At 44.4% G+C, this 50,790-nt stretch overlaps 1 protein-coding gene, 1 non-coding gene and 1 pseudogene across 2 annotated transcripts; 2 read left to right on the forward strand and 1 right to left on the reverse strand.

The window, feature by feature from the left end:
• Positions 1–2,924: 2,924 nt before the first annotated feature.
• On the reverse strand, positions 2,925–8,356 carry LOC101598813 (annotated as a pseudogene).
• A 12,345-nt stretch (positions 8,357–20,701) lies between these two features.
• On the forward strand, positions 20,702–49,215 carry Rhag (Rh associated glycoprotein). Its single transcript, XM_045157569.1, has 10 exons — positions 20,702–20,855; positions 35,106–35,289; positions 36,234–36,384; positions 39,833–39,980; positions 40,228–40,394; positions 42,500–42,637; positions 44,153–44,274; positions 45,378–45,451; positions 46,139–46,212; positions 49,141–49,215. Exons 1-10 carry the CDS (start codon positions 20,702–20,704, stop codon positions 49,213–49,215), a joined length of 1,287 nt encoding a protein of 428 aa, XP_045013504.1.
• Positions 22,524–22,630, forward strand: LOC123463082. Its single transcript, XR_006638694.1, has one exon. It is a non-coding gene; the product is annotated as a U6 spliceosomal RNA (small nuclear RNA).
• Positions 49,216–50,790: the final 1,575 nt, after the last annotated feature.

Consider the following 50,790-nt stretch of genomic DNA (forward strand, 5'->3'; position numbering starts at 1 on the left):
TTTAGGGACCAGGAGATTGCTGTATTCTTAGAATCGGTAAACTGCCCCCACCCTCTGCTCCCCTGTCTAGGAGGAAGAAAAGGAATCAGAGAGCTGGGCAGAGGCCTGCTATTGTGGGGTTCTCCTATTCCCTCACCGGAGCTCTTGACAGGCACACACACAGCCAGAAACCAATAATGGTGGAGGGTCCAGGGCGGCGGGGGCTCACTCATCACTCATGCCCCATAGCAGAGCTGTTAGGTCTGCAGTAGCCTGAGAGGCTGGTGTCAGTGCCTAGGCCAAGGGCACCCCCAAAGGCACACCACCTGCACAGGGTCTGGGTAGACCTGAGGACAAGGGAGACATGTTAGCTGCCCATGACGGATAGCGAAGGCCCCCTGCGCATGCCTGAAGGGCATCTCTGCATCTTTACCAGGAGGACCACCCAGCTTCTCCAGGCAGTGCAGTCGAGACGTGGGCAGTGAATGCCAGCAGTTCCTGCTCCATGCGCGCGGACTCATCTTGTTCCCATGGCCTCCTGCGCCGTTGTCTACACCAAGCTGTGGCGAGGTCAGTGCAGCCTGGGGTGAAATGGAGAGAGCAACACTATCAGCCCCAAGCCTCTAGGGGGCGCAGTAAGGTGACGGTCACTGAGCGATGCTGAAGAACAGTGGTTCCTTAGAAAGTCACCTGAGAAGGCTGCGGACGCAGCTCAGCTGAGAGAGTGCTTTCTGCGCATGCTCGATGTATGCACAGAGCCCAGGATTCGGTCCCCAGCACTGGGTAAAGCAGGCGTGGTGGTAGTGCCTACAATCCCTGCACCTGGGGGAAGGGGATCAGAAGTTCAAAGTCAGCCTCTGCTACACAGTGAGCTTGAGGCCAGCCTTGCTACACTAGACCCTGTCTCAAAGAAAAAGGCATCTGGGAGCTAAGCCTGTGTAACCGGCAGACCTTTCACTGAGCAACAAAAGTTGGCAGAAACACACACACTCGCGCGCTCTCTCTGTCCTCGGAGATCTTGTCATCAGGAGCAGCCAAGGGGAGAGAAATCCAGTATAGGGGCTGTTGGAGCCAGAAGACATCAGGGAGGGATCAGAGACAGCACTTCCTGGAGGAAGGACTGAGCAGATGTCCTCAGTGGAGGGGGGCGGTGGCAGAGGAAGGGGCAGACAGTCTGGGCTTGAGTGTCAGCACTAATGAAGGTGGGTGTTTGGGGGTGAAGGTAGTATCACAGTGAGCGAGGTCCTACTTTCCAGTTTGGCCCCTCACTGGAAGGAGCTGAGGGGAGGAGACTTGCTGAGAGCCCCAAGTGGTGGTTCTGGCCCACAGCCCAGTTCCTGTGACTGGTAACCCCCTCAACACCAGCCTGCCTGTCTGGAAGCATGTGGCCACTCACAGAGCCTGTTTTTCTGTGCTGGACTCACCTGGGTAGGCACATCAAAGCGCCACCCCTTGGGATTGGCTGGTGCTGGAGCCACGATCTGCCGCAGCACCCAGTTCAGTAGATGGGTGGCATGTGCTTCTCAATGCAGCCCAGAAGCCAGGCCTGGAACACTTGTCACCCATCGTTCTGGGTGTGGGTGGGGTTGGGGAGGGGGAAGGCTTCAGAGTATCCAGAGCAGCTCAGGGCTATCAGCTCATGGAGCAGGCCACACCTGGGCCCTGGTCACAGGAAACAGCATGTCCTGGGGGAAGAAGACAAGATCAACAAAGCAGAGCGACTGCCTACAGCTGTGTCTCCCGTCGCCCCACCCAGACTCAAGCCAGCCCCCATATGCCTCAGTCTGGGGAGGGGGATACTTACCAGCTGCCTTGCTTGTACCAAATAGCCATGGTCTGAGGTCTGACCCCTTGAGCAGCATAGATGGTGATCCTGTCCAAGAGGAGGCCACAGCGTTGTCCTACCTCCACGGAGGCTACAGCTGTCTTGTCCTCTGAATAAAGTCGGAACGCATGGGCCTCAGAGAGGCTAAACTGCCAGGCAGCACAAGGGTCATCAGTGCTAGGCAGGGTCTGGGGATGCTCCATGAAGGTCTGGGATTTAAGGCAGAAGGCTGGGGTCAGGGTGGGCGAGGAGTGCTTCCAGACAGGTGGAACGGCGACACCTGCTGGTCACTGTGGGGAATGCAGGAGACAGGAGGCCACCATCTCCCTCCCGGTCAATGGCAAGGGCGCTTGTGCTCTCTCTCACCATACTCCCCACTGGGATGCAGACAGTAGTTGTATTAAGGGGTGTCATCAGTTGGGGTACCCCTCGGCGCCTCAGCTCCCTCTGCGCATGCACGTCGAGGCGCAGTGGACCTGGGCCGACTTCCTGAAGCTCCCAGGGCAGGTGGTGAGCTCAGAAGTCGTGGGGGGGCAAACAGTCCGCCCTGCATGGAGGGCCGCCGGCCCCGGACACACGGAGACGGGAGGAGCTGCGGTGGGACTCAGCTAGGAACCTGGTTTCTCAGCGTGGCAGGGTGGCCTCTGATAGAGGCAGAAGAGAATCCCAAGGTCACAGGCTCAGCCGCCAGGGCTGCTCCCACCTCCTCCTCGAGAGCAAGTCCAGCTCTCTTGGCCTCGGGATGGGGTGCTGGGCTGGCCATTCGGCTGGGGCACTGTCAGGGACAAGTGGTGGCTCCCAAGGACCCAGGGAGGCCAGGGTGAGGGACCAGTTCCTGCCAGGCCGCCTAGAAAGCCAGGTGGTGCCCTCGGACCCCGTGGAGAAGCGCAGGGCTCCATGGAGAATCCTGCGAAGAGCCCGCAGAGAGGAGTCAGAGCCTGACTATGAAGGTCCCGAACCTTCTGTGCAGCAATATGGGGGGCAGGCTCCCTTCCCCAGTCCTCTTGAGCCCCCGCCCTGATCTGCCTGTTTCCCTCCCTCCTCCCTCCGCAACACCCTCCGGGCCCCTCACTGGGGTCCCTCCAGACTCACGGGGCACCTGCATCCTGGGGCAAAGCCATCAGGGATGCGAGCCCTGAGCAGGAGGATGTGGTCGGCTCCCGGTGCTCATGTTGCTGCCCCACAGCCATCGGAAAAGGGGTGCAGCCAACAGCCCTGGAAAGCAGGGGAGAAGGAGACACCGCTGAGGGTCTCACCTGACCTGGCCCCTAGCAGATGCCCCTGTCTCTGCCCTACAGCTGGCCACGTTCAGAATAGCCCTCTGGGGGAGCCAGTGGAGGAACGGGGAGCCGTCCTGACATGAGAACCTGCCTAAGCAGACCGGGAGTGGAGACAGGACTGGCCTTGGACCCCGCTCTTGTCTGATCACTCCAGAGCTTCAACTCCAGAGCGCCCAGGAGGCTCACCTTCACACACTCACCCCCAAAGGCCCTATTGCCAAGCATCTGGAAGCAGGTGGGTGCTGGAGGTCCTAGCCCGCACCCTGCAGGTCATTGCGGCGCCCTGCAGCCCTCACACGCTTCAGGCGGCTGCTGTGGCTGTTAGTCTTCTCCACTGACCTTCACTGACAGGGCTGTGGTGGAGGGCGTAAGGGGAGAGTCTAGACACAGGCCTGAGGACTCTTTTGCCAGCCTGGTGTCCTGATATTTAGGTGCTTTTCTGCTGGAGGTGGTGGTCACTCTGAGCCTTCAGGGAACTTCAAGACCAAGGGGGGAGGGAATGGGGCGTCAGAGATGGCACCTCCAGTCTTCGCTGAAGTCCTTCCCCCACACTCGCAGCCCTCCCATCCTGAACTGAACAAACTGCACTGTGAACATCTAGATCAGATGCGCACGGTCAGGCCTTTCCACTTGGATAGATTCCTTTCTTGAAGAAGGATGGCAAAGACGAACAGACAATAAGTGAGAAACAATCCTTGCATGTCCACCTAGAGCTCACAGTCTGTGACGTGATGGTGAGTCCACACAAGGCCCTAAGCCACACTGTGACTCAGCGAGAGTCTCGTTTTTGCTCCTGTCACGTGCAAGTCCAATAAACTGGCGCTGTCTTCTTGATGTACACCAACTTCAGTTGATGCCAACATTCCTCCAGCATTTAGCCATTTGAAACAAAGCCCACTTCACTGAAAGCAACTTTTACTCACTTCCTGCAGTTCATTTTAGGCAGAACACGCTACTGTGAAAATTGGGAACCTCTAGGCCATAAATACAACACACACGAGATTTGAAAATACTGCTGTTCTCCTAACTGAAAACGACCACTAATCCGTCTCTCCTTCCCTCCATCAATTTCCATGTCATATATTCTCACCTTGAGTTTCTGGCTGTACAGACCACATTAGGCCATCCCTGTTGACAGAGTTTATCATGCAGATGCCACCTGCGTGAGGTCCTGATGCTCTGTCTTTAAAAATTATTTTTAATATTTATTTATTTGAGAGAGAAGCCGGGGAGAGAGAGGAGGGGAGGGGAATGTGGGTGTGCTGGGGCCTCTAGCCACTGCAAGCAAACTCCAGATGAATGTGCCACCTTACGCACTGGGCTTACATGCACGTTGGGGAATCAAACCTGGGTCCTTAGGCTTTGTAGGCAAGCTCCTTAACCGCTAAGCCATCACCCTAGCACCTGATGCTCTCTATTTCTAGCTGCTGACTGTACAGGGCACATCAGGTCATCCCTGTTGGCAGGTTCTTCATGCTGATGCCATCTGGGCCAGTTCCTGATGCCCTCTTCAGTTCTGCAGCTGAGAACACGACGTCATCATGGTGACCTAATCCAGCGTCTTGTATATCACTTTGTGTTTGAGTTTTGCTGACTCCTGACTTACATAGGAAGGCTATATATTTCTACATTATTGCTACTATCTCCAAAGATCTGTGAACTTAGCAGAAATATTAGGGCATATTTGTGCTTTTCCACAGAGTAACTATGTCAAAGTCAATGGAACATTTTCCTGGTACTCCTGTCATTGATGATTCAAAGGAAACAGCTTTCTATTCATGGGAAACTATGAACTACAGACCAGACTACTCCAGGATTACAAGAAAATGCTAGGGCTGGAGAGATGGCTTAGCAGTTGGGGGCTTGCCTGTGAAGGCTAAGGACTCTGGTTCGAGGCTCGATTCCCCAGGACCCACGTTAGCCAGATGCACAAGGGGGCGCACGCATCTGGAGCTCATTTGCAGTGGCTGTTCAGCTGCAATTATATGAGAGATTACAACCTTTGAGATTGGACCAGCTGGCCTATATTGGGACAACAGGAAGAACGTAGACTCTTTTGAAGGGGTCTGAATGCTCAAGGAGTGTTCTGTTCTTCAAAGTCTTCTTTATTCCCCTCCTCCCCTCCGCCGCCCTGGATTAACAAGCTGGCACCCTACCTGGTATTAAGGAGTATAGGGAATGCAGGAAAAAGAGAATCATTAAATTTGCAACACGGTCTTGTATTTTGGAAACAGCCATGGGCAGTGTGAAGCAGGTTTGCTGGATGTCTGCATGGAGACCAGATGGAGCCATGAGGATAAACCATGAGTTGCAGTGGAGACCCAGTGGAGATGCCAGGACCATGAGGTGGCTGCCAGGTAGAACTGCAAGCCCTGGATGAAGTTTTCCAGGACTGTGAGTAGCCTAGCCAGAGGGGTGGAATTGGAATTCCAGAGACTAGTTGCTGGTAAGAATTACTGGATTTAGAGATTTGCCAATGACTAGAGTTGTTGGACTTGGAGCTACAGAGTTTGATGTTTGCCGTGTTTAAATCTTGTATTGGTTCAATATTTCTTTGCTATGCTCAATGCCATCTTTTGCAGTGTGTGTGTTTATTCTGTGCCATTCTGGGTTTTGGGGAGATTTGGTATTATGGCTCAGTTAAAAGACCTTGGATTATAGGGATGTTTGGACATCATTGGGATTGACAGAACTATGGGGACTTCCAAAGTTGGACTGGATACATTGTATTTTTTTTTTTTAAGTTATAGGGAGTAAAGTTTATTTTGGCAGACAGTGTTAAACAAAATTAAAGTTGCATACATTAGTAACATAACTCAACATCCTTAATTTGGTATACACATTTCTTGCTTTCCCATGTTCTGCTAAATCACCATACCTAAATGTTTATAAAACTGATAAACTCAAATTTAACTTACACTCCGATTCCAGACAGAACTTTTCATAAGCTTCTTCAATCTTTTGGTCCATCTTATCATCAATATCACCAAGTACCTGGAGCAGCCGCAGTGAAAAGAACAGAATCCGATGTGTAAAGTGCTCGCTCCCTCATGAAGTAGTCAGGATCGTTTGCAGCTCGAGCATTTCTGTATGTTGAAGTTGCCTGGACACTACCCCAGTTACTCGACCCAAGTTCGACAAGCTTCAAGAGCATCTGTCTTACATCTCTGCTGCAGTTTGCATCTAGGACAACATTTCCAATTCTCTGAATAATTTTTTTTTGTTGTTTTTTTCGAGGTAGGGTCTCACTCTGGTCCAGGCTGACCTGGAATTAACTACATAGTATCAGGGCGGCCTCAAACTCACAACGATCCTCCTGCCTCTGCCTCCCGAGTACTGGGATTAAAGGCGTGCGCCGCCACGCTCGGCTACCAGTAATTTCTTGCATATCTCGTTTTCCTTTTTCTTTCCAAGTTTCTTCTAAAACTGACCCTATCAACTTTAGTGACTTGTACCGCACAAATTAAGTTGTCATCCATAGGGTTAGAGGAGAGAGCATTCAACAATTACGTTAGACCAACCTGAAAAATTTTCTGCTCTTGTAACCTGTCCATTTGTTCCTTTGATCTCCATGTTAAGATAAAGTTCTCCCAGAAAGATTACAAATGCGTCGAATCATTTTTGAGTCACTTCATCCCCGTTTGCAGCCTCATCTTTAATTTCATACTCAGTGCCACACCTCTGAAGTAGCCACTGGCGGAATTTGCCACTCTGCGGGTTGTCAGGTGATGGGACAGGCAGTTACGCAGGTGAGCTCCCACATAAGAGAGATTTGGCACTATCTACGCAAGACCCTCATAATAGGAGGAAAAGAAGATGACATCAAAATAAAAGAGAGACTGATTGAGAGGGGGAGGGGGTATGATGGAGAGTGGAGTTTCAAAGGGGAAAGTGGGAGGAGGGGAGGGAGGGAATTTCCATGGGATATTGTTTACAATTATGGAAGTTTAATTTAATAAAAAATTAAATTAAAAAAAATACAAAAAGAGAGAGAAGTTTGGAATAAACGTGGCTTGCTGACAGATGAGTTTCGCAGAGCATCATGGGCAGTGGCCCAGCCATCCCGAGTCTCAGCACGCTGTTCAATCTCGCCTTCAGAACTGCGGGGCTGCTCTGTGAGCTGATTCAGAAACTCCAGGACATAGTCTGATAGGGTTGGATATTCCTCACAACCATCCTCATAGGATTCTGTACAATTAGAATAACCTGATGGGTATAATTCCGCGGCGGGGCTGGAGAGATGGTTCAGCGGCTGAGCGTTTGCCTATGAAGAGGTTCGATTCCCCAGGACCCACGTAAACCAGATGCACAAGGGGACCATGCAATCTGGAGATCGTTTGCAGCGGCTGGAGGTTCCTGGTGCGACCATTCTCTCTCTCTCTCTCTCTCTCTCTCTCTCTCTCGCCCTGTCTGCCTGCCGCTTTATCTCTCAAATAAATAAAGAAAAAGAAATAAATTAATTTAAAAAAACAATTCGCAGATGACTTAGCACTGGAGGCGCAGCCACTAGGGGTTTAGCCTCTGCTGGCTCAGCTCTGCGGAGGGGTTTTATCCTCTGGACTAGGTGGGGCGCTCAGGGGCATCGTTTGTTCTGGCCGCTGGGAGCCAGGCAGGCTTGACTCTGGACGCCTGGCAACTGGACTCTGGGCCGCGACAGCTCTGCAAGCCCCGCTGCGCTAGGGAATCCGCCCCCTCGGGGACCCAGGCCGGGCCCATCAGCACCCGGAGCCCATGGAAACCGGCCGATGGGCTCCTCCTCCTCTTCAAACCGGCCCTCTGCAAGGGGCGGGCGAACTGGAGGCACACTGCAGCCCGGCCCCCTCTGAATGCCTTGTATTTATTTTATCTCATGGATGGTTATCAGTTTATGGGGGCCAGGGGCGGAATGTGGTGTCTTGATGCAGGTGTCCCCCATAAACTTAGGCGTTCCGAATGCTAGGGTCCCAGGTGATGAAGATTTGGAAATTAACACCTCCTGGAGGCAGTGTATTGTTGGAGGCCGGCTTATGGGTGTCCCCTTGCCAATGTTTGGCACACTCTCCTGTTGCTGTGGTCCACCTTATGTTGGCCAGGGGGAGATGTCCACACTTTGCTCATGCCATCGTTTTCCCCTGCCATCATGGAGCTTCCCCCTCGAGGCTGTAGGCCAAAATAAACCTCCTTCCCCTCCCCCAAGGCTGCTCTTGGTAGGGTGATTTCTGCCAGTAACGCGAACCTGAACCTGACTGCAACAATGGTAGTGTCTAAGTAGTGCCAGGCATTGAGGGGTCATGGCTATCCAGGCCATTTTGTGTCTGGAAGAGTGCATTGTAAGCAGTCCTACCCTTCCTTTGGCTCTTACAGTCTTTCTACCACCTCTTCCGCAATGGACCCTGAGCCTTGGAAGATTTGATAGAGATGTTTCAGTGCTGAGCACTCCTCTGTCACTTCTCAGCACTATGGTATGGCCTGAGTCATCCCAAGGTCACCACCATCTGAAAAGAGAAACTTCTGTAACCAAAAGTGAGAGTAGCTTTCATACACGGGTATGAGGAAGGAGAGAGCAAGGATGTGCCCTCAGGGCAACTGCATTGTTGCCCTGCTCTGAGGCAAGTTTGGGCCAGGACACCCAGACAGTAGCTGAGGTCAGTTCTCCCCAGCACACTGGTGTGCAGACACAGGCCACTGAGGCCCCAAGTCCCAGGGCAGCTTTCTGTTCAGTTCATGCAGAGGGCGGGCTTATGCAGGCCTGACAATTCAAGGGGAGTTTCTTGTTTATCCCCCATCTTGTGACAAAGGCTTGGACGATGGGAGTCTGGGTCACTGGGGAAGACAAGCAGGCGCTCATCTCCTCTCGGGACAGCTATCTGCTGTCAGAAACCCACTGAGTCAGCGGACAGCAGATGTGGATTGCACTGTGTCCTGTATACAGAACTGGGCAGGACGACTAAGCTGGGGTTTGTGGCACAAGTCTTTAATGCCATCATTCAGGAGGCTGAGGTAGGAGGATCACTGTGAGTTCAAGGCCAGCTTGGGACTACACAGTGAACACAGTGAGTACTAGATCAGCCTGGGCTAGAATGAGACCCTGCCTCAAAAAGGAAATGAAATCTATGAAAGATTTTTTTGTTTTGTTTTGTTTTCTTGTTTTTGTTTTTCAAGGCAGGGTCTCACTCTGGTCCAGGCTGACCTGGAATTCACTATGTAGTCTCAGAGTGGCCTCGAACTCACGGCGATCCTCCTACCTCTGCCTCCCAAGTGCTGGGATCAAAGGCATGCACCGCCACGCCCAGCTGAAAGGTGGTTTTTTTGAGGTAGGGTTTTGCTCTAGCCCAGGCTGACCTGGGTAGACTCAGGGTGGCCTCAAACTCATGGCGATCCTCCTACCTCTGCCTCCCAAGTGTTGGGATTAAAGGAATGCGCTACCATGCCTGGCATTCTACCTATATTTTTACATGTTGAATGTGTTAGCCGACCTAACCCATCAGCAGAGTTATATCCACAGGATTTGAAAATACATTTGAAGTCAAGTTTGGTTCTCTTTCAGTGATATGACCCCCAGCAAGGCTGAGGTTGAGCCCACATGAGTGGTCTGGCATCACTTGGTGCAGGCAGGAATTGGTGAGCTTGTTATTAGTTAAATATTTAAATATCTCTCTGCTGTCATTTTTCCAGAGGAAGACATGGTCGCCTCCCAATATGTCGGCAGCCTTATTCACCACGTAGCAGGACAGCTACTCCGCCCCACGTGACCTTCAGGGAGACAGAAGCAGGTAGGTAACACACCACTCCTAGTCAAGCCAATGAGCGCATCTTGGTGCTGGGAGCTCCCCCAGACTGATGACGCAGATCCTGACACTGAGCACACAGTCCTTGCAAACGCTGTGACCTTCAGAACCATTGGGGATGTATCTGGTAGTAACACCGTTCCTGGTCGAGCCGATGGCTGCTCTTGTTGAGCATCCAAAATGTCGAGGATGGTCTTGGGAATTCCCCCAGACTGCTTCTATAGGATGCCTCCGGGCGAAACCCCACACCAACAGAAATTGGAGCAAAATGCCTGCCTAGCTTGATGCTGCCTCTACTCTGTCCCATGCTCAGTCCCAGTAGCTAGCTGAGATTACAGTGGTGCGTGTACAAATAGACAAACAGTGAGTCCCCACCTTTTAGTTTAAAATGTGCCTTCATGGCCTGTGGAGATGGCTTCCTGAGTTCAAACACTTGCGGGGCAAGCATGGGAAAACTGACTTTATTCCCATCGCACACGTAAAATGGTCGGCTTGGACACACATGCCTATAACCTAGAGCTTAATGGGGCAGGAGCAGGGGCGTCAGTGGGCTCACTGGTCTGCCCACAGAGCCCAAATCACAGCAGGCTTGAGGTACATCGAAAAAGGTCCGTCTCAAAAAAATAAATCCACTTATCAGTTGAGTGACATCTATGCTGGTTTCATTTCATAGCTATTGTGAATACGGTATCTTTAATTGATGTGCTAGTATCTTTAAGGTAATGTGATGCATCTGTAGGATACATGCCTAGGAGTGCTGTAGCTAGGTAATATGGTAAGTCTATTTTTAGCTGTCTCAGGAGCCTCCACACTGATTTCTACAATGGCTGTAGCAGTTTACATTCCCATCAACAGTGTAGAAGGGTTCCTCTTTCTCTGCATTCTCACTAGCATTTATTGTCATTTGTTTCCTTTTTTTTTTTCCCTTTTAATTGCAGTTTCCATACTTATAGACAATAAACCATAATTCCCTCCCCTCCCTCACTTTTCCCTTCCCAAATCTACACTCCATCATATTTCCCCCCCTCTCCATTAGTTTCTCTTTTATTTTGATGTCAACCTCTTTTCCTCCTGTTATGAGGGTCTTATGAAGATAGTGCTAGGCATTGCAAGGTCATGGATATCAAGGCCAATTTCTGTCTGGTCAAATGCACCATAAACACTTCCTTCAGCTCTTAAATTCTTTCTGCCACCTCTTTCACAAGGGACCCTGAGCCTTGAAAGGTGTGATAGAGATGTTTTGGTGCTGAAAATTCCTCCATCATGTCTTCTCAGCACTATGGTTCCTTTTGGATCATCCCAGTGGTCACCACCATCTGAAAAGAGAAGTTTCTGTAACCAAAAGTAAGAGTAGCTTTAATATATAGGTATGGACATTAAGTAAAGTGCTTACAGGGTAATCTGGTAAGCATAATATATGAATTTATCCAAACAAGAGCAGGCATAACACTCCTAATGCTCAGAACCTCCCCCACCATAGGCTTTTTGTTAGGTTTTCAGTGCCAGTACCGGGCATGTATTCTGTCCCATTGAGCGGGTCTCTAGGCCAATTAGAGAGCAGGTGGTTTCCCCCATAACAGACATGCCACTATTGCACCCATTGGCTCATTTGGCCTGGCTGGCCAAACTTGAACTTTGCAATGTCCACTGTTTTCACCTGTGATGGCATCTGTCTCCCATAAGGCTGCATGCAGTGCAGCTTTTTCCAGCTTTCTGTCAGTTAGTTGGTCTATTGGGAGGTCTTCAAATCAGCCCCAGTTTGATTTCTCAATGACCTTGCAGACCAAGCATGTGGAGTATTCAGCAACAGGGTCTTTTCACCTAGTCTTGGTAGGAAACCAAGAGTCTTGGCAATAGCCTGTAATGTTTTGGGGGCATCGGGTCATTTGTTTTCTTGGTTGCAGCCATTCTGAGAGGAGAGAGATGAAATCTCAAAGTAGTTTTAATTTGCATTTCCCTGATGGATTAAAGGCATGTGCCACCATGCCTGGCCCTGTTTTTTTTTTTTTTTTTTTTTTTTTTTTTGAGAGCGACAGACACAGAGAGAAAGACAGAGAGGGAGAGAGAGAAAATGGGCGTGCCAGGGCTTCCAGCCTCTGCAAACGAACTCCAGACGCGTGCGCCTCCTTGTGCATCTGGCTAACGTGGGACCTGGGGAACCGAGCCTCGAACCGGGGTCCTTAGGCTTCACAGGCGAGCGCTTAACTGCTAAACCATCTCTCCAGCCCAATGCCTGGCCCATTTTATCTTTAAAAATATTTTTGTTTTATTTATTCGAGAGAGAGAGAGTTAGAGAGAAAGAGAGAGACAGAGTCAGAGAGAATGGCATGCCAGGGCCTCTAGCCATTGCAAACAAACTCCAGACACGTGCCACCATGTGCATCTGGCTTACGTGGGTACTGGGTCCTTAGGCTCCACAGGCAAGTGACTTAATCACTAAGCCATCTCTCCATCCCTACATGTGCATGTTAATTTAAGTTCTGGAATCTTCGAATTGGCCAGGAGTTTCTAGCGGCCCACTGCTGGCCTGTTTGAAGGGTTAGTTTGCAAATCATAAAGAGCCTGGTAGTCCATGTTAGCAGTGGTGTAAGATGTCTGGTCCAAAGCCACACTCCTGCACAAGGCTCAGTAAGCTGAGGCACATTGGTCAAAAACGATGGAGTCTGAGAGTGAGCTGTCTTTCTGTCTTTTTTTTTTTTTTTTCGTGGAAGCCCTTCAGTTCCGCCCTTATCTAAGAAAAGCAGCTGGTCAACTGCCTTTGGTGTAGGTGACTTCCCTTTTACGTGAGCCCAACCCGCAGGCGTTGGGCCTTTGATCAGGCGGTGCACTTTCCTATCACCCACGGTCCATCTCTACCACCTTCTCTGGCCCCTCCTTCTCCTCCTTTTTAAAAAATATTTTTTTGCAAACAGAGAGATTGGAGAGAGAGAAAGAGAAAGAGAGAAAGAATGGGTGCACCAGGACCTCCAACCCCTGCAAACAAACTCCGCGATGCATGCACCATTGTACACCTGACTTTGCGTGGGTATTGGGGAATTGAACCTGCATTGTCAAGCTTAGCAGGCAAGCACCTTAACCTCTGAGCCATCTCTCCAGCCCCTACTTTGTCCTTTATTTTTTGTTGTGTAGTGGTTTCCACAGTGCTGTATAGCAAATTGTGAACTGAAATATTCCCTTCTGAAGGGAGGAGGGAGTCAAAGAAGTCTGGAAGAGCTGGAACTTTTGAAGTCACATGACCAGTTAGGAGCAATAAACCAGTGTTAAGGGGAAGGTGCTGACCTAGGCTGTGTAACAGTTTTCTTTGAATTGAAGCATTTCCTTCCCAGTAGGAGGGAGGCTCAGGAGAATAAGTCTGGAAGTGCTAACACTTAAAAGACCCCTCCCTAAGGTCACATAAAGACAGTTGTTATGTAACCAACAGCAGCCAGCATGAACTGGACAGATGCAGCTTCCATAAGTTGTCGCCTATGCTGGAGTGGGCTTTTATTTATTTATTTATGAGAGAGAAGGAGACAGAGAATGAATGAATAGGTGCCCCAGAGCCTACAACTGAAACTAACTCCAGAGGCATGTGCCACCTTGTATATCTGGCTTATATGGCTCCTGGGGAATCGAACCTGGGTCCTTTGACTTTGCAGGCAAATGACTTAACCACTAAGCCATCTCTGCAATCTTGGAATGGTCCTTTTGGTGATGCCACTGCCTTTGAGTCATCCATGCTCCTGGAAGCAACCCCTCACCCTGCTCTGGAAGTAACCCTACTAAACTCCTTGGTTCACCAGGACTGGTTTTTGTGCAGATTGTGTTTTGTGGTCTGTCATCTGTGTCTGATCTGGAGTGAACAGACATGTGTTTGTGTCTTCCCCAGGGGAATGTCTCACATGACATATGATCATAGAGATTTGAGTGACATGTGTTTATAGTGTAAGCCTTTTGTTTGTTTTTATTTTTATTTATTTATTTGAGAGCAACAGACAGAGAGAGAGAGAGAGAGAGAGAGAGAGAGAGAGAGAATGAATGCGCACACCAGGGCCTCCAGCCACTGCAAACGAACTCCAAATGCATGCTCTACCTTGTGTATCTGGCTTACGTGAGTCTTGGGGAATCGATCCTCGAACCTGGGTTCTTAGGCTTCACAAGCAAGCTCTTAATTGCTAGGCCATCTCTCCAGCCCCAGCATAAACCTTTTTGAGCAAAGGTTATGAAAGCAGAATGTTCTCACATGAAAACTCTTCTCTACTGTAACCAAGTACTTCAGGTTAATGTTACCAGTACCATGCCAGTGTTATTTTGTCCCTCATATCATGGAGTGAGCTGGGCACCTCACCTTTGGAGTGTTTGAATCAAACATTTGTAACTACGTTCTATAAGAAAATACCAGGAAGCCCTAGATGTGGGTCTAAGGGGAGCATTGTAAAATCATCTGCTTAGTACTCTTTAAAAGAGCCTCAGTTATTAAAAAAAAAATGACAAGGGCTGGAGAGATGGCTTAGCAGTTAAGCGCTTGCCTGTGATGCCTAAGGACCCTGGTTCGAGGCTCAATTCCCCAGGACCCATGTTAGCCAGATGCACAAGGGGGGCACATGCATCTGGAGTTCGTTTGCAGTGGCTGGAAACCCTGGCGCCCCTATTCTCTCCCCCCGCTCTCTCTCCCCCTCTCCCTCTTTCTCTCTCTGTCTGTCACTCTCAAATAAATAAAAATAAACAAAAAATATTTTTAAAAAATGTCAAGGAGAGATTTAAGAACTGTCACACACCGAGAAAAGCTAAGACATCATGATGACTAAATGCCAGAGGAAATCATGGGTTGGACTTAGGGACAGAAACAAGATGTCAACAGAAAGTCTAGAGTTGGTTAAAGTATTCCGTGTATGTTATTTTTTATCATTATACTATTATCATGTTAGAAATTCACATTAGAGGAAAGAATAGCAAGAAACTCTGATATCTTCAATTCTTCAATGAATCTAGAATTCAAATAAAAATTACAGATTCTCAAAGATGAAGTAAGAAACAACTTCAAGGCAGTGGTAATTCTAACAAGCAAATAAAAATTAAAGCTTCCAGGGCTGAAGAGATGGCTTAGCAGTTAAGCACTTGTCTGTGAAGCCTAAGGACCCCGGTTTGAGGCTCGATTCCCCAGGACCCACGTTAGCCAGATGCACAAGGGGGCACACGTATCTGGAGTTCATTTGCAGTGGCTGGAGGCCCTGATGCGCCCATTCTCTCCCTCTCTCTCTCTCTCTCTCTTTCTCTCTCTCTCTCTCTCTCTGTCGCTCTCAAATAAATAAATAAAAATGAACAAAAAGTTTTAAAAAATTAAAGCTTCCTGTTAGATGCACTTTATATAGATTCAGTAATTGATACAAATAAGTTATGTCACTTTCCTAAAGTCACGTTACAAATGAAGGCCAGTCTAAGATGCAAACATGGCTACCTATGCATCAGTCTCTGCTATGACCTCACTCCTAAAAGGCATTAGGAGAGAGCCAGCTTGTGACTTCAGCAGCAGACAGGGCTTGGAAGAACACCTGCATCCTCCAGCCTGTTCTGTTCATGATCAGTTAAGATAGAATTTTGTAAAAGGCACTAGGTTTCTGCAGAGTCACACTGCCATGGAATCTGAGGTTCCCCCAAACTTACTGGGTTGAGTTTTGCTCGGGGCACTACTGCAACAATGAGAAACCTGTCAATATTTAAGTTGCTGCTAGGATTTCACGTACCTGTAACCTAATGCACAGTCCATTTAGGTCAGGCTGTCCCTAGCTCCCTTCTTCACACCATTTGGATTTCCTTCTTTGGGTTCACCCTTAATTCAGTGCATCCCTCTGACATCAATTTTACACTGTGCCAGGCACATTACTGACATTAGAACTATATAAACAACGTGTAAAAGAGACAACCCAGTCTCCATGAAGGTAAACAGCCATTTGAAAGAAAAAGAAGAAAAAAAAAATGGGCTGGAGAGATGGCTTAGTGGTTAAGCGCTTGCCTGTGAAGCCTAAGGACCCCGGTTCGAGGCTCGGTTCCCCAGGTCCCACGTTAGCCAGATGCACAAGGGGGTGCACGTGTCTGGAGTTCGTTTGCAGTGGCTGGAAGCCCTGGCTCGCCCATTCTCTCTCTTTCCCTCTATGTGTCTTTCTCTCTATGTCTGTCGCTCTCAAATAAATAAATAAAAAATGAACCAAAAAAAAAAAATTTAAAAAAAAAAAAGAAGAAGAAAGCCATTTGAAAAAGTTACATATACACACACACATACAGCCACACTAAGAAAACACTACAATTGGAGTGTTACAGTTTCGATGTTAAATGTCTCCCAAAGCTTCATGTGTTAAAGGCTTGGTCCTGAGAGTGGCACTTTTGGGAAGTAATAAACCCTGCAAGATGATGGAACCAGGTGGGACAGGCTAAGGTCATAGGGGGCTTGCCCTCAAAGGAGTATATGAGATCCTAACCCTTCCTCGTTCCCTTGTTTAGTTTATGCCCATGAAATAATTCGTTTGCTCCACCATGCGCGTGCACACCAGAGACCATGGCAGTAGGTCTGCTCAATCTTTGACTCAAACCTCCCAAAACTACAAGCCAAAAACTATTACTCTCCTATAAGTTGTCTCAAAAGCTTTAAAATGAGAGATCATGGGAGGCTTTGCTGAGCAAGTGTGTTTGTTTTAGATTTATTTTTATTTATTTATTTACTTATTAGAGTCAGAAAGAGAGAAGCAGAGAGAGAATGAGTGTACCAGGGCCTCTAGCCACTGCAAACGAACTCCAGACGCATGTGTCACCATGTGAATCTGGCTTATGTGGGACCTGGAGAAATGAACCTGGGTCCTTAGGCTTTGCAGGCATGCACCTTAACTGCTAAGCCATCTCCCCAGCCCTGCAAATGATATATTTTTTTAAATTATTTATTTATTTATTTGAGAGCGACAGACACAGAGAGAAAGACAGATAGAGGGAGAGAGAGAGAATGGGCACGCCAGGGCCTCCAGCCTCTGCAAACGAACTCCAGACGCGTGTGCCTCCTTGTGCATCTGGCTAACGTGGGACCTGGGGAACCGAACCTCGAACCGGGGTCCTTAGGCTTCACAGGCAAGCGCTTAACCGCTAAGCCATCTCTCCAGCCCTGCAAGTGATATTTTTATCTAAGAATGGAAGAATGGTGTAGGGGGAGGGAAAACCTGTGAGAAGGATGTTTTATTTTATTTTTATTTATTTATAGAACAGGGGAGAAAGAATGGGTAGGCCAGAGCCTCTAGCCACTGCAAATGAACTCCAGAGGCATGCACCACCATGTGCATTTGGCTTACATGGATTCTGTTGAATTGAACCTGGTCCTTACGCTTTGTGGGCAAGCACCTTAACTGCTAAACCATCTCTCCAGCCCTGAGAAGAATGTTTTTTGTTGTTGTTTGTTTTTTCTTCTTGGTTTTTCAAGGTAGGTTCTCACTCTGGCCCAGGCTGACCTGGAATTCACTATGTAGTCTCAGGGTAGCCGCGAACTCACAGCGATCCACTTCTGCCTCCCAAGTGCTGGGACTAAAGGCGTGTGCCACCACACCCGGCTTGAGAAGAATGCTTTAGTTAGTGAGAAAATGATGTGTGAAATGTGAATGTGAGACAGAGTTCTTACAGGAGTGTGACACACTGTACTTCAATGTGGTCGGCATACAGAGGACATGAAACTTGTAGGTATCAAAGTAAGTCTTCTATGTCACCCGTATGGATAGAAACTTCACAATGTGCTGAATAATGACTGAGCTGATAGAAGAAATGAGCAATGTGTCAGATCTGGGGTTCAGATAATTTATCCCTTCATTATATAGTTTGTCTTTTTGAGGTAGAATCTCATTCTAGCCCAGACTGACCTGGAATTCACTATGTATTCTCAGGCTGACCTCGAACTCACAGTGATCCTCCTACCTCAGCCCCCTGAGTGCTTGGATTAGAGGGGTGTGCCACCACACCTGGCAGAGAGAGAGAATGAGTGTGCCAGGCCCTCCAACCACTGCAAATGAACTCCAGATGCACGCACCATTTTGTATACATATGGCTTTATGTGGGTACTGGGGGATTGAACTAGGGTTTGCAGGCAAGTGCCTTAACCACTGAGCAATCTCTCCAGCTCCATGACATGTATACCCATAGTCAGACAGATGAGTCCACTCATGCTGTGCCTGCTGTAAGAAACAAGGGAAGGAGCAATTTTCTAAGTCTTTAAATAAATCATACATTTCCCAAGTTTCAGAAGAAGTTTAGTCCCAATCTCTCTGGTTGGATTGTGGAAAAGAGTGCCAAGCAGATGTGTACACATATGAACAAGCATGTGTTTTAAAATAAACATTTGTGTTGTAGATGTAGACTGTGGCATAGCAGTCACTTACACCCCTTTCCTTTATATTTTGCATGGAAATTTTGGAAAATGATTCTTAGTGACAAAAATTTTATTTTACTGTTAGCTTTAAGTTCTCAAGACCTGATCACTTCCAGAATGGAGATGAGAATCCTTCCCAGCTCCACGGTGGTTTTGAATTGTGTATCACCTTACTTATGCCATGTATCATGTTAGACTAGCTATGTCCCATATTCATTCTATAAGACAAAATGTTCAAGCTTATGCATTTGAATGTTTGTATGCTTACATGTCTATAAATCAGAGTACATAAGCAAGAAAAATATATCCTTTAAATAGACAGAACTTCCTCTTACCGTGCTATGTATAGTATAGCCCACTACCAGTGGGATAACAGTCACCACCAGGACTATTAATATTGAGCAGCAGCCGGTGTGGTGGCGCACGCCTTTAATCCCAGCACTTGGGAGGCGAGGTAGGAGGATCACTGAGAGTTCAAGACCACCCTGAGACTACATAGTGAATTCCAGGTCAGCCTGGATCAGAGTGAGACCCTGCCTCGAAAAACAAATATATATACATGAGGCCCGTGAGTGAGACAGTTTTATTTCCACCTGCTCTCTCGCCCCTTTCCCTGAATCTTCCAGCTTGGCCTAACCAATTGCTATTTCTCAAGCATGCCATGTTTTTTTCAAGACTTTCAATGATCCCTCTGCCACTTATTAGCAAAAGTCTCTAGTTTTAGCTTCCATATCAATGTCATTTCCTGGGGTAATGATTTCGGCCCAAGGTAAAATGTACTAAAGGTAAAATTACTCTTTAATAGAACTTAGGTTCTTTAGTACTGTTTTGGAAGTAGGATCTCACTCTAGCCCAGGCTGACCTGGAACTCACTCAGTAACCCAGGCTGGCTTTGAACTCATAGTGGTCCTCTTACCTCAACCTCCTGAGTGCTGGGATTAAAGGTGTGAACCACCACACCTAGCTTTCCTAATATTTATAATTGTTATGTATGTCTAGGTGTGAGTGTGTATGTATGGACAGGCTAGGGTCTCTTGGTGTTGCAAATAAATGACTTCATGTGCGAGCTGGGAAATTGAACCTGGGCAGGCAGGCTTTGCAAGCAAGCAATTGTGTTTAACCATTGAGCCACCTCCCTAACCTCTCTAATACTTTTATAATGATAACTATATTACTGTTGAAGGTAAAAGGATGTTCTACTTTTTTATGTCCTCTCATAAATGTATACAATGTGTATTAATTCAGGCAGGGCATTAAGCATTTCCATCTCTAACCTTTAATCATTTTATGTGTTGGGAATTTTATAATCCTCTAGTCATTTTGAAATGTTACCACTATTTTATTTCATATTTGTTTTCATACCATCACTTCGTTATGTTTCTGCCTTCCTAAATAAATTCTTTTTTAACTTTTATCTTATTTTATTTATTTGAGAGAGAGAGAGAGAGAGAGGCAGATGGGGAGAAAGAAAGAAAAATGGGCATGCCAGGGTCTTCAGCTGCTGCAAATGAACTCCACACACATGCACCACTTTGTGCATGTGGCTTATGTGGGTCTTGAAGAACCAAATCTACATCCTTTGGCTTTGTAAGCAAGTGACTTAACCACTAAGCAATCTATCCAGCACCCCCCCCAACTAAATTCTTTTTTTTTTTTTTTCCAGGTAGGGTCTCACTCTGGCCTAGGCTGACCTGGAATTCACTATGGAGTCTCATCGTGGCCTCGAACTCCTGGCAATCCTCCTACCTCTGCCTCCCGAGTGCTGGGATTAAAGGCGTGCGCCCCCACCCCCAGCTCCAACTAAATTCTTAACATCTTTAAGAAAGATAGCAAATCATTCTGTATTTGTCTACATTTCATCTTCTGTAGAGCTCAGGCAGGGTCTGACATGATAAGCAGTGAAGAAGTATCGACTCAATTAAGTTAAATAGGAGTCCACGAGCTTTATAATGGGCCATTGATGTCTCCCATTCTACCTTGTATAATGGCTGTGGCCTCTCCCAAGCACAGTATATTCTTCAACATTAAAAACAATTAGATCAGGGGCTGGAGAAATGGCTTATCAGTTAGGGCACTTGTCTGCAAAGCCAAAGGATCCAGGTTTGATTCCTCAGGACCCACGTAAGCCAGATGCACAAGGGGGCACATGCATCTGGAGTTTGTTTGTAGAGGCTGGAGGCCTTGTCATGCCCATTCTCTCCCTCCCTCCCTCTCTGTCTCTCTGTCTCTCTCTCTCACTGCCCATTTCTCTCTCTCAAACAAATAATGAAAAATAAAATATAAAAAAAAACAATTAGATCAGAGAGCATACTTTTTCCAGTGGGTGGGACATTTTAACCAGTCTTGCCCATTTTTCATGATGTAATTAGAGTGCTTTGAGCATGCAGCTAATTCTGTACACAGACCAATCCTCTGTCCTTATCAACCACGTACAGCCTGTGAAGCCTTCACTGCGACTCTGTCCTTTGCCACAAACATGAGGTTCAAATTCCCTCTCATGGCCATAAGCCTGGAGGTTGCTATGATTGTTTTATTTGGATTGTATGTCCAGTATGAGCTAGTGTACAATGTTCCCCAGCAGCTCAACACCACATGGACAACAATGGACGACCCCCTTCAGCTATATCCTTGTGAGTACACAGTTTACTTGTATAATGCTTTTGGGTTCTTCTAGGTCTCAGAATGTAAAGTCTCTGACTACCGTAATCTCTTGAGCTCTTAGTAGAATTATGTGATGTTTAGGAGTACCAAGGGTGTTATATATTTCTGTTGGGGCATATGGTCTTATCTGTGATTAGGGTGTTTGGATATAACCGTTCTCTATTCAAGTGTCGGGACAAGGTGTTTGAAGTTGACGTGTGTGTGTGTGTGTGTGTGTGTGTGTGTGTGTGTGTGTGTGTTCATCATGTTACCTACGACCAGATGGCCTTCTTTGTCCCTTGGCATTCATTACTTATTTTTCAGGGGATAAAAGTATTAACCCCTTTCTCAAAAAAAAGGGTAAAATAAAACTGTGTAGGAAGGAATAGGGGAATAAAACAGACTGAGACGAAGGAAAGCCAAGATCTCAAGGTCTGAGAAATGTTATTTAGGATAAAGCAAGAAACTACTTACCACAGTCTGGGCTTTATAATATTACAAAAGGAAGATAGTTTGTTCATTTGGGGTGAAAAGAAAACTGTGAGCATCTGATCTGTGGGAAAACTGGAATCCTTCCCTGAGAATGGTGACTGAGGGAAAAGAAAACTTGAGTTTCAAGTTTGTAAAGATAGGCTATGAAACAGTTAATATAAAATAACTGCCACTTACTGAGGGCTTATTGTGAGCCAGGTACAGTCACTAACTTATTTACCAGAAAGGGATAGCAAGCCATTGTTTTTTAGATTTTAAAAAATAAAGATCAAAAATATTTTTAAGACTTAAAAATTATTTAAAATAGCAGTGGTTATTTATAGCATATATGTAGCTTCTTATAAATAATTTGACACTTATGTTTAAATTCCTACATTTTAAAATTATTTATTTATTTATTTAGAGAGAGAAGCGGGGGGAGATGGGTGTTCCAGGGCCTCCAGCCACTGCAAATGAACTCTAGACATATGTGCCACACTGTGCATCTGGCTTACATGGGTCCTGGAGAATCAAACCTGGGTCCTTAGGCTTTGCAGGCAAGTGCCTTAACTACTAAATCATCTCTGCAGCCCAATTCCTATATTTTTGAGAGAGAAAATAGAAATAGGGAGCATTTTCATATAGAAATTGTGACCAAGGGTGACTTAGAAAAAATACAAAATTGAAAGTTAAGAGTAGAATTAGATCATAGATCAGACTCCAAGTCCAGTTTCCTTTGTACTTAATTGATATTTCAGTAGATTCTTTTGTTTTGTTTTTTGTGGCAGGGTTTCACTCTAGTCCGGGCTGACCTGGATTTTACTATGTAGTCTCAGGGTGGCCTCGAACTCATGGTGATCCCCCTACCTCTGCTGGGATTAAAGGCATGCACCACCATGCCTGGCTAGATTCTTGATTAAATTTTATAATTTTAAAGTTTCAATAAAATAAACAGAATTATGTTCTGTTTGACATTATATATCATACTTCTTCAATCATTTGTTAATCATATATATATATATATATATATATATTTTATTTTATTTTTATTTTTTTGGCTTTTTGAAGTAGGGTCTCACTCTAGCCCAGGCTGACCTGGAATTTACTATGTAGTCTCAGGGTGGCCTTGGACTCACAGCGATCCTCCTGCCTCTGCCTCCCGAGTGCTGGGATTAAAGGCGTGTGCCGGGCTCACTTTGGCAGCACATATACTAAAATTGGAACGATACAGAGAAGATTAGCATGGTCCCTGCGCGAGGATGACATGCAAATTTGTGAAGCGTTCCATATTTAAAAAAAAAAAAAGGTGTGTGCCACCACCCCCATCTGTTAACCATATTTTAATTATGTATCCAATATATTTAATTATATATTTAATAAAGAATTTAAGTACCAACAATACACTACAGCAAATTTATTCAAAGGGAAAACAAATGCAACCTCTTTATTCTAAGACCCCACTGTGTAGAATACAAGGAAAGGAAAAGATGTAATGGTAAATTATAATAAGCAAGTGTCAAAAATGTACACAAGATTGATATCATTCAAGTAAAATTATATTAAGACCTTAATAACTTAATTATTTGTATAATCCATGTTGAACCATCTAAATCCTTTAGTCAAAGATTCTAGGTAAAGTTTAGAATGTGATGAAAGCCACACTGGAGAGAACCTACTTCTTGGAATGCTAGTGTATGGCACCGTGATAAATTATGGTATACTTATAATTTGCCAAGCTAATACATCTAACATCTTTTCACTATGCATATGTACAGGTACACAATCTTAAGTATGTATGGATAATGCAGATAAAAATTATTTTGATTATGATGTTCATTTCAAAATGCATATAAATCCATGCACATGATCATTTCACATGCCTATAAAATGTAATATATATCTTAAGTACACATATAGCTTGCTATGTTGATTGTATCTCAAAAACATTGTTTCAAAATATACACTAACAATCACAACACACATATGCCATTTAGAGAAAACATGGAAATTCATTAATTTAAAAATTTTTTTAAAAATATTTATTATTTATCTATTAGAGACAAAGAGAGAGAGTGAGAGAATGGGCGTGCCAGGGCTTCCAGCCACTGCAGATGAACTCCAGACGCATGTGCCCCCTTGTGCATCTGGCTTACGTAGGATCTGGAGAATTGAACCTGGATCTTTAACCGCTAAGCCATCTCTCCAGCCCCATTAATTTTCCAGCTCATTTAAGAAAATATGTATGGGGGCTGGAGAGATGGCTTAGTGGTTAAGTGCTTGCCTGTGAAGCCTAAGGACCCCAGTTCGAGGCTCGATTCCCCAGGACCCACATTAGCCAGATGCACAAGGGGGCACACGCGTCTGGAGTTCATCTGCAGTGGCTGGAAGCCCTGGCGTGTCCATTCTCTCTCTCTCTATCTGCCTCTTTCTCTGTCTGTTGTTCTCAAATAAATAAATAAAAAGAAAAAGAAAAGAAAATATGTATGGGACTGGGGAGACATTTCAGCAGTTAAAGAAGCTTGCTTGCTGCACCTGCCAGTACTTGTTCAGGTAGTTACCCAGTAGCTGTGAAAGGCCAGGTTCACCAAGTGCTTGTGCACCTGGAGTTCCTGGTGCAACTACTTACACACTGTGCCTCTCAAATAAATAATACAAAAACAAAATAAATATACTTAAAAATTATTTATTAAGCTGGTAATTCTTTTTTTCAGGTTTTCTAATTATGCTTTATTCCACCTCTGTAATTGTGCAGGAAGAACTAATTTAGACTGAGCAGGAATGGGCCTGAGGAAAGAAGGGCTAACCTTGTACAACCTAAGTTGAGCATACACATTCTCCTAGAAGAGTTTCTAAACAATTTTCAGTTGTAACATGTTCAATCCTGTATAAAAATTATAGTTTTCATCTTCCCAGTGATATTTATGCACAGAACATATATTATTGTGAATGACCTTCTCATATATGGCCTCTCAAATTTAACAGTTTTTTTTACGCAAAATGGTTAATAACATAAACACAAGCATCTTCAGAAATTAGCATGTATTCATTCTATAAACAACCTTGAAAGTCGGCTAGGGGTCACAGTGATAATTACACCAAACAAGACAGGCAGATCTCTGTTCTAGTTGACAGCAGAGAATTATCCTCATTACAGAAACCAGCAATGGAATGGAAAGTGACAGTGAAAGCGGTTTGTTTCAGACACTATCCTGTGGTGATAGTCTTTTCCTACATGAATAAATACACTAATCATCATTAATTTTCATTTTCATTCTATATTATTAGTTGATTTCACCTTAAAATTATGAGAAGTAGGAATTAATCTCAATACTTTTTGTTTTATTTTGTTTTGTTATGTTTTGTTTTATTTTGTTTTTTGAGGCAAGGTCTCAGTCTAGTTGAGGCTGACTTGGAATTTACTACGAAGTCTCAGGGTGGCCTCAAACTCACAGCGATCCTCCTACCTCTGCCTCCCCAGTGCTGGGATTAAAGGCGTGAGCTACTACGCTCAGCTTCAATACCATTTTAAAGAGGCAAAACAGTAAATGTTAATATAGAGATATAATGGGTTATAAATAACTGTAAGTGGCAGAATCAAATCACCACAGCCACATCTGAAAATAAAGTAGTTAGATTTTGAACACATGGTCAAGAAGTGCATTGGTCAAAATCCAACTCCAGTGAAGATCACATATTGCTCTTGCTGTTGATGTTTTCACTGGCTTAGAACAAAGAGTCCTAAAAATTCATCACCTCTTGCCAAAATTATTTACATAAACACCTAGCCACATAGTTTTTCAAATGTTTTCTTTTCAAAGGTAATATTTTTGTCCTCAATTGTTCAACATATATTTCTTGCTTTAAAAAAAATCAGCTCTGAGCCGGGTGTGATGGCACATGTCTTTAATCCCAGCACTGGGGAGGCAGAGGTAGGAGGATCGCTGTGAGTTCGAGGCCACCCTGAGACTACGTAGTGAATTCCAGGTCAGCCTGGGCTAGAGTGAGACCCTACCTTGAAAAAACAAAAACAAACAAACAAACAAAAAAATCAGCTCTGTTTTCTGTTCTGGCATATTTGCATAAATTTCTAAATTTCAAGACTTATTATTAAAAAACCCGTAGGCTAAAATGCATGATTATTCACAATCTGATCACAATCTAACTTCCTATACATGTTAAAATTGTTCATCTTCGTAAATCATGTAAAAGATGGGAGATAGCTTGGCCTGAAAGCAGAGATTTCTCTCCTGTTTCTGGTTATGCCATGAAATCTTTGAATTCTCTCCTTTCCTCTCCTCTTATCCCCTCTTCTCCCACGTGTTCTTTTTCAAATTTTTTAAAAAACTATTTTATTTACTTGAGAGAGATAAACAGACATAGAGAGAGAGAGAATGGGCGCACCAGGGCCTCTATCCATTGCAAACAAACTCCAGATACATGCACCACCTTGTGCACCTGGCTTTATGTGGGCACTGGGAATTAAACCTGGGTCCCTTAACTGCTAAGCCATCTCTCCAGCCCATCCCACATGTTCTTATTCATTTTTAATATGTTTTTATTTATTCTATTTTGGGTTTTTTTTTTTTTTTTTGGTTTTTTGAGATAGGGTCTCACTCTAGCCCAGGCTGGCCTGGAATTCACTATGGAGTCTCAGGGTGGCCTCAAACTCACGGCGATCCTCCTGCCTCTGCCTCCCGAGTGCTGGGATTAAAGGCGTGCGCCACCACACAAAGGTCTGTGCCATCATGCCCTGCTTGTTTTCAGCTTTTGCCTCACAAAACATTTTGTGTTTCTGATTCATCCCGCTGCCCCTTCAGGCTAGTGTGTGATTCCTGGAGTAATCACTTCTCTGTTCATCTGAGTTCTCTCCACACTCCCAGCGGGTCCCACAATGTCCATCTCTGTTCTGTTCCCTTCATCTCTGAGTTTCTAATTATCTGCAGTGTTCCTAGCCATGTAAATCTGACTTTATAGATCTTTGGGGTAGGAGTTTTAGGTGCCAGGTGTAGCTCTTATACTCCAAGAGGAACAGGAGAGGCGACGCTAGGTGTTGAGTTTACCTGTATTCAAGTATTCTAGTAGACTGGATTGAGCAATTTACTGGCCAGTTCTAAAATTCAACTGAGCAATATACACATTCAGTAAAAAAACCAGCACAGAGAATTTATGCAAGAGTGGGAATTAAATCAAACAGTCTAATCCAGCAAAAGTCCCTAAAGATGTGTGTTGCCCCACACCCTTAATCCTGTCAGTTGGGAGGTTGAAAGATTTCTGGTCTGAAACAGGTTCCATCCAGGTCAGCCTGGGGCCCAGTTGGATCCTGTCCTCAATAATGACAGAAGAAAAAGACAAAGGCCCTATAAATCAGGAAGCATCCAAGACAACAGTCAGCCCCAAAATGCAGCTTATTTGAGAATGGTAAAGCCAACCTGGAATAGCCACACACAACTTACCCTGACATGGAAAGAGAGATGAGCGCTTCCGGTGCAGGCCTCGGTACCTGGCAGTGTGGGCGTAGACCCTGTGCCCTTTGGGGTGGCTTCGCGCTCACCAATGCCCAGCGTCCGCCTGGGTCCCTCTCTGTTGCGCCGTGGATCTGGTGTTCTGATGGGCCGTGCTGGAGGCAGGGCGGGGAGGGAGGGGGCGGGCGAGTGAGTTTCTGGGGGCTTGGGGCACTGGCGTTGGGAGAAGGGAGGCGCGCAGGATGCCTGGAGTGGTACCCGAGCTGCTCCCACTTGAGTTCTCCTCCTGCAGCCGCTCAGCCGCTCCCTCTGTCTTTCTCTTCGGGTTTCTGGACTTTGTGAGGAGGTGGTTGTGAGTGAAAAGAGTCCCTCCACTTGATTCTGTTTCTGCAGCTCTGCCAGCTGGGCAGGTGGGGTGGGTGTGCAGAATCAGGCTTCTAGCGCCCCGGTGGGATTATGGCAGGTTTCCTCTTTTCTAGAAGATCCGAGTCTCTCCCTCTCTGCTGTGGTTGATAACGACTTAGACACCTTCACTTTTTAGTAGAAGAATGTATTTTGCGTTTTTTTTTTTTCCTGTTTATTACCCCCCAGGCTGTCTGGGTGTGGCTACTATGCCTCCGTTTTAGGAGGAAGTTCCCCTTTGTTTTCTGAGGCAGGGTCTCACTGTGTAGCCCTGGCTGACCTGGAACTCGCTGTGTCTCTACTTCTAAATAGTGGAATTTGATATTACCGTAACCTTGGGATTTTCATACATTCCTAGACACACCATGGAAGTGTGCTATACACATGGTTATCCTATTTCATGTCATGAATGAACCTGAGATACTTGCAGAACTAGATACATTCTATGGGATTTAGCTTCTGAGACACGTTTCAAAGGGCATTTTAAAATGTGTTTGTAGCCAGGCGTGGTGGCGCACGCCTTTAATCCCAGCACTCGGGAGGCAGAGGTAGGAGGATCGCTGTGAGTTCAAGGCCACCCTGAGACTACATAGTGAATTCCAGGTCAGCGTAGGTTAGAGTGAGACCCTACCTCAAAAAAACAAAACAAAACAAAAATTAAAATTCGTTTGTGATTTGTCTCTACCAATCACTGGACAAGTACTTAAGCCTGAGTGTGACAGTTAGCCTTTGCTAATATGAAGATAACATAGGGAAACTAGATTTAAAAGAGAAGGGCCTATAAGGAGTGAGTACGTTTTGTTAGAGAGTGCTGAGTCTTTACCACGTAAGGATCTTCTTGTACTTTGCTCACTAAAATCCCTTAGTCTTCCTTTCATTTTGTGTGAAAATGCTGCTTTGTTCTGATCTTTCCTCTGTTCCTTCTTTTTCAAATGGGAATGCTGTGTGGCATTGTATGGTGGAAGTCTGTACCTTTTCTTGTTGTTATAAAGGCTCACAGTTACAAGGTTGAGACACTTCACCTGCACTTTGGAGCAGCATTGGAACTGCAAAAGCCTGCAGGAACCTTTGAGGTCAGACTGAAAGTATTTTACATTATGAGGTGGCCACGAACCTATGAGGACAAAGAGTGGATGATGGTTTACAGGTGATATGTCTGGATGTCAAACCGACCATGGGTGGACTTGTGATGACTAACCTAGGTTGTCAACTTGATTGGTTCTTAGGTCAGCTAGAAGATGAATCTCTGGGCATGACTGAAGGACTTTCTAGGTTAAGTTAGTTGAGCTGGGAAGACCCACCCTAACTGCAGGTGGCTTCATGCTGGGATCCCAAACTGAATCAAAGGGGGATGGAGAGCTGAGCCCAAGCATTCATTTCTCTCCCCTTCCTGACTGTGGATGTACCATGAGCAGCTGCCTCACACCCCGGCTGCCTCGGCTCCCTCACCATGATAGACAGCTCTCTTGACTTGTGATCCGAAACAAACCCTGCATTTCTAATGTTTTCGTTCAGGTACTTGCCATGAGAAAAGTAATACGAGATATTACTCTGCTGCTGATGATTGTGATGGTGATCCTAGCTGCTTCCCGCTGTCTGTCCTCAACCCTAAATCACCAGAAATGTAAAGCCGTTTAAATTATGGAAACATCCTGGAGGACAAAGCTCAATATGATTTTGCACTTGTGTTATAATCCTTAAAACAACTTTGGGAGCTGGAGAGATAGCTCAACAATTAAAGGTACTTGCTTGCGAAGCCTAATGACCTGAGTTCAATTCACCAGTACCCACATAAATCCAGATGCACAAAGGCATAAGCCTGGAGTTCATTTGTGGTTGCTGGAGGCCCTCGCATGCCCATTCTCTCTGTTTGTTTCTCTTCTTTCTCTCTCTGCTTGCAGGTAAATAAATAAAAGTTTTTTTTTTTTTTTTTTTTTTTAAAAAAGCAAGCTCCATGCTTGGAGAAATTGAGAAATATGAAAAAGACTAAATAATGTCTAGATGAGGAAAGGCTGGCTGGAATATAACCCTATTTGTCTAATAAAGTCTGTGGATGAACCACATATCATGTGGCCAGCATTGATTTTTTCAAATATAAATTCAAATACTATCTGTCCACATAAACCTATTGTCCCCAGCAAATTTGTCAAGAATTTTTAAAGCTTTTTAAAAAATATTTATTTTTATTTATTTATTTGACACAGAAAGAGGGAGAGAGACAGAGAGAGAGAATGGGTGCGCCAGGGCCTCCAGCCACTGCAAATGAACTCCAGATGCATGCAACCTTTGTGCATCTGGCTAATGTGGGTCCTGGGAAATTGAACCTCGGTCCTTTGGCTTTGCAGGCAAACACCTTAACCACTAAGCAATCCCTCTATCTCAGCATTTTTGAAGTTTTATATTTTATTTACTTATTTGAGAGAAAGAAAGACAGAGAGACAGCGACAGAGAGAATGGGCGTGCCAGGGCATCCAGTTGCTGCAAATAAACTCCAGATGCATGCACCACCATGGTCATCTGGCTTATGTGGGTCCTGAGGAATTGAACATGGGTCCTTTGGCTTTTCAGGCAAGTGCCTTAACCACTAAGCAATCTCTTCAGCCCATCAACCTTTTTTTTTTGTCTTCACTAACACCAGTCAAATATTAAAGGCCAATAATACATTCTTGATGAGATAGTGAGTTTATTCAATGAAAACAAGATGAAACATCTTATTTCTCTTTACTCTGAACATATTATAGGGTGTAAAGCCATCACTTAATATATCAAAGATAAATCACTGTCAGCTTAAGGTAGCAAATACATAATGAAAAACTGAATTTACTTCAAAGCATCACTAAAATATGCCTACTGAGTCAAATAAACAGTTGTTTCTGCATATATGTGTGTGTGGTATGCATATGTTTGTATCTGTGGGCACATGTATGTTTGTGTGCATATAGAGGCCAGAGGTTTCTTCCTCTATATCTGTACATCTTACTGTCAGGGTCTCTCACCGAATCTAGAGCTCACTGATTTAGTTACACTAGTTACTAGTGACTCTCTGTCTCTGCCTCTTTAACATTGGGATTACACACACAAATCACCATGTTTGGCATTTTATCTGAGCGCTGGGGATCTGAACTCAGGTCTTAATGCTTGCACAGTAGGTCTTTCTTTCCATTGAGCCATTTCTCTAGCCTCAGATAAACAGATTTGATTATTTTTAAATGTTCAACTATCTCATTTTTCCCTAATGCTGATCCTAAATGCAATATTCTCTTAATGACTAATGATAAATTGTATGTTTACTGTTATATGTACTCTTGAGTCTGACTTTCTTTCCTGGATTTATTTAACATATAATCTATTCTAGCTACTGGACAATGTCCATGCCCATATGAGCCTTTAAAAAATGAGATTAAAAAAATTGTGAAAAGAAAAAAATAAAATTAAGTTAAAATTGAAAAAAAAAAGATATTATTTGGGCTGGAGATATGGCTTAGCGGTTAAGCACTTGCCTGTGAAGCCTAAGGACTCCGGTTCGAGGCTCAATTCCCCAGGACCCACGTTAGCCAGATATACAAGGGGCGTATGCGTCTGGAGTTCATTTGCAGTGGCTGGAAGCCTTGGTGTGCCCCTTCTCTCTCTGCCTGTTTCTCTCTGTTTGTAGCTCTCAAATAAATAAATAAAATAAACAACAATTTTTTTAAAAGTAAGATTATTCCCATTTTACAGATGAGGAAACCAAAGTTTGGGAAAAGTCACTGGTTACTCCAGCGCACGCAGCTAGTAAGCAATTCAAAAAGAGTGTACCTTACTGCCTCTCCCAGAGCTCATGAAGTCTTTCAATGAATAAGATGCTTCCCAGGAAGGGGAAGGACAAGGTCTTATCCAAGCCAAGAACACAGACACTCTAACCACACCGTAAAATTATGACGCCTTGAGATCGTTCTGCCATTACATTTTCAATTTCTCCATTTTCTTCCTTTTTTTTAAAATAAATTTCTCCACTTTCTTTTTAAAATTTATTTTTACTTTTTTTTTTGTATTTTTTAATGAGATAGTGAGAGAGAGAGAATTGGTGTGTCAGAGATCCCAGCCACTGCAATCAAACTCCAGACACGTACACCATCTTGTGCGCATGTGCGAGCTTGCATGCTTGTCTCAACTTGTGTGCCTGGCTTATGTGGGATCTGGAGAGTTGAATATGGATTCTTAGGCTTTGCAGGCAAGTGCTTTAACCGCTAAGCCATCTCTCCAGTCCATTTTCTCCATTTAAATTATTTTTTAAAATATTTTATTTTTACTTTTTTTTTTTGAGAGAGAGAGAGGCAAATAGGACAGAATAGACATGCCAAAGGCCCCAGCCACTGCAAACAAACCCCAGATGCCTGGCTCTATATGGGTCCTGGAAAATCAAACCATGTCCTTAGGCTCCACAGACAAGTGCTTTAACTGCTAAGCCATTTCTGCAGCCCATTTTCTCTATTTTCTGATGGCAGTACTCAGGAAAATGTTTTAAGGTAAAATCCAAGAACTCTATTATCATGGCTTTGAGGGAAAGAACTGAATAGAGAAAGAAAGTAAGGAGAAACTGGATATTTGTTTCTATCCTTGGTATATTGGCTCTCAAAGAAATAGGATCAGGGACTATTAATGAGGAGAAAGGGAACATGTGGGGGGGGCGTGGGGGTGATCACAAGAACCAGAACAAGATAGTGACAGTGAAAATGAGCAAAGTACAAAGACATATATATGAAAATTCATTATTATGCATACTAAGTTAAACATAACTTAAATTATGGACCAAGAAAAACTGAATTTTGCTAAGCTTCTGGGGAAAAAATTTGGGATATGTCAAGTCTACATTTATCCCTTTGATTTTTTTGTTTGTTTGTTTGGTTGGTTGGTTTGGTTTGGTTTTTGAGGTAGGGTTTCGCTCTAGCACAGGCTGACCTGGAATTTACTACATTGTCACAGGGTGGCCTTGAACTCATGGTAATCCACCTACCTCTGCCTCCTGAGTGCTAAGATTAAAGGTGTGTGCCACCACGCCCGGCCCCTTTGATTTTTTTTTTTAAAGAAAGTGTTACAATATTCTAAAGCTTTATAAAGACATGGTTTTCCTTAGACGAAGCTTCTCAACAGTGGCACTAAGAACCTTTTGGGCCAGTTACCTCACTGTTCCAAGGACTGTCTGCACAGCTCACTGCGAGTCTGCACTACCGCCCGTCTCCGGGCTAGTGGCCACAGGAGACCCAGCTCACTCCATCAGGCTGACAGCCAGAACTGTCCCCACACGTGGCCAACAGCAATGAGTAAGAAGATCACCCTTTGTGAGAGCCACTGATTTACAAATGTCTTGAAAATTCTTACACTCAGAAACACCTCCCCAACCTACACGTCCCTAAAGAAAATAAAGTGAACACTTTATTTTATTAATGGCAGAGTCTTGCTGCACAGAACTCAACTTGGGTACTTTGCCTGATTTTTCTTAATGCAGAGGTAAAGATATTATGTAACCCCAACATACTTTTTTTATTTTTTGTTTCTTTTTATGTATTTATTTGAGAGCAACAGACAAAGAGGGAAAAAGGTAGAGAGAGGGAGAGAATGGATGCACCAGAGCCTCCAGCCTCTGCAAACGAACTCTAGATGCATGCACCACCTTGTGCATCTGGCTTAAGTGGGCCCTGGGGAATTGAGCCTCGAACCAGGGTCCTTGGGCTTCACAGGCAAGGGCTCTTTTAATTTTTTATTGTTTTTTGTTCATTTTTATTTATTTACTTGAGAGTGACAGAGAGAGAAAGAGGCAGATAGAGACAGAGAGATCGAGAATGGGCATGCCAGGGCTTCCAGCCGCTGCAAACGAACTCCATATGCATGTGCTCCCTTGTGCATCTGGCTAACGTGGGTCCTGGGGAATCGAGCCTCGAACCGGGGTCCTTAGGCTTCACAGGCAAGCGCTTAACCGCTAAGCCATCTTTCCAGCCCTACTTTTTATTTTTGTCTATGCCTTTTGTATAGGTAAGTGTCCAAAGTCTTCCTACTTTGGTAAACACATAGCAACTTCAGTAATAGATGAGGAGGTGCTTCTGCCCTCTTGTGACAGAACAATTAAACCCAAGAGGATGGAATACCAAAATAATAAAATAAAATAAATAATAAAAAAAATAACAAAAATAGTAAGTGAGGGCTGGAGAGATGTCTTAGCAGTTAAGCGCTTGCCTGTGAAGCCTAAGGACCCCGGTTGGAGGCTCGGTTCCCCAGGTCCCACGTTAAACAGATGCACAAGGGGGCGCATGCATCTGGAGTTCGTTTGCAGAGGCTGGAAGCCCTGGCGCGCCCATTCTCTCTCTCTCCCTCTATCTGTCTTTCTCTCTATGCCTGTTGCTCTCAAATAAATAAATAAAAAATGAACAAAAAATTTAAAAAAATAGTAAATGAAATGAAATATACAATAAAATAAAATACAGCTAATACATAAACCCTCTCTGCCACTTATGAAATGTTTGCCTTTTCATTAAAAAGGAAGGGAGGTGGAACCTGTGGAATTATTTCTCCAAATGTAAGACAATACAAAACTAGATAAAATAATTTTAAAATTAGACGGTTACTGAACATTTTAAGATCAGTAGGTTATAGGACTAACAAAAGAACCTATGCTGAGAAAATAACTGAGTAACAACTTAAGAAATAGTGAGTTAAGTCAAACTGGATCCTTACTTTTAGATTAGCTTTGGGGTTACCAGCGCATCACCTGACTTTTCTGGATGTTAGGGTCATAATCCAACACCAAAGTGAAATAAGACAAACAAACTGCAGGGCTGGAAGACAGTTTAGACATGATCTAGTCCAAGCCTTGGTTAAGAGGGGCGATCACGGGAAGATTCGGTGATGTGATGTCATGGTTAGTTAGATCTATGCATGCTCTTCAAGACACTTTCCAAACAGTCTATGATATAATTCAACCTTTTACAGAGACAAATCAAATGGTGGCAAAACAACTTTTAAAGGGAAATGAATCCATATGGTCACACGCCATTCCCATGTTGATGCTAGTTGAGAGGTACCACATTGATAGGTGAGGTGGAATTCCCATTTTGGGATTTCCCAGTTAAGTACAGGATGAGAGCAAACGCCTTAAGGATTCATACCTACGGGGCATGCGTTTAGGCTGGGGAAGCCCTCTGCTGATCCCACAGGAGGCTTGAGGCTGGGCTCACCCTGTAGCATGTGGTCCTCTCCTGAGATGGATCGATGCTCACTCATAGGAGTCCAACTTGGGTGAAGACTTCGCCTCGGGAAGAGCCTTGACCATGAGAAAAACAAGAGCATTCTCCAGAGCGAATGCAGAGTTTGGGGCTGTCACTAGGCCGCACTGACGGGAGTGTGTGGAAATGAATGGGAGGACGCAGTCCTGGGGTTCTGGAAAGGGGAATTCAAATCGCACTTAGCAACCTCCACCCCAGTAGGCAAGCTGGGTGGAGCCCACGGTCTCCCACACTCAGACACACTGACGGCCACGGTGGGTGGGGGGCAGGTTTTGCATGGCCGGGAAGGCCCCAGCTGGCCCTTGGTTATCTTTATACTTTTCCTTGTTCCAAAGACCGGAGAAATCAGCAGATTCAGATCAGAATTCAAATCCTGGCACTACCCTTTGTACAAATTAACTGACCTCCAGTGCCAGTCGGTAGGACGTCTACTTGTCCAGCTGTGAGCACCAGCGACAACCGGGAGGAGTGTGGCATCACAGCAGGTAGAAAGAGTAGCCGTCATTTGGTCCCAGGTAATGCTTGCGCACCTGCTGCGTTTACTTTCAACAATGGTCAAGCAGGTAACAAATGGGAGACGCTATGGTACCCTTCTTTCTAATCACACTGTGCGATCACTTCTCATCCTCCATCCTCTCTTCTTTTTCAGTATTCCGAGATGTGCACATTATGATATTTGCTGGGTTTGGCTTCCTCATGACCTTCCTGAAGAAATACGGCTTTGGCGGTGTGGGTTTCAACCTCTTCCTTGCTGCGCTGGGCCTCCAGTGGGGCACGATAGCCCAGGGGCTCATTCACAGCCACGGGGAGACGTTTCACATCGGAATGAAAAGGTAATCCTCGAGCCGGGCATGGTGGCGCACACCTTTAATCCCAGCACTCAGGAGGCAGAGGTAGGAGGATTCCCCAGAGTTCGAGGCCGCCCTGAGATTACATAATGAATTACAGGTCAGCCTGGGCTAGAATGAAACCCTACCTTGAAAAAAAAAAAAAAAAAAGAGGGGATGGGGGAGGCTTCTTACTGTGATCTGGATGTGTTCTGCACCTCAAAGTTCATATGATGGTGTTTAAACTCTAAGTTGGCGCTATGAAGAGGTGAGGTGTTTAGGATGTAGTTGTGCCATTGAAAGCCAAACTTCCACAGATGGGGTGAGGGTCATAGTTCAAGCTCTCCACTTGCAGCTTTTTTTTAGTTGTGTACACAGTGTGTACACAGCCATGTTGGTACCATCCTTAGCCTCCTCCCTGTTCTCCCCCCTCCACAGGGACCCTCCTCATTGGGGAATGTGGGTTGTGCATTGTGGAGTTAGCCACCAGTTATGGGGAAAGGCCAATGTCTTTGTGCATGATGTCCCAGCTTGTGGCCCTAACAATCTTTCCACCCCCTTTTCCACAAATTTCCCTGAGCCATGTTGGGTTTGTTTTAGGTCTACTTCAGTGATGAGGTCTTGGGAGCCTCTGTGTCTCTGGATATCTGGTTTGGTAGGAGATGATTATTCTCTGTGTCGATTTCCTTCACCCTTGTGCTGGTACCAGGTTCACCTACAAAGCAGCACTTTTGCTCATTTTCCCCAGTTACTCTATGGTTTCAGCTGAGGATCTGGTGAGGTGTGATGGGCTGATTCTCTCTCCTCAGGATCTGTCTCTATCTGAAAAAGAGAATCAGATTCTCTAACAGAGAGTGAAGTCCGCACAGGATAACTGGGATGACCATTATTGCTGACAGCTTTGTTTTGATGCACACTATTCTTCAATTTATTCCTTCTTTTCCCCTCAGCATGATAAATGCAGACTTCAGTACGGCCGCTGTTCTGATTTCTTTTGGAGCTGTCCTGGGAAAAACAAGTCCTGTGCAAATGTTGATCATGACAATCCTAGAAATTGCTGTATTTGCTGGCAATGAATATCTGGTTGGTGAGATATTTCAGGTAAGTTAGAGATTTATACTTCCTGATTTCCAAGCATCATTTCTTATCATTCTGCCACATGTAACAAGCCCCTGCTGTACACAAGGATGATCCTCAGTGAGCGTGATACCAGGGAAAGAACAAACCTGACTGAGTGCTGGCTGCAAAACTGAGTTGTATGCACACACTTCAGGTCAGCTTCACAAACCTACTAGAAGTCAGGGTTAGGCATCCTCATTATTACCATCTATGCACAGCAAAATGGCCACTGACGTGAAATGATTTAACTCAGTCTCAATTTAAACCCAGTTTTTCTAACTTCATAACTCTTTTGATCTGTTGTTTTCTGTTTTGAGCTTTTTGTTGTTGTTTTGTTTTTAATATTTTATTTATTTATTTGAGAGAGAGGAAGGGGAGGACAGACAGAGAGAGAGACAAAATAGGTGCTCCAGGGCTTCCAGCCATTGCAAAATGAACTCCAGATACACGCCATGTTGTGCATCTGGCTAACGTGGGTCTTGGGGAATTGAACCAAGGTCCTTTGGCTTTGCAGGCAAGCACCTTAACTGCTAAGCCTTCTCTCCAGCCCCTTGGGTTTTTTTTTTTTTTTTTTTGTTTGTTTTTTTTTTTGAGGTAGGTTCTTGCTCTAGCCCAAGCTGACCTGGAATTCACTATGTAGTCTCAGGCTGGCCTCAAACTCAAGGCAATCCTCCTATCTCTGCCTCCTGAGTGCTAGGATTAAAGACATGCGCCACCATGCCTGGCTTGATCTATTTTTTTAAAAATTATGTTATTTATTTATTTGTGAGAGAGAGAGAAAGAGAGAAAAAGAGGCATATGGGCAAAGAGAGAGAGAAAGAATAGGTGTGCCAGGACCTCTAGCCGCTGCAGACAAACTCCAGATAATTGTTACCTTGTGCATCTGGCTTACAGCGTACGTGGGTACTAGGGAATTGAACCTGGATTCTTAAACTTCACAGGCAAGCACTTTAACTGCTTAGCTATCTCTCCAGCCCTCTTTTGATTTTTTTAATATCACCTATCAATGGTTAATTACTACTTATATTTGAACTACTACTAGATGAATAGCTCTCTACAAAAGCATAGATAGGCTTTAGTTAAAGAGTAGGTCAAATTTCTTCCTCTCCCTGAAAATTTAATTAACTTACCCCAAAAATAATAAATACGATATTTCTGACCACATTTCCATATTTTGCCATTCATAATTATGCACGTTTTTACATGAGTCAACTTTCTTGTTGTGGTAAAATACTTGAGGAAAATGAATGTGTGGGAGGAAAGACTGACTTTAGCTCATGGTTTTCAAAGGATTCAGTCTATGTTTGTGGGGCCTTTGTGAGGCAAGACGTCACACTGGGGAGCACATGATAGAGCAAAGCAAATCACCTCATAGTGGACAGGGAAAGAGACTAGGGACAAAGTCGGATTCGAAGAGCACACTGGCAATGACCTACTCCCTTCAATGAGGCTCCACCTCTGTAGTTTCCATTTCCTCCCAGTGGTCCACTAACCTATGACTTCCTCAGTGGTCTAATCCACAGAGACGATCTGAGCCCTCGGGGTTCCCACCTCTGAACACTGACTGTCAGGAACCCGGCCTTCAACTTGTGAACCTTAGGGGTCGTTGCAGGTCTCAATGCATTCCAACCAAAGACATCCATAAAACGAAATAGAGGGGTGTAGGGGTGATGAGAAAGTGTACCTAATTTAGATGGAGGAGTAAAGGAAGAAGTGGCAATAAAGCGGGCATGTGAGAGTTTCATAGGTCACTAATGAAGAGACGTGTACTTTAAAGTGACTACACGCAGAGAGCCTTGAATTATTAATGTGGAATTAAAGGAAGTCCTTGAGTTGAAGTGAGAGGAAAGAAAGAGGACAGGCCATCAAGGCAAGAAGATCAGCATAATCGAGGACCCTATAGGCTGAATGTATTGATTAAATGAGACCAATTTGGTGGATCCAGAGAAAGTTATTTTGCCTATAAACATGTAGGCATTTATAGGGAGACTTAGATTTACATGGCGTCTGTAAAATCTAACCACGATTCACTGCCCACTCAGACTCCCCTGCAGCCACGTGGAGAAGCAGAGCGAGGTTCCCACGTGGAGGATGTTCATGTGCTGGGCGGCTGGAGGGTGTGGACATGGATGTGCTCGATGCAATCCAGCAGAGTGTGGCTCTTCAGGGGATCTATGTCTAAGGCTCAAAGATGAAACCTGGGATGAATAGATGGCTTAGTGGTTAAGGCACTTGCCAGCGAAGCCCAGGGACCCAGGTTCAATTCCCCAGTCCCCATGTAAGCCAGATACACAAGGTGGCACATGCATCTGGGGTTCATTTGCAGTGGCTACAGGCCCGGTGCTCTTTCTCTCTCTCTCTACCTCATTCTCTCTCTCTCTCTTTCAAATAAATAAATATTTTTTTTAAAGATGAAACAAAGAGAAAGGAAGGGAGGAGGGTACTTAATAGGTTGGTATTGTATATATGTAAGTACAATGATTGAGATGGGGAGGTAATATGATGGAGAATGGAATTTCAAAGGGGAAAGTGTGGGGGGGGGAAGGGAGGGTATTACCATGGGATATTTTTTTATAATCATGGAAAATGTTAATAAAAAATTTTTTTAAAAAAAGATGAAACATAATCAGGAGATGCTTTTTACTTCACTTTGTACCACTCTAAAAAGTCTTAAGTAAATACATTTATACAGTGTTCCTGTCTTGGGATGTATAGAACTGTGTTTCTTGGCATTTTAAATTTTTCCTTAATTTTTCTCTTAAAAGCAGTCCTGGAACTTCATGTGATCATACAGCACAGGAAAAATGTCTGGCCTTCTGAGGGTTCAAGTCTGAGTTGTAATTAAGTCAGCTTTAGCTAAAATGCCAAATGAATGCAAATGATTGTTTGTTTTGTATCAAGAGCAATACATAATAATAGTTCACTGAGAATCTCTCAAACTTTAAAAAAATGTAGCCAAGCATGTTCTGAGCACCTACCAAAGGACTGGGCCCTTCTGGAATATTCTCATCTCAGTGCCAACACAACTCAATTAGGTGGGAAGTTCTTCATATTCAGAGTTTAGTAATTGGTCAACTGTCACAACCCGAGAAGTACTTGACCTCCAGTTCGAAGTTGGTTTGATATATGTCTACAGAGCTTGTGTAGAATTTTGCCCTCTTGGTTTTTCGAGGTAGGGTCCTGCTCTAGCCCAGGCTGACCTGGAATTCACTCTGTAGTCTCAGGGTGGCCTCTAACTCAGTGATCCTCCTAGCTCCGCCTCCTGAGTGCTGGGATTAAGGGCGTGCGCCACCACGCCCACGCCCAGCTTCAGCCTCTTTATTTATTTTTTTTAAATATCCTGTGTCTCATCATGAAACAATTTATTTATTTTTTTTACTGTTGGTCCAGTTTCTCCTCCTTTTACAAGAATGCAACTTTGTCCCCTCAGGCCACTGATATTGGGGCATCAATGACAATTCATGCCTTTGGAGCCTACTTTGGACTGGCTGTAGCTGGTGTCTTATATCGATCTGGCCTGAGGTGGGAACATGAGAACGAAGAATCTGTCTACCACTCTGACTTGTTCGCGATGATCGGTGAGCGGAAATGCACTTGTCCGGTTCTTGTCTACCCTGTGAGGCCTAAGGACTGTGAGCTCCCGCGTTGTGTAGAGAGGATCTTTTGAAGGAGCCTCCTTTGAAGGCCACTTCGTGCTGGATAAATGCTCTTCTTTTTGTACCCCTCTTAGATAACTAAGCCTAAAATTAGACTATACTATCAGTGCCCTGAACAAATTGCTCTCTTCTTGTGTGGTCTACTCATATGAATCCTTATAATTCTCAGGGACTCTTTTCTTGTGGATATTTTGGCCCAGCTTCAATTCTGCCATTGCGGAAGCTGGAGAACCTCAGTTTAGGGCCATTGTCAACACCTACTTCTCTCTTGCTGCCTGCGTGATCACAGCTTTCGCACTATCCAGCCTTGTTGAGCACCGAGGCAAGCTTGATATGGTGAGTGCCGATAACATCCCCAATGGAAACCTCGTTAGGAATGGTGAGAGCTGTTCAGGGAAGCAGGTAGCTTCCACATCAGTATTGAGCTGCCTTAAAACAAGACATGTCAGAGTAGGAAAAGATAATATGATAGGTGTACGTGGGTTCTATTCTCCCAGCTGTAGTCTTCTCAAAAAATGACTGACTGCAAGGTGGCATTTGAATATGACTGTGCGGAATTAACATGACAGTGGGACTGCCTGGTGCAATTCAAGAAGAGCTTTCAGTGGTGCCAGTCAGTGATCAGTTTCTCATTCTATGCTTATGTAAGGTGCCTCCCCTGGGGGAATATGGAAACTCTCTGCAGTAATTGTTTCAACTTCCGTGTGCCTAAAGTTTGGTCAGCGTGGTAAAAGGTGCTTGCTTGCAAAGGCGATGGCCCAGGTTCAATTTCCCCCCAATTTCCCAGTACTCACATCAAACCAGACAAAGTGGCACGTGCACATCTGGAATCCATTTGCAGTGGCAGGATATTCCTGAAGCACCCATTACTGCTCTCTCTCTCTCTAAAATACATAAGTAAAGGAAAATATTTTGAAAATAACTCAAATAGTATTCTTCATAGAAATAGAAGAAACAAGAATAAAAAAAAAATAGAAGAAACAATCCTGAAGTTCATGTGGAAAAATAAAAGACCCCAAATAGCCAAAGTAGTCTTAAGCAGAAAGAGCAGTGCTGGAGGCATTTACCTCACAAGCTGTGCTACAAAGCCATAGTAAAAACAAACAAACAAAAAACCCAGCATGATACTGGGGGAGGGAGAGGCTGTAAATCATACACAGACCAGAGGACACAGAAATAAACTCACCAAATTTCGACAAAGATGTCAACAGTATACACTGGAGAAAAGAAAGGATAGCTTCACCAGTAAATGAATTTTCACATAAAAAAGAAACTAGATAGCAATTTCTTACCCTGCGTAAAAATTTTTAAAAAATGGATCAAAAACATTAATATAAGACTGAACCTCTGAAAGTGATAAAAGAAAACATTTCTAGATAGAGAAGATAAGATCATTCTGCAAAGGACTCCAATAGCACAGGAAATTTTTCAAGAATTGACAAATGAGATCGCATGCAATTAAAAACGTTCTGGCCGGGTGCGGTGGCGCACGCCTTTAATCCCAGCACTTGGGAGGCAGAGGTAGGAGGATCACCGTGAGTTCGAGGCCACCCTGAGGCTACCTAGTGAATTCCAGGTCAGCCTGGGCTACAGTGAGACCCTACTTCGAAAAACCAAAAAAAAAAAAAAAAAAAAACCAAAAAAAAAAAAAAACGTTCTGCACAGCAAAGAATCTATCAGCAGAATTAAGGGACAGCCTGCAAAAGAGCAGTGAATATTTTCAGTTTTTAAATGCCAGGCATAGTAATATACACCTGTCATCCCAGCACCTCGGAGGCTGAAACAGGAGGGTCAAGAGTTTGAAGTCATAGCGATTAAGTTGCTTACCTACAAAGCCAAAGGACCCAGGTTTGATCCCCTAGTACTCACGTAACGCCAAATGCTCAAGGCAGCACATGCATCTGAAGTTCATTTGCAGTGGTTAGAGGCCCTGGTGCACCCATTCTCTCTCTTTCTTAAATAAATAAATAAAGTATTTTTTAAAAGTAAAAAGAAAAAAAAAAAGTTTGAAGCCAGGCCAGGCATGGTAGTGCACATCTTTAATCCAAGCACTTGGGAGGCAGAGGTAGGAGGATCACCATGAGTTTGAGGCCATCCTGAGACTACATAGTGAGTTACAAATCAGCATGAAATAAAAAAAAAAAAGAATTTGAGGCCAGAAGCTGTTTCAAGAAAAATTACATATATTAAGTTGACCTTTTTTTTTTTTTTTTTTTTAAATCGAGGTAAGGTCTCACTCTAGCTCAGGCTGACTTGGAGTTTATTATGTAGTCTCAGGGTGGCCTCGAACTCACAGTGATCCTCCCACCTATGCCTTCCGAGTGCTGGGATTAAAGGTGTGTGCCACCACACCCGGCAAGTTGACCCTTTGACTAAAGACTGATCCAGATAGTCCACCTCATTCCCCTCTCCCCACTCATGATTCTGCATCCTCCACACAGGTTCACATTCAGAATGCTACTCTTGCTGGAGGAGTCGCTGTGGGCACCTGTGCGGACATGAATATCCCCCCGTATGCGTCTATGATCATTGGGAGCACTGCAGGAATTGTCTCTGTGCTGGGATACAAGTTCCTGAGTGTAAGTGTGAACCTGATATCTGCATATGTCTCTGCTGGGATACAAGCTCCTGACTGTCAGAACCTTGCATCTGCATTGTTCTCTCCCACTTGAAAAAAGAGAAGCAGCCTTCTAACATCCCTGGAGGCCCTTTGCCCTCTAGATCCAGAAACACTGCTCACTGGTCACGCTTCAATCATGGGCTGGCTCCGCTTGCTCTTGACTTCTGTGCAGCAGGAGAGAATGTGATGTCAGTCACCTCTAATTCAGGCTGTGTGCTGCTTCCTCAAGAGAAGTTCCATTGATGTTTTTTTTTTTTTTTGGCGGGGGTGGGGGTCAAGGTAGGGTCTCACTCTAGCCCAGGCTGACCTGGAATTCACTCTGTATTCTCAGGGTGACCTCGAACGCATGGTGATCCTCCTCCTCTGCCTCCCAAGTCCTGGGATTAAAGGCGTGCGCCACCACTCCTGGCACCAGTGATGATTTCCATTGCTGTTCCTGATTTGTTTTTTTGTGTCACCAAATACTTTGTGCTCTCTTTTAAGTGATTTAGGATGTTATTAGAAAGTGAGAAGGTGAGGGCTGGAGAGATGGTTCAGCAGTTAAGGTGCTTGCCTGCACCTTATGACCTGGGTTTGATTCCCCAGTACCCACATAAAACCACAGATGCACAAAGTGGCACATGCATCTGGAATTCATTTGCAGTGGCTAGATGCTCTGGCATGCCCATTCATTTTCTCTCTCTCCCTCTCTCTCTTTCATTTTCTGCATGCAAATAAATAAATAAGAGAAAGTGAGAAGGTAAAATCACTCTCCTAGAAAGTCACTAATTACTGAAAGGACAGTTTTACTACTAATGTTTCCAAATAATTTGATGCAGATACAATGAGGACTGAGTTTTTAAGTAAAACTTCTGGGTAGGGGAGGAGATGGACAGATATAGGCCAGAGGATACAAAGTATCAAGCATATAAGAGAACAAGTTTGAGGGCTAACGCCCACGAGGGATATCGATTTTTAAAATGTTTGCCTGGTGGACTTCATGCTAATCAGTAGCTTTTATCTATTTATGTCACAGAAGCAAAACCAAAGAAAGGCAATTATAGAGATGGACCTGCTAATTTAGCTCATTATAGTAATCTTGTTACTACCTATGTGTTCTCACATATGTGTACACAATAAAATTTAATACATAAAAAGTTTCTTCTCAGGCTGGAGAGATAGCTTAGCGGTTAGGCACTTGCCTGTGAAGCCTAAGGACCCCGTTCGAGGCTCGGTTCACCAGGTCCCACATTAGCCAGATGCACAAGGGGGCGCACGCGTCTGGAGTTCGTTTGCAGAGGCTGGAAGCCCTGGCGCGCCCATTCTCTCTCTCTCCCTCTATCTGTCTTTCTCTCTGTGTCTGTCGCTCTCAAATAAATAAATTAATTAATTAAAAATTTTTAAAAAAAAGTTTCTTCTGTATTTATTTGCTTCCATTATGGAGCTCTGTGTTTGACTAAGAGAATCAAAAGCTTTCCTCTTTTCACAATCCCAGCCGCTTCTCGCTAGCAAACTAATGATCCAAGATACATGTGGTGTCCATAACCTGCACGGTCTGCCCGGTGTGACTGGAGCTCTCGCCAGCATTGTGGTCATAGCCATGGGAGCGTCGGAGATGTGAGTATAAGCAAGTGGATTTTCCTTTCCTTGCACTTTTTTCCTTTTTCTTTTTCTTTTCTTTTTTTTTTTTTTTTTGAGTTAAGGTCTCACTCTAGCCCAGGCTGACCTGGAATTCACTATGTAGTCTCAGGGTGGCCTCGAACTCACGGAGATCCTCCTACCTCTGCCTCCCGCGTGCTGGGATGAAAGGCGTGCGCCACCACGCCCGGCTCCCTGGGCTTTTTAATAGCGTTTGCCGACATGTCCACTGATGGAGGGGCTTTCTTTTCTCGTTAGCATTACAGACCAAAGTTGGCAAGGATCCTCTTTACAAGAGTCAGAGACACCAAGACAGTGGTGTTTCCCAGTGTTTTCAAACTGGTTTTCCCCAGGACCACTCATTTAATCTTTCAACACTATCGATTGCCTCCCAGCAGTGACACATAGTACTGGGATACAACAGCAGTTCTATCTCATTTGTCACTCATTTAGTGGCCACTTATGTACTTGAGTAGCCTTTTATCATATCAATACGTCCACCTTCAAAATCAAAAGTATTTTATTTCCTGTTTTTTTTTTAATTTTTTAATTAACAACTTCCATGATTATAAAAAATTGGTAATTCCTTCCCCCTCCCCTTTTCCGTTGTTTTTATCTCTGATGTAAACATACACTTAGAAGTCTTCAATGAATTCTTTCTACTAACTATGCTAAACTTAGCTTTTGCAACCTTCTTGAGAGGTCTTCTGGTTTCATTAAAATTGTTTCTTTACAGTGGGTGAGGCTAGCCCACGTTGCTTTATACATTCCTCCACCTTCGATGTCTAGAAGAGAAGCTGACAGCACTGTTATTAAGCCCTATTTATTGAATGAGTCAGGGATCGACTTTTGAGTGCTACACTCTTTCTGAAGAAGGTGTCTCTTGTTTGTATGTAAGAAGTTTGTAATCAGTGCTCAGGAATGCCAAAGAAATTAAAACTTGTAGCGAATGTTTTTGCTCCTTGCTTGTGTGTGCGGCAGCACTCTGATATGAAGACGGCCAACCCTCGGGCTCTCAGCCAGCAAGCCTTGCTTGTTGTTACCCAGGAAAACACACAGTCTGCTCCCATTTGGCTTCCTAGGTCCAGCGTAGGCATGCAGGCCGCGGCACTGGGCTCCTCCATCGGCACGGCGGTAGTCGGAGGTCTGGTTACAGGTGAGCAGAAAAAGCGAATACGCGTCTGGGTGTGGTAGTATCATAACTGTAACCTGTTCGTTGGGAAATTGAGATTGGAGAATTGTGACTTGTGGGCCATTATAACACTATCTCAAAAAAAAAAAAAAGGTAAATTGTTGGCACTGGGAAGATAGTTTTGAGGGTAAAGTGTTTGTCTTCCAAACAAGGGAACCTGAATTCAATCCCGAGCATCCATGTGAAGTGTCTGTGTGCCCTGCACCGGGGAGACAGAGACAGGATGATCCTTGGAGTTCATTGGCCCAATTAATCCAATTAATCTAGACTAATTAGTGAGCTCCAGGCCAGTGGGAGACCCTGTCTCACAAAGAGGCAGGTGGCATTTCCGAGGATAACACCTGAGGCTGTCCTCTCACCTCTACGTGCATGGGCCCACACATGTACACACTTGGGTCTCCCCACACAGGAATGTGCGTACATACGTGCACACACACATTGAAGAAGTGAATCCTTGCCTGCACTCTGTTTTCTCCACGTAATACATTAATAAACGGGTCTACTGGAAACTTTAAGAAACGATCCAGCATTCTGGCCATAAATTGTCAGCCCAACCAGATATTTTCATAACAGGGTGTTAAATTACCATACTAATAGATGATCCTTCTCAGCTTCATAATCACATGTCTTCTTTTCCCTCTTCCTGGACAGGCTTAATTCTCAGGTTACCTGTCTGGAATCAGCCACCTGATGAGCACTGTTATGATGATTCTGTTTACTGGAAGGTAACGTGCAGGAGTCCAACAACGCGTGTAAATAATGGCTCTGTCATGGGTCAGCTGGCCAGGGTCTCATTTGCTCTACCAGGTTGAGACCATGGGTAGGTCGGCAGACAGACGTGACAGCAAAGTGGACCCTTCTAGTGTTCCTTGTGTCTCAGGATAGGGCCTTAGCCCTTGGCAGTGAGTGGCCAGCATTATATCTCTCAGCCTGGGGTCTAAGACACATGGTTCTGTAGACATGACAGCTCTCTAGAACTTTCCTGGTGTACAGTGTTTTGCATGTTCTTCTCCCTGGCTGTTATATTCTTTCGTCCTTCTTTAGTCTCCACCCTTCATTCTCTCGTCACCTCTTTTTATTTTTTTTAATTTAATTTAATTTAAAAAAATTTTTTGTTTATTTTTATTTATTTATTTGAAAGTGACAGAGAGAGAAAGAGGTAGATGGATAGAGAGAGAGAATGGGCACGCCAGGACCTCCAGCCACTGCAAATGAACTCCAGATGCGTGCACCCCCTTGTGCATCTGGCCAACGTGGGTCCTGAGGAATCGAGCCTCAAACCGGGGTCCTCAGGCTTCATAGGCAAGTGCTTAACCGCTAAGCCACCTCTCCAGCCCTAATTTAATTTAATTTATTTATTTATTTAAGAGCGACAGACACAGAGAGAAAGACAGATAGAGGGAGAGAGAGAGAATGGGCGCGCCAGGGCTTCCAGCCTCTGCAAACAAACTCCAGACACGTGTGCCCCCTTGTGCATCTGGGTAACATGGGACCTGGGGAACTGAGCCTCGAACCAGGGTCCTTAGGCTTCACAGGCAAGCGCTTAACCGCTAAGCCATCTCTCCAGCCCTAATTTTTTTATTTTTATCTTTTGGTTTTTTGAAGTAGGGTCTCACTTCTGGCCCAGGCTGACCTGGAATTCACTATGGCGTCTCAGGATGGCCTCGAACTCACGGCGATCCACCTACCTCTGCCTCCCGAGTGCTGGGATTAGAGGTGTGCGCCACCACGCCCGGCTTTAATAAAATGTTTTTAATGTGAGAGAGGGAGAATTGGCGCACCAGGTCCTCTAGCCACTGAAATCAAACTACAGACATGTGCGCCACCTTTTATGCACACGTGTCACCTTGTGTACGCGTGTAACCTTGTGTGCCTGGCTCACGTGGGTTCTAGGGAGTTGAACCTGGTTGAACTTAACCGCTAAGCCACTTCTCCAGCCCGCATCAGCTCTATTTCTGGTCACCTTCTTTTGGCTGTCCCGCCCACTGTCAAGCTATTCAGCTGCCTTGGCCACCACTGTGAACCCCGCAGGGTGCCAGCCCCTGTTTGGGATATCCACTAGCAGTACCCCAACCCCAGTGCTATTTGGGAGTCAGGAACCAGAACGAAGTACCAGGTGGGTGCGTCTGGGTCTGCGCTGCGACCAGTTCCGACAGCTGCGTGTGCTGCTTCCACTGGCAAGCAGCTGGCTGCTTTCCTGCCTACTGCTCACCTATTAACTCCTTGGACATTCTGCTCCCTCTCTCGTTCTGCTGCTACCCCCTCTCTGTCCTGTGTGCCGCTTCCCTTATGATACCAGCTCTTCTTGGACCCCTGGAAGTAGGCAATGAAGATCACTCAAGAGAAGTCTTTTGTTAGGTCGGCAGTTGTAACACAGGGAGCATTGCCTAGCTGACTCACTGAGTGAGACTGAGCGGCCTGCTTATATAGCCTGAAAAGGGGTTGTTTGGACAAATCATAGCCATTTGTGAGGGCCAATTATAGCCTTGCCTTCTAGCAACAATTACAGTCTATAAGGTTGGTGACAAATCATGGCCTTACCTCTTGGTTCCATTTATAGCAGTCTCTCTGGCCCAAATGGAAATGGTTGCAGTGTCATCTAGGTTTATTGAGTCTTTTTATATATATATATATATAGCAAAATGTCTGGCATAACCTGTTTCAAGCAGTCTTGGTTAGGGCTGCACTTTCTGGAGCCAGAGTAGTCAGCGGTGGTAAGTCTCAAGACGTGCGTGGAATGTCGCAGACAGTTAAGCTCTGGTGCTGGCGTAAGAGAGGAGCTGGACGTTACGCTGACAGCCCTTTGGTTCCAGGCAGCCAGAGCAGGAAGGACAGTCAAATTCCCCTATCCCCGTATGCTTGCTTACTTAGAGAATAATAGATGTTAGGAGTTCTACAATGTAAACTTAAAGAAGTTACCAATAACACGAATGACAATTTTGACCAAATTTTTTAGTGCTTTAGCAGTATTTACACCTACCACTTCCTAGGAGAGGTAGGTCTCCCTTACCATCCAACTCCACTAGTGAGAGCTTTGATTCAGGTCAGCTTGCTTGTGTGGCGTAGTTATGACAAAGCAGAATGAACTGTCTACTCACTCATGGATAGAGGCAGTGCATCCAGCCAGACAGAAATCATAAGTTAAGGTATGTTCTAAAATAATTTAGTTGACAAATGTCATTTCAGTTTTCTTATACTAATTTTTAAAAGGCAGTCATTAGAAATGGCAGTAATACTTGACAATACTATGAGATACTATAAAAAACTAAAAAACAAAACAGCCCAGTATGTATGGTTGAAGACCGAGTGAAAACACACCAGCAGGTCCTATGCTTAACAAAACATCGGCATCATTTCATGCGCCACTTCCTACTGGCATTTTCTCCCAAAGTACTTTCTGCACAGCTTGAGAGGGGTAGATACTTGGGTGACTTCAGTGGGAGTTTTAGGGGGTCTGGTTTTGGGAAATAGAGAATGTATTTAGGGTAGAGGAAATAAATATGTCTTCTAGTATTTTACTTCATCTCAAAAATTTTTTATTCTCTTTTTTTCTAATATTTGATAATAATTACTGAGAATACCTTCATTTTAATATTAACTTCTGACAGGCTCAGTGAAAAACTATTAAAATGCCAATCTTATTTACTTTCCAGGTCCCAAAGTCCAGAGAACATGATAATCTCTTCCCTCAACATGAGCACCACAACCATCTGGAACCTGAAGTCTAAGGGCCGTTCCTGAGCTAGGCTTCCTTCCCCCTTCTCAAGTAAAATTGAAATAACCAACAAAGAAAACACAGACAATATGGATACATCCCAACTTAGCAGTATAATAATATGCCTTTATTTCTGGTGCCATCTCTTGGCATTTGAATGGTTGCTAGTTGATCAGATGTGCTCATCATACAATGGGTTCCATTCAAGACTGCAAGAATGATTTTGCAAGTGGTTCAGTACAGAATGGACACTTGATATATAGTCTTGAATTTTTTTCCCCAAAGGGATAATTTAAACAGAAGCCAATATTTCTCAACTGTATGTTTTAAAGTTAAGTTATTAGGTTAGTATACAAAGTAATGGGTTTCATCATAACATCGTCCTACTTAGGCGGAATTAAATTTTGCTCTCATTCATGCCTTTCTCCCACTACCTTACCCATACTCCCCTTCCATCTCTGCCTTCCTTTCTCCTCCAGATAGTCACAACTTCTGTTTTGTTACAGCATTCCATTATCTTCTCTTCTGTTTCTCTATGTAAATACCATGTTCAGTTTCAAGATTACAAAACTGAAGTCAATGAAACAATACTACATAGGAAGAAACTTGTGCAGGAAAAATGAGAGAAATACATGTGTATGTTACAAAGTAACCATATTGTTCTAGTTAGTACTTTTTTTAAATTTAAAAGGTCATTAATATCATTAAGTCTTTGCTTGAATATTTACTTTTTTTTTTTTCTGAGGTAGGGTCTCACTCTAGCTCAGGCTGACCTGGAATTCATTATGGAGTCTCAGGCTGGCCTCGAACTCACAGAGATCCTCGTACCTCTGCCTCCCAAGTGCTGGGATTAAAGGTGTGCACCACCACGCCCAGCTGAATATTGACATCCTTAATACCATTTTCATAGTTATTTGTAATAAGAGCTCAAAAGCTATCTAATAAGGTCTATTTTGTATAAAATCTCAAAATAATTAAATATTATTATATAATAAGATGAGTCTTTGTCTCTCTTTGGTAGCTAGAATTCATTCTTGTAGGTTACTCATATATAAACTCTTCATACTTTACAAATATTGATTAAAGCATACTATTCATGCATTTGTCACAAAAAAATAAGCTAATTGTCTCATTTTGAGGCACTTAGTTTGAAGTATGGTAACTGACATAGTTGTATGAAATTAATGTACTTTTTTTGGGGGGGGTCTGGAAGCTTTTAAGATCTTTCTTCTATCCCTAAATTCCTGAAAGCTTGACAGGATGTGCTTAAATTTTAATAAGGAAACAAATTCCACCGTAATTAACAGGATGTTAATTTCTGATTACGTAACAATGGCACATTAGTTCCTTTTCTCATTGCTGTGGCTAAACACTGGGTAAGAGAAACTTGGGGGCTAAGGCCTTTGCTTTGGTTCACAGTTCAGGGGTGCAGTCCGGGATGGCAGGGGAATCATGGCAGCAGAAGTTTAAGGCGGCTGGTTGTATTACATCTGTAGTCAGAAAGTACAGAGCGATGAATCCTGATGCTCAGATCGGTTTTTCCTTTTTATCCCGTCCAGGGCCCCAGCCCATGGAATGCTGGAGCTTG

Source organism: Jaculus jaculus, chromosome 8, assembly GCF_020740685.1.
Source record: "Jaculus jaculus isolate mJacJac1 chromosome 8, mJacJac1.mat.Y.cur, whole genome shotgun sequence".
In the NCBI taxonomy this organism is placed as follows: Eukaryota; Metazoa; Chordata; class Mammalia; order Rodentia; family Dipodidae; genus Jaculus; species Jaculus jaculus.

Coding starts and splice junctions, on each gene's coding strand:
- Rhag (XM_045157569.1), top strand. CDS start 20,702: ATGAGGTTCAAATTCCCTCTCATGGCCATAAGCCTGGAGGTTGCTATG. Junction 35,290..36,233: donor TTTCACATCGGAATGAAAAG/GTAATCCTCGAG, acceptor TTTTCCCCTCAG/CATGATAAATGCAGACTTCA. Junction 45,452..46,138: donor AGTCGGAGGTCTGGTTACAG/GTGAGCAGAAAA, acceptor CTTCCTGGACAG/GCTTAATTCTCAGGTTACCT.